This window comes from Helianthus annuus, chromosome 13 (genome assembly GCF_002127325.2).
Source record: "Helianthus annuus cultivar XRQ/B chromosome 13, HanXRQr2.0-SUNRISE, whole genome shotgun sequence".
Taxonomy (NCBI): Eukaryota; Viridiplantae; Streptophyta; class Magnoliopsida; order Asterales; family Asteraceae; genus Helianthus; species Helianthus annuus.
The window spans coordinates 55082023-55154111 of record NC_035445.2 but is presented as its reverse complement, the minus strand read 5'-3'; the positions used below and the strand labels follow the sequence as shown (position 1 = coordinate 55154111).

Here is a 72089-nt window from a genome sequence, read left to right as displayed (position 1 = left end):
GCAAACCGGTGTACTTGGCAACTGGCTCTATTTAGCTGCGCTTGGTGACTCATGTTGATAATCATATTGATGTACCAGATTCATTTAAAAACAGACAAAGACCATGAAGCGCGGCGCAACGCGCGCGCGTGTAAACCCCTTGTTATAATTAATACATAATGTCACATTTCCCAAATGGAAGTTTTTGTTTATAAGGGTGAATTTGTTATTTTTTATTTGGAATATTTTATATGAGATAGTTAACTACTAACTTAACTATGTTCAAATTTATTATAATTTGTTGAAAAGCAAAATTTCCTATTTTTTCTCATACTCAAGTTTCTTTAGAATTTACATTCTGCATATCTAGAAATTCAACAATATATGGACAACTATATGTTTGCAAGTCGAGCACTATTTATTTCCTTGCAGATATAATTTTTTTTATAATTGAATTGTTTTTGCTAGTGCTTTGTGGCGAGTGGAACAAGTTGCTTTTGGCTTATGTTTTTAATACCTGAGGTTGTTACTTTATGCGAAATTTCTCTCATTACTAGATGTAGGTGACTTTTATTTAGGACGATCCAATTACCAAATAACGGCCAGTCACACGCAAGATATTTTCATGGACGAGAAATGTTCCAAGAATTTGTAGATACATGATATGTTTTTGATATCTTTAAACGCTATCAAGATAATTCCGCATGCTATTTAAGAATCAATTTGGGTTATGTAACTTACAATTGGATTTTTTACTTCCTCAACCAACTTGAATCGTTATGAATTTTCTTTAATTCTGACTTCTTGATTTTATTCATTGGTTGTTTTGTAGATTGAAAAGTTGAACTTGCTTAGTTATCAAGGAGCTCGTTAAGGAAAAAAGATGAAGAAATAGAAAGGTTAGATGGAATTATTGCGGTGCTTATGGCTGAAATAAAAAAAAGAAGTTAAGGTGGATAAAGATACTATGCTCAATAGAATATCACAAATTTAAGCTACGTTAACAGTTACTTAACAGTTATTGTTCGAAAATAGGCTATAAACAGTTGTTTTTGAATGTTTCGATGTTTATCATGTTATGATAATTTTGGTTATCTGATGTTTTAGTTAGAATTTTTATTAAAATGTTGTATATGATTTTAAAACTGGGAAAATTGAAATAGAAATGTTTTATATAATTTTGGGATGTTGTAACTTTACTGGAGTATTATATAATTATGTAATTTTACTTAAATATCATTTGATGAAACACGCTCTGAAAAAACAGAAAATCTGGAAGCAGGTAAACATGTATGGTGGCAAAAATCAACACGGTCACTAAATGGTAGCAAATATTTAATAAGTATTCAACGCAAGCGGTTGCTAAATGGTGGCAAAAAAACCATGGCAACTCGGTAACAAAAAGGCACGGTCGCAACCCTGTAGCAAATATGAGGCGATCACAAATATTTTTGACCGTTTTTTGTGGTGGCAAAAATCTGGTAGCAAAATATAAAAGTGGTGGCAATTTGGTGGAATATGGACAATTGACATGGGTGTTTTTGTCACCGCATTTTCGGTTGTAAAATGGTAGCAATAGGGCAATTGGGACCGTTTTGCTTCCGAAAATATCGTGACAAAATCAATGTTTTTTAGTAGTGAATTTTTTATTGATAATAATCTAGCCTTCCTTCAATTCTGATAACATCTTTAATATTTCAAGTCGAATCCTTGAAGAAAACGCTATGGATTTTTTTTTTTTTTTTTTTGTATCAGCTCGAAAAGAAGTGAGAAAAAGAGGCGTGAAAAAGGTGGAAACAGATTCTTGAAAAGTATTGGTCTCAGATTTAAGAGACCGAGAAAGGTTATTAAAGGTAATAGTTAATTATATGCTTTATATTGTTTTCTTTTATGTTATTAAAATGTTGCAAAGATTGAGTATTTGAGTGGATGTGTGTTAGATGAATTATGAAACTAAAGCATATTACATTGATTCAAATGGATTGTTAATGTCAAATACATTTAATAGTTTAACAAAGTATATACTTTGCATTAAATAGTGTCACATACATATAAGGGTGTAAGGGGTGCTCACCTAAGAGGTGAGTCCCCTCTCTTACGCCCAACCAATCCTCGTGTGCCACGTCAACTCCCCTCTTAAACTCCCCTAACACCCTAAATTGATGGCGGCACTCCCCTCTTAGGTGACTTGGTTTTTATTAAATAAAAAAAAGAAAGAAAAGCATTGATTGGTCGCCGCCTCTCTCTCTCCTCCCTCTCTCTTCGGTGAGCCGCCACCGGTTTTCTTCCTCTCTCTACATCACCGCATGGATGGCGGTGCATTTGCCGATCGGGAAAAGGGGTCCCCGATATGAAATCGGTGGACACCCCGAACACCCTAATAGTTTATAGAACCGTTAGAAGTGGCAAACTAGGTGTGTTGGATGGGTTGATTAACGGGTCAAAATAGGTTATGAGGCAAAATGCTAATTAATCTTTTATCCATTTCTTTTGTGTTTTGTAAATAATTGATGTGTTATATATAGATGCTAAGGGGAACTCTTTTGGAACTAGTTATTGTGCAAGGTGTTCTAACTTGGCGATTTTCTTTCTATATTGTAATTTCATTTTCTAAGGTGAAGAGCATCACATTTTGTTTATACTATAGTATGGGTATTCAAAAGTCAAATGTTGACTTCTTTCAGGATATCGGCGTTTTGCAGAAGTTTTTTGTTAGTTCTTTTTATTGAGAATGTTCATTGGTGTTGCACAAAGGACGATTCAAATCGTGAAAGAAGCAAGGAAAACAAAAAGGAGTGTTGGTATCATTTCCTATTATAATTTATGCAAGTTTGTCAGGTAAATGTTGTATGCTACCTTAGACATATCCTTGACTTTTTTTTGCTTGAATGAGTGCTTTTCAAATATTAGGGTACTCGGGCACCTGCGGTGACCCCGGTATCGATTAGGGGAGGTGGCGCCAACATCTCGGTGAGGTAGAGAGAGGGACCAAAATCGGTGGGAGTTCACCGAAGAGAGGGAGGAGAGAGGGAGGAGAGAGGGAAGGGTTGGACCAATGAGAAAATTCCTTTTTTTTTTAATAAAAAACCAAGTCACCTAAGAGGGGAGTGCCGCCATCAATTTAGGGTGTTAGGAGAGTTTAAGAGAGGAGTTGACGTGGCACACGAGGATTGGTTATGCGTAAGAGAGGGGACTCCCCTCTTAGGGGAGTGTCCCTTACACCCTTAGAATTTATGAGAATGGTATAGCTACATTGAGTAAAGTGCAATTTAATTCTCATCGTCTATAACGATACTATTAATATTAACTTCTCGATTCTGAAAATATAACATAAATCATGTTATTTTTTAATTAAAAGCATGGTTCATTTGACCTTAAAAGTCAAAAAGTGTTCTATAATGAATACATATAAATTTTTGTCTGACCTCAAATGTCAATTTTCATCTTTGTTTAGAATCCATGGACCAACAGACAACAGTTACATCTGTTACAATGTGGGATTGTTATTTTTTGTTATCTTGATCTTAAATCCCGTTAGATAAAAAATCATAAAATACATAAGTTTTTTTTACTTTTCTAGTCAACCAAGTGATGACTATAATGACATATATATATATATAGGGGAAGGTTCAAATGAAAACCACTAGTTATTGTGAAAACTCGAAAACTAATTAAAAAAAGCCAAAAAAACATACAAAATTTTTTTTTTTTTTGCAATCAAAATTTCGCAGGTTTTTTAATATAAAAAAAAATTTCAAAAAAAAAAAAAATTTTGTGTAGTGCACATGTGTAATACTGCACATATGTATGTGTACTACACATGTGTATTATTACACATGTGCACTACACAAAATTTTTTTTTTTTTAAAAAGTTTTTTTTTATATATAAAAACTAGCGATTTTTATAAAAAAAATTAAAAAAAAAAAAATTTTTGTGTGTTTTTTAGGCTTTTTTTAGTTAGTTTTCGAGTTTTCACAATAAAAGTGGTTTTCATTTGAACCATCCCCTATATATATATATAGGACAAAGATCCGTTAGGAACCACCCTTTATTGCAAGAACCGCGGGAACCAATGTGAACACAACCAAAAATGCCTAAAAATAGCTAAAAAACACACAATTTTTTTTAATATTTTTTATAAAAAAATCGCTACTTTTAGTAGCTAAAATTTTTTTTTAAATTATTTTTTTTGCTACTAAAAGTAGCGATTTTAACATAAAAAATATTAAACAAAAGTTTTTAGATTTTTTTTTTATTTTTTTAGGTTTTTTGGGGGTTTAGTTTTTAGCATTTTAGCTTTGAGGGGGGGGGGTTAGGTTTTTGGGGGGTGGGGGAGGAGGGTTTAGGTTTTTTTTTTTTTTTTTTTTTTGGGGGGGGGGGGGGAGGGGTTAGGTTTTTTTTAGGTTTTAGTTTTTAGCATTTGGCTTGGGGGGGGGGTTAGGTTTTTTTTCTTTTTTTTTTTTGGGCGGGGGTGGGGGTTTGGTTTTTTTAAGGGTTTTTTTTAGCTATTTTAGTTTGTGTTCACATTGGTTCTCGCAATAAAGGTGGTTCTCGCATGAACCTTACCCTATATATATATATATAGGGTAGGGCTAGATAGAAAACCCTATCTATATAAAAAACCCTAGAAAACCCAACCTCCCGACATTTTTTTTTTTTTTGAAAAAAAATAACACATGTAATATACATGTTTTTAAGAGTTTTGGGCCAAAAAAATCAAAAAAGCGCCGAAGGGATAATTTAAAAAGAAAAAATTCAGCAACTTTCAACATTTTTGTCTAACACGTGTTTGGCGCTGAATTTTGTTTATTTTTTTAAAAAAAAATCCCTTCGGCGCTTTTTTGTTTTTTTTGGCCCAAAACACTCTAAAACATGTATATTACATGTGTAATTTTTTTCAAAAAAAAAATGTCGGGAGGTTGGGTAAAAATGGGGGGAGATTTGGGTTTCCAGAGTTTTCTAAGAATTTTAGGGTTTTTTGTCTAGCATTACCCTATATATATATATATATATATATAGTGGAGAGTTCAAATGAGAAGAAAATTTTTGTAAGAATAAAAAAGAAGAAATTTCAACCAATAAGAATGTTTCATTTTACTTCATTTAATTTTTGTATTTAATATTAGTGTAAGGGTATATTGGTAAACTTAGATGGATCATTAATTGGTAGTATTCCTTTTTAATAGGTAATTTCATTAAATTTGTAACTTATTTAAAAAAAGAACATATTTTTTCAAATAAAAAGAGAAAAAATATATAATTTAAACTGCAGCATAAATTACGAGGTGTGTAGGATGAATTACGAGCCGTGTAGGATAAATTTCAATATGTGTAGGATAAATTTCAAAACGTGTAGGATAAATTTTGATGTGTGTAAGCAAAAATCTAAGTGTGGAGGATGATAGTGTTTATGACTAATTAATTAGTCAAAGATAATAATAAATGTGTTGGAGAAAAACTATTTAATGTTTTACATTTGTACCCTTTGTTCTTTTTCTTCTTAATTTAATTTTCTTCTCAAATGAATCTTCCCCAATATATATATACTAGTCGTTTACCCGCGCGATGCGGCGGGAAACATATCACTTAAGTTGGTGAGCTTAGGGCTATGTACAGTGTGGTTCGGTTTTGAGACATAACTAAAACCAAATTCGTGATGCAACGGAAAACACAACACTTATTAGTAATTCTTAGGGTGTGCATGAGAAGGTTCAGTTCACTTGGGTCATAACTAAAATCCAAATTTTCGGTTATGGTACTTCAAAACCAGTCATGGGGATTTAAAGAGTTTTAAAAGGATGTAAACAAACCGAACTGTGCCAAACCAACAAAAGCACAACCATAAGCTCAGAACTAATCAAACCAATCCGCCTTGGATTGTTTTTCCTAACAAGCTATGATGAAAATATCAAACCTTATGATAAAAATATTTTTATTCGAACCATACAAACGGGCATGAATTTCTACAAAGCCAATGATCATCAAATAAGATTACAAAACATAATCAATTGTATATATGAACTCAACACGAAATGACAAAAAAGAGCCTTTTAAGGCAGTTAACACCCTTTCATGGCCATAAAACCTTCTTCTCTTTGCTTTGATGATGTAGTGAATAGCCTGGGCAAAATAAAAAGCTTTCTACTCCCTTTCTTTAGCATCTTAGTTAACACTTTCTTGTCGTGCGCCATATACTATTGATCTTCCTTTTCTGGTGATGATTTTACACATTTGGTGATGACATTTGAAACACAGTACTTATTTGATGTTAGTTTATCTATTCTCTCGTGATATATTGCATAGTTCTTTAGATGGAGATTTCTCACGCATCACGGTTCACATTGGATCGGTATTGGTGTTCTTGTTAACTACTTGTTTAGTTTTTACAAATTCTTACAAAGGGTTATCTATTTTTCAAAAATGGTACTAGTAGTTACTTTATATATCATTTAAAACACATTAATGTAGTTAATGATGTACTTATTTACCGTATTAGTATTCCATTCAGGTTATGATTATAAAAACTACAAACACTATTAAGTTAACCAACTGGGGTGGCCCAGTTGGCCACCGACACCCACCTCTTCCCAGAGGTACCGGGTTCGAGTCTTGGGAGTGGCATATGTCGCCTAGGGTAAGAACTCGGCATGGGGAAGTCACCGCGGAGCTAGCTTGGTCGGGTAGCAACTCCCGGAGTGAGATCACTCCGGCGGTTGGGAGAACCGTGCACTATCCCCCTCCCCCCCCCCCCCCCAACACTATTAAGTTACAAAAGTTAATAATAGACTTTTAACTTCTAAAATTATTTAAATTTTGTATTCGGTATTCAAAAAAAATATTAATCTAAATTAAACTTATATATTCGTTATAGAAAATGGTTGATATATAACTCACTTTAAACAAAAAGATAATCTAAATGAACTTTGATATATAAACCCATTTTAGCAAATAGAGGATTAGTGGAGGGTTCAAATGAGAAGAAAAAAATTGTAAGAATAAAAAGAATAAGTTTTAAACCAATAGAAATACTCCATTTTACTTCATTTAATATGTGTATTTAATGTTATTAATAAGGGCATATAAGTAAATTTTCTAATTGCAATTAATTAGCTAACTAATTAAATTTGTAACTCAATTTTAAATATACTCTTTCAAGATAAAATAATTTAGGGTGAAGGACAATTTTCGACATGTGTAGGATAAATTTTAGTATGTGTAGGATAAATTCTTATATGTGTATGATAAATTTATATATGTGTAGGCTAAATTTCGGTAAGTGTAAGATATATGTAGGATAAATTTTGAAATGTGTAGGATAAAATGTTTTTTGCTTTATTTATGAAAGATAATATAATTAATGGGAGGAGTTATAAACTATTTAATGTTTTACCATTATGCCCTTTCTTCTTTTTCTTCTCACATTAAATTTCTTCTCAAATGAACCTTCCCCTAGAGGATTACCCGCGCAATAAAACTATTTATGCTCGGCTAAACAAATTCCAACGAGCTAGATTTTTCAACTGGAGCTCAGATTGAATATAACATGAGCCAGCACGAAGCCAAAAGTTAAATAAGATAGCTATTAAAACATAAAGACCAACTAAGTGAGCCAATCATGCTAAAACAGGCCAAAACGACTAATATGACCTGCAAGAATGTGAGTTGATGGGGTTCTTCTTCTATAACAAACCTTTGCCATTCATTTTTCTTTAATCCCAGCACCAATGTGGGACTCAATTTTTCTTTATTCTCCTCTTTTTTAATTGCTAGTCCAGCCCTTTACGTTTTGATGCACGGAATAGATGTGGACTCACATATACTATATATTTTCCTTCTCTATTTATTTATCATTTGATGTACCGTGATTTTGGTTTGGTGGATCCAAAGCTGTTTCCGTGGTATGAAAATTGGTTTTATATTCTCGAACTTTTTTCCTTTTTCTGCATTGTGTAATGGTTTGCGATTGAGCCAATTGATATGTTGAAGTGTGATTGTGCTCACAAACTTGTCTACAATAGAGAACTCCAGTTGCAGTAGTTAAAAAGGAAGTTATCAAGATTTTTTATGCCTGCAGGGTTATTTTGAAACCTGCTTTAGTAGGAATGCGTGAGGTAGTGAGTACAGATACTTTAGCTTGAAGAGGCCGGGTTCCAATTACTAAAAGTTAATTTATAAAAATATGTCTTCTAACTAACAACATGAATATGTTGTTTAAGTTTGACTGAGGGTGAAAGAGGAGAATCCGCCACCAGTGTTGATGCATACACCAAGACATATGGGATGTCAGATTAGGAAGGAAGAGATGAGTTCAAGAAAATGCATTGAAAGGTATAAACAAGGAATGTCTCAAGCCAATTCAAGTCTTAATGGATTTGCTGGCCCTAATTCTTAATTTTGAACGAATGATAGATGTGTATAGGTGTGAGATCGGTTTACTTTCCTAGGCTAGACCATCAAAGAGTACATTACTCTTGTTTGTCAGAGCTAGCTCGAATGCATTTTGAAACAAATAATTGGTCACATATCATGTAATAGTGCCAACCCAAAACCAATTAATCAGGTAGCTTCGTTGACGTACGTTTGGACCATCAAGTAGCTGTCTGTTCTCCATGACATGGCTCCATGCTCTTTCTGCAGTGTTAGTTTTTATTCAGGTCCTTGGGTATCTTTATGCTCCCGAACAAAAAATGCATAAAAATATTATAATACATAATCATATCGCATGAAATCTTTTCATGTGTAACACACTAACACCCTCAAATACAATCATCATTACACCACATTAATATTATTAGGCAATAAAAAACATAGTAAATACATGGGGTGGGATGGTGTGTCAAGCTCTAGGTAGTAAGCATATTTGCTAACACTCAATACGAACAGTCTGCATAGGGTGTGTTTAGTAGCTAAAAACATCACACAGCCACACAGGATTGGGATTTTTTTTAAGACAAAAGATTGGGAATTAAATCCCATAGATTGACCAACCTATTCAATTTAAATTCTCAAAAAAAAAACGGAAAATGTAAAAACAAGAAATTTTAAAACTAAACATGAACATTAAATAATTAGAGTTTACCTCCACTTCTTTGGATCTCATTTAACAAATCAACTCCTGTCACTCTTAAATTTTCCAAGCACAAATCGCCAGCTAGCTACTAGTGTTACCTTTTCAGATATGACGTTGTATAGATCCTTTTCAATGACCTACAATTATGATTATCAACATCACTTGCTATCCAGATACTGCTATTAAAGTGTGTATCAAACATTCTAATCTTGCAAGTTGATGTACCTCTGAGTGCAACCGAATGCAAAGCCGAGCTTAGATCTGAAGCTTTTATAAGAAGAAAAAGTTTTTTTTATTATATTGGTTGTACCCTTAGTATCTTCTCCACAAAACTGCAGTATGTATACATGTATGAATCAATATTATGATTAAATCCATTGTTGGAGAAATGAGTGGCTGAGAAAAACACTTACTTTTTCCCAGAAATCCAGTATCCGGATTACTTTTTCCCAGAAATCCAATATGCTTTCATTTCCATGAAAGACTATCACCACGAAGCGTGAAATCCGATTTTTTTGCATCCTGTATATAGGTGTAATCGTTGGTTGGTTTTAAATTAATTAAAGCAAAAGGTCTGAAGAACACAAAGCATATGTGACTAACCAATGTTTTGAAGTCCCCGGAAACTAATGTTCCTTTGCAATTAACCTTATTGACGGAACCTCACCGAAACTCCTTGAGTGTTTTCGGAACCCTATGTCTGGTGGAAATCTGAAAAGACAACAGTGTCGACAAGAGATCTAACAGAAAAAGAGTCGCATGCCACCGATCTAAACAAAACCGAGGCATACGGTGGCGACAACAAAGAAGCTGTGCGGCGGGGTGAAGGAGGCGGTGGCAAACAGATCCAACATATCCTTTAGCTTATCAATTGCCCTCATCCTTCAACATGTTCTTCATTGTTGTTATCAGATGGGAAAACAAGATTTTGTTTTATTTGAGTTGGTGAAGAAAAGACATCACCTAGAGATAAACTCCGTTGAAACAGACGGTGTTTTGCATCAGCCAACTGCAGATTCATTAATCTTCTATCTTGGAGTTGGATCGCTTGGTGTAATTCCCGTTCCTCTAATTTTCTTATTAACATCATGTCATTATTAAACATTCTAGCACCTGCAAGGATAAACAAATGGAGATCAAACGCTCAAATAGCATAATAAATTATTAATAGAAACTAAGTGTTTGTATTTTTGCTCACCAAAAGGTATATGAACAAACAGTTCAGCTGATTCCAGTGCAGTTGGACTCAAACAACCGAAAAAATCCCCCCTTTCAATCTGTTGTTGATGCTTCCTATATAACATGACATGCAAAATATTCACAAACCATAATGAAAATAAAATTAAAAAACAAAACAAAACAAAACAGTCGAATGAGCCATACTTGTGAAGTTGCTTCAGAATACCCAGGGGAAGCTCCTGACGCCTATCATCAAGATCTTGAACAATGCCTGTTTGAGTGACTACGTCAACGCATTCAGATACCTACACCTACCTGATAAAAGAAAACAATATTACAAAAACCATGTTAAATGTCATTCATTCAGATACCGTCTTTATTTGCAATACAAGTAAAAGCTAAAAACACCCTTTTCCCTTAAAAACAAAATGCTAAATCAACCACTAAAATTCAAAGTCATTGTAAAAGCACTAATGAATCTTGACAAGTTATTATGATTTAATAAAAAAGGCTTTGTAGTTGGTGATAATTTTAGTATACAAACCAAAAAAGTCCTATTCTGCACATTAACTCTAGAACGTATTAAACCATGTGTTCACTAATTAACCACAACAGTCATCATCATTGCTTTACTTATAAAAAAGGGAAAAATGTAGAGGTAGCAATTTAAATCCATATGTAGGCAACCAATTTAGGTAATATCTTATCTCTAACAGGTAAAACTAAAAAAAAGTTAGCTAAAAATCAGCATAGTATGAAACATAAACAAGAGTCCTAGTTACCAAACAGGTACAGCTTTCCCAACAGATATCGCCGGAAGTCCAAGATCAAGTATACAATCTAACTTGACTGCCAAGAAAGTGATGCTAAGCTCTCTCCGGTTGCCTCTATAAAATCCTGCATAAAAACGCATAACCAATAAGAAATCAATGAAAACATATCACTCAAAAACACCAGAATGTTTCGATCTTTACCCGCCCTTTTATAACCAGGTCACCGAGTTTGACAGAGTCTTGGCTTAAAAAACATCAGATCGCTCCAGTTCCACCCAGTTCCATACTGAATGGCAACAGGTGTCCATGAAATAAATATAAAGAAAGTTACTAATTACCAATTATGTGAATTATACAAAGACCCAACACAACAGTCTTGATTTTAGAAATTCAATAATGGTGACAACAGCCACCATTGTCACCGAGGGTGCTGCCGAAGACGTCGCCAGAACTGGTCACCACCGCTGTCAGAGTAACCCTAGATGGCCTAAACTCATATGAGGTCAAATAAAAACAAGAAATGGATCATTGACGGAGTTAGGATATGCTATTGGACAAATGACCTAAGGTGTTAGATCTTACCTCAGGGTTGCCGGAATTCCACCGGAACCCTTATTTGACCAGGATCGCATCTGAAACTCCAACCGCCTTCCGATCTAACCTAAAAACCGTTAAACCGCCACTTCTTATTTAGTTACATGTGATGTTGGAGAGTTCTTGTGGTCGCTACTCATCGTTGTTGCCACTGCTCAACTGTCAGAAAACAACACCACCATCTTCGCCGGCTAACGCAACCTCACCATATGGTGCATACCCGTAACCATAAACACCCTACAACAAATGCCGACAACGGAAAAAAAAACACGACAATCTTGTAATAAATAAAACATCATGAAACAAGTTCTTACATGAGCCAAATCATCCCAATCGATTGCAGTCCCATCATAACCTACAAAATATGCATTACCCGGTTAAGTCAACAACTGGTTTATGCTATCAAATAAAACAACCAAGCAAACTAATCTCCCTCCCTCTTTCTCTCTGACTTACTCCCTCTCTCCCTCTCTTTCTCTCTCTCTCTCTCTCATTTAGAATTCAATATAAGATTCAACACAAATAACAATTAAAAGTTAACATCTTTTACTTACCCTAACATGTCGAGAAAGAATACTCAATCCAGAATCTGAAACTTTTAGGTTTCCACAAGCATCCAAAAGAAAATTTTCTAGCTGCAAATTTTCAAGCTGACATTGCTTACTCTAAAACAGAAAAACATCAACAAAGTAATTGAATCCTAAACCTAAAATCAGAAAATTAAGATTACGCATATTTCAAATACCCAAACTTCTATCTGAACTGGTTGGAAAGTAGATCTGGATAAGAAACCTTACATATTATGAACCCTAGGTCGTCGCCGACAACCTCAGTCGTTGGGAAGGTCAAGTGGTCAACAACCACGGTGAACCACCACGAAAACCACCTTAATCGCCGCTGCTTCGTCTTCAGAAACCATCACTATGGAAAAAGCGAGCTAAGACGGAAGAATAAACCTGGTAAAACCAAAAAAGAAGGTGAAGAAAAACCTAGAGATCTGGTGATAAGGATATTAGGATGAAAATTACACATACTTGAGCACAACGCTACTTCCGATCTTCACCTGTATACCTCTTTCTTTCTCCCTCTCTCTAACATTCTCTCCTCCTTGTTCTCTCTATCCTCTGCAAATGAAAAATGAAAAGAAGACAGGGATGTATGGGGAATTGGGTATGAGCGGGAGTTGAAAATCGAATGGACGGTGCAGATCCCAATCCGTGTGGTGTACTTCTTTGAAAATGGACGGCGTAGATCTCAATCCGTGTTTATTTGAGTAAAAGGGTATAAGTGGAAAGTGATGTTTTATGGTGCTTAAAAGACTTGTACATCATGCTTTAGGGGTGTTTTAAGGAAATTCTTATGACCTTAAGAAGTCCTTTGGATATGCTTATTAATATAGTATATATATATATATATATATAGTTATCAGGGACAAAAGTTAAACTTCAATTCATTTCACATCACATATAAAATTTATATAATATTAAAGAGAAAGGTCGGTGGCTTTGCCATCTACCCTTTCTCTCTTAATACATTTATTATCCTTTCTTTCTTCCAGATCTTTCTTCCTTTGTTCTCACTACTTAACCAAGATTTGATGTTACTGTGTTCATTTCCTTCAAATTATGAGCTCTTACTGTCATGGTGTGTCTTCCACAAATCTCCAGCTTTTCACACGCGACAGTTTCTTCTTTGTTTCCTTACTTTTGCACGCACGCCACAGATCTTTTCTGGGTTTTGGTTTCACCAAGTTTCGAAATCATGGGTTTAAGGTTGCTTCAATCTCCCATCGTTGGGTTTCAGATCTCGCTATGGTCCCTTCGGTTTCTTCAATTATTACAAATGGGTCTTTGTTTCATATGTTATTCGACAACCGATGCCGGTGATAATGGTTGAATCCGGGACAAGTAAATCTTTCATGATAAAAGGTACGGGATAGGTGAAACCCTACAACTCTGGTAACTTCTCCGCCCCGGTGATGTTCTGTTTGGATTCTATCCCTGGGAGTCAGTTTCTAGATATAACAGTACATATACGACTTATACATAATTTATACATCCTTTGGTTTTTAGATTACATGAATTTTAGGTTAAAACATGTTAGTAAATGTGTAGTTTTATGCTCTACAAATCTGATTTTGTTGTATCGGTTGAGAAATTTATTGGTTGTAGTAGACAATCTTGTTCTGATTAACATAATATCGACATCGATATGACTTAGTAATGATTGCTATTTTACATCCTTTTGTTCTTAGATTACATGAACTTTAGGTGAGAATCACCCGATTAAAAGTACGGTTCTAAGTGTAATTGCTTAGTAATTGAATAAATTAGGGCTAAGATCGTCTTTCCCTATTTTTTCATTTTTGAGTTGATTAAAGAACGATTTAGTCAAAGTAAGTTGAATACACAGTGTGATTGATGGTGAGAAAATTAGGATCACAATCATATATTAACTTTAATTAGCAAGTTTTGTTTGACCTTTCAATCTAGGTTTGCAGCTATGATTATTTTTTCTCCAAATACGAATTGTTTGTGCATGATTGGACGCTTCTGTCTCTCTACACCATCGCTTTACGGTGTGCCTAATGTTGTTTTGCTAGAAGACTGTGTTGTTTGCTGGTTGATGTGCGAGAATGTGTTTCCGAGTTTATCAACTTTATCACTCGCGATAGGGTATGATTCGGACCTGTGTTGCGTCTCTGAAACCCGCTGATTCATGTGGCAATTGCATCATCCACGTTGGTTTCAAACAATCAGATCTGAAATCAGCAAGAAATGATTGTGATCATCAAGAATCTTCGATCCAGTCTTCTACAATAATGAGGTAATTTCTATGCGTATTAATGCGCGTGTGGTGTTATAGGTTTTTATGTATATTTTTAGCCCTTTTTACACATTAGTCAAGTTTTAAATTTATAAAACACGATATTTTACTATCACCAAACAAACAAATGGGCAAGTGCACCCATCGTGAGCGTAGTATAGTGTTGGTAAGATACCGAGGTCGTCCAAGGACACAAGAGCTTTTAATACCGATATATCCTCAACGTCTAATCAAATCAAAAGTTTAGAAAAAATGTTTTAAACTAGAAAATAAAAACGAAAAATTCTGAAAATAAAAATAAAAGTAAAAGTAAAAACAGATAGACAAGATGAATCACTTGGATCCGACTCGTGTTTAGTGTAACCTTTGATTATTTCCGCACTTTTGCACTTTTTAAGAGATTATCTTAGTTATTGTAGTAGGCCCCTCTTTTGAAGGTGACGTTACCCTCAACCCAGTAGTTTGAGTCAGCAAGATACAATCCTAAAGGGTTGGATTATTGAAAGATAATTAATTAAGTTATTAATACATAATGTGGTAGGCCCCTCTTTTGAAGGTGATGTTACCCTCGGCTAAATAGTCTGAGTCAGCAGGGATACAGTCCTAAATAGTCGGGTTAATGTTTTAATAGTAGCTTGCACATGAGGGGATCAAGGAGTTTGGACCCTCGCCATCCAATACCAGTGGGTATTGAAGGAAGTTCTACTAAAGTTGACCCAGGTCCTTGAAGGATCTATACACTGAACAAGGCAAGACTCTTACCAAACCATTCCCTTAACCCCCGACCAGGTAGCCAACATATCTCCATATAGACCGTGGAGATATGAATGGTGTAAATATTTTATTTTATATAGACAGTAAAATATCGCCAAAACACCACGGACAAATGATAAGGAAGATTCATCTTCAACATAAGAAACTAGTTATTAAAGTCATTAATACATAACCAAATAAAAAGTGCGAAAAGATTAAAAATAAAAAGTATTACACTAGACACTTGTCTTCACCAAGTGATGTAAGAGACTTAGGCAAACATGGCCTTTGATTGTCAAGAACTCTTACGATCAATCTTGGATCCCGAGACTACTCACACACTCTATGATGGATGATGGATGATGGTGGTGGATGTGGGTTGTGATGGTGGTGGTGGGTGGGTGAAGTGTGAGAGAGGTAATTTGCCAAGGGATGGTTTGCAAATGAGCCAAGCACCCATATTTATAGCCTGCACAAAAGCCCGGACACGGCCCCGTGTCCACCTATCTTCTCTTTCTTCATTAAATGTAGTTTGTCTGCATTAGTTGACCACGCCCCCGTGTCCGCTTGGCACGAACCCGTGTGCAGAAGCGTATCTGTACTATCAAGATTTTCCTAGATTCTGCGAATCTTAGAGTTGACCACGGCCCCGTGTCCGCTGGACACGCCCCCGTGGTGAGTGATAGAAGCTTCTACAACTTTGTCTTTTCTGTAGACACTTGGGCACGCCCCCGTGCTCATTGAGCACAGGGCGTGTTCAACTTTCTGTTCTCTTGTTTTTGCTTGGGAAGATGCTGTCAGGGGGTTAGGCATGCCACATTTATTCATTTTCTTGTATTTATGTTAAATTTAGCTACCTTTTTGCTTCTTTTGTTCATTTGAGCTCATTTAATCCTGAAAATACAAAAGGAAGACAAAAACACATTTTTTCCAACATTAGTACTAAAAAGGGGTTAGTTTTATGCCACTTTTGATGTAATTTATATGTTTCATTTTGCACACATCAAATACCCTCACACTTGAATCTTTGCTTGTCCTCAAGCAAAACTCTTTAAAATGTAGCTTACACTCCCAAATGGAATGTAATGGATAGAAGAGAAGGTTTTCGGGCTTGTCATAGAGTGTCGGGATTTACAAGATTCTTTATTATGTTTTATTTTTATTTGTTTACAATCCTATTCGTCATGATTTATTTAAAACATTACATAAGATAAATTACTTATTAGGGCATAACATGCCTTTTTAAAATTCCATTTATATACAAGTTCACATACCTCATGGGGGATCACTCAACACTCGGCTGAAGATGTATTTTAGTGAAACACTCGAGAGCGGCATGGAACTTAATCCTACCATAAGCTTGCCAAGCAATCAATCCTTCTCCTTTTTAACTATATACATTTGTAAATATCAAGAGGACTTTGGGGAAGGGTTAGACTTGGGTTAAAGGTAGGTGGTTGGGTTAGTGGTTAGTAGAAAAAGGGCGAAAGGCGTAAAAAGCGTCGGTTTTCGTAAGACTTTTTTATGTTGGTAACTTTTTATTTTGATGAAGCAATTCTTCAAACAAAGTTCTTTTTGATAAACTTGTTTGTTTATTTCTTTTGGCTTCATCATCATAAATATTTTTTTTTTAGACAAGAAGTCATAAGAAAAACCGAGCTTTGTTACTAAAATAAAGGGTTTAAAATGAAAAAGGGTTTTAGATGGGTAAAAGGGTGTTTGATTTGGGTTAAGAAATGAAAAGGTTTAGGCTCAAAGGGGTTAACTAGGGGGATTTTTGGTAGGTGGTAAAAAAAAGAAAAAATAATGGTGTTGAAATAAAAAGGGTTAGTTCTAATGCCTCCATCATTTACTTACTCGGGTTTAAGTTGGTAAGGACCGGGAATGTATCGTCGTGGCAAGTTCTAGAGTCGTAAGAACCATACGGGTATTCACACAAGAAACGAAAAATGAGCATTTAGTTTAAAGATGTATATTTGTATGCCCAATAAAGGCTCAAAACTCACTTTTTGTGGGAATGGGTTTTTATGTGATCAAGTATATATGATCAAATTTTAACTAGACTTGTCATGTCGTTTCATAATTTTCTTATGTTGGTTCTTTTTATCACGACGCTGTCGGTTGTAAATTTGTAAAAATATAACCTTTTTAGAACTTGAAATTCCCAAATTAAACCTAGACAAGTAAAAAAAATAAATTTTTTTTGAAAAAAAATGGGGTGATTAGCGGTTCCAATAGAGTTTTGTGTAAGGCTTTTAATTAGGACTTGCAAAATTCAAGGTTTTAGCATCCCCCCCCCCCACACTTAAATTACACATTGTCCTCAATGTGTCCAAAAAATAAGTTTTTAGATTGATTGAATGTGTAAAAAGATGTGAAAAAGCAAAAATTTATGTTACTGGGCGTCTGGACACGGCCTCGTGGTGTCCAGGCACGGCCCCGTGTTTAGATCGCCAGTAACAGAAAATAAAACAAAGTAACAGAAGGCTGGACACGGGGGCGTGTTCAGTGAGCACGCCCCGTGTCCAGGTACCTGAACTGGGCATTTTTCTGCAGATGATTGAGCACGGGGCGTGTTGGATGAGCACGACCCCGTGTTGAACTTGCTGTAATGAAGAAAAATTGTCGGGTCGCCCTGTTTTTGTGCATGGGGTGCTGGTTCAAGTTTCCCTTGGTATCCTTCACCATCCTGGGTGTGTTTTATCCATTACATCATCATCTAAACACCAAATAATTAATAAAACCATCATTCATTAAAACTAACACATTACATAGGTCCTAAAAAGACGCAGCAAAATAAAATTTAAAAGTTCCTAAGATAGATAGGTCAAGTAATACATAAAATCATCCTAATGAGTTCTACTTTTACAATATGAATCAAAATTCCGGAAATAGCTTTCCGGTATCTAAAAGCTTCGTAGAACTCCGGACCGAGGGGTATTCCCTACATGTTGTTAAAGCCATTCTTCTATCTCTCATGGGAGAAAGAAGGCTGGCTCATTTTCCTCAACATCTTGTGGAGGGGGAGTAATACCAACCGGAACCCCTTGTAGTATGTCTCGAAGGGGTTCCGGGTGTATGGTGTACCATTCGGCCGGTATGATGACTTCCGATACCACATTCCATGCCCTTTGGGTGATAATTGGTACCAAAGGAGGAGAAGCGAGAATGTTCAACCTTTGGTGCAAAAGGTTGACCTCTCGAAGACATCCCTCTAGTCCCACCGTCAAATGATTAATACGGTCGACCAATGCTTCTTCCACCCCCGTCATCTCATCAATGGTCTCTCTTAAGGCGTAAACGTAGTTTACAAGAGAATCTTCAACCGTTGATGACCTCCTCCCTTGTCGGTTGTTCCTAGAGTGCGATGAAGATGTTCCGCTAGTTCTGCTCACCATTCTGAGAAAATAGACCGAAAAGAGTTCAATTTTTACGGAACAGTACCTCAGACACGGCCCCGTGCTCATTGAGCACGGCCCGGTGTTCAGATGTCTGCAGATTTTTGAGACAAGGAATCTTGGAGTTTTAAATTATTTCTAGGGTTTTTAGAGCATTTTTAAGCAGAAATAACTTAAAACATTGTTGTAGAACTTATTTTTAAGAAGATTCCTTGAGTAAAAATCTATCAAACATCACCTTAAAGCTTGGAATCATGGTGAATTCAAGCTCTAATGGAGGCATTAAGGAAAAATTGAAGGAGAGGGTAATGGATAAAAGTGGAAAAGACAAGATGGTTGTTGAGAACCTTCTTTAGAATATACCTAGGATGGTATGTGTGAGGATCCCAGCAAATCTTTGTCTTTGGAGTGGTCCAAATGAGCAGGAATCTTGCCGCCTTTATAGAAAACGACAGCACGCTTCACACGGCCCCGTGTCGGCTGGACACGGCCCCGTGTGGAGGCAAGGTCCTGACACATTTTGTCCGTATTCTGACAAAAAGTCAGAAGGGAATCTTTTGGTGGACACGGGGGCGTGCTGACCTGGACACGGCCCCGTGTCTAGAGGCTGTTTATGAAGTTCCATATATTTTTAAGGAATTTATCCGGATCGGGCGGTTCCTTACTGGATGGAAAACCCCAAAGTGCCTGAGATACCTTAATTGCTCTAGATTAAGACGAGAACGCAAGAGGTTGTCGGTGAGGGTGATTCCTATGCTAAATGTAGGTGGACAAGTCAAACCCTTTCCTGGGCTCTCGTTAAAGAAGATGTATGCCGAATCGCTCAGGTCTATGTATGCACCGAACGGAGTCGATGGGGAGTCCTTCACGGCACAATCGACACAGGGACGACTATCGCTCAAGTCTTCGTTAGAGTTAGAGGTAATATCGGGAACAACGAAGTTGTTTTTATTCGAATGCGATCCCAACAATTCTTCTTGGGTATTGTCTTGCGATGGAAAGTACAACTCAAGTTCTCTTAACCAATTAAGAATTAAATCGCCTAGTTGAAATAATTCATCAAGAAGCATTTATCCTATAAGATTCGGTTGAGACCATTCGAGGGAGAGATAAGGATTATTTTTACTTTCGCACCTCTTAAGGCTATAGGAAAACAATGGGTCTATATAATAGGGCTTATAATTTAGAAAATAACATTCTAAATCTTTATGGGGGCCGCCACATATTTGGCACCACGTACCATAAGAGTGCCGAAAGTAAAAAATATCAGTATCACTCATGTTTGTGTCAGAAATTACCAACCGTCGGGATCTTACGGTTCTGTTTTCAGTAACTGATACTTGGGCATGAGGCGTGTTGAGTGGGCACGGCCCCGTATTCAGCTACTGTCTGATTTAAAACATGATTGCCAGTACCAAAGATTGGACACGAGGGGTGTTCAGCGGGCACGACCCGTGCTGGGTTCTGCAGAAGCTGGAAATTTACGAAAAATCCTAAAAAAATAGAAAAATAAGAAAAACGATTAGGCCGTTGATTCCTAACTTTCTTAAAATCCACGTGTCCCCGACAGCGGCGCTAAAAACTTGATGCGCGTGTGGTGTTATAGGTTTTTATGTATGTTTTTAGCCCTTTTTACACGTTAGTCAAGTTATAAATTTATAAAACACGATATTTTACTAACACCAAACACACATAAGGGCAAGTGCACCCATCGTGAGCATAGTATAGTGTTGGTAAGATACCAAGGTCGTCCAAGGACACAAGAGCTTTTAATACCGGTTTATGCTCAACGTCTAATCAAATCAAAAGTTTAGAAAAAATTGTTTTAAACTAGAAAATAAAAACTAAAAATGCTGAAAATAAAAATAAAAGTAAAAGTAAAAACAGATAGACAAGATGAGTCACTTGGATCCGACTTGTATTTAGTGTAACCTTTGATTATTTCCGCAATTTTGCACTTTTTAAGAGATTATCTTAGTTATTGTAGTAGGCCCCTCTTTTGAAGGTGACGTTACCCTCAACCCAGTAGTTTGAGTCAGCAAGATACAATCCTAAAGGGTTGGATTATTGAAAGATAATTAATTAAGTTATTAATACATAATGTGGTAGGCCCCTCTTTTGAAGGTGATGTTACCCTCGGCTAAATAGTCTGAGTCAGCAGGGATACAGTCCTAAATAGTCGGGTTAATGTTTTAATAGTAGCTTGCACATGAGGGGATCAAGGAGTTTGGACCCTCGCCATCCAATACCAGTGGGTATTGAAGGAAGTTCTACTAAAGTTGACCCAGGTCCTTGCAGGATCTATACACTGAACAAGGCAAGACTCTACCAAACCATTCCCTTAACCCCCGACCAGGTAGCTAACATATCTCCATATAGACCGTGGAGATATGAATGGTGTAAATATTTTATTTTATATAGACAGTAATAACGCCAAGACACCACTGACAAATGATAAGGAAGATTCATCTTCAACATAAGAAACTAGTTATTAAAGTCATTAATACATAACCAAATAAAAAGTGCGAAAAGATTAAAAAATAAAACGTATTACACTAGAGACTTGTCTTCACCAAGTGATGCAAGAGACTTAGGCAAACATGGCCTTTGATTGTCAAGAACTCTTACGATCAATCTTGGATCCCGAGGCTACTCACACACTCTATGATGGATGATGGTGGTGGATGTGGGTTGTGATGGTGGTGGTGGTGGTGGGTGGGTGAAGTGTGAGAGAGGTGGTTTGCCAAGGGATGGTTTGCAAATGACCCAAGCACCCCTATTTATAGCCTGCACAGAAGCCCGGACATGACCCCGTGTCCATTGGGCACAGCCCCGTGTCCACCCATCTTCTCTTTCTTCATTAAATGTAGTTTGTCTGCATTAGTTGACCACGCCCCCGTGTCTGCTGGGCACGACCCCGTGTGCAGAAGTGTATCTGCACTATCAAGATTTTCCTAGATTCTGCGAATCTTAGAGTTGACCACGGCCCCGTGTCCGCTAGACACGCCCCCGTGGTGGGTGATAGAAGCTTCTACGACTTTGTCTTTTGTGCAGACACTTGGGCACGCCCCCATGCTCATTGAGCACGAGGCGTATTCATTCTTCTGTTCTCTTGTTTTTGCTTGGGAAGATGTTGTCGGGGGGTCGGGCATGCCACGTTTATTCCTTTTCTTGTATTTATGTTAGATTTAGCTGCCTTTTTGCTTCTTTTGTTCATTTGAGCTCATTTAATCCTGAAAATACAAAAGGAAGACAAAAACACACTTTTTCCAACATTAGTCCTAAAAAAGGGTTAGTTTTATACCACTTTTGATGTAATTTATATGTTGCATTTTGCACACATCGTGTATACATGCGTAAATTTAAATATTGGGTTTTTAGGTGTAAATTACTTCACTGGAAAAACGCTCCATGTTATTTTTTTAGTCTTCATGCTCACTTTGTTCTCAATTTTGTTATTTTGTTTATCCAACCACACCATAAAATTAATAGTAGTTATTTACTTATAAATTGTTTTCAGTAATGATTATCGAGAGCATTGCTTTGGAAATAATAATCGGATTAAGATAAGGTCTATTATACATTGATGAGATACTTTAGTGGAATAACTATTTTGTCATAATATAATTATTTGTTTATGTCTAACAAATTATGATTAAATTTTGTAGCTACGTATATATGATATATGTATGTTAAAATATGAGATTGAGAAGATGAATACAGAGAGGTACCTACTAATTTAAATCGAAAGCATATCAATGATTAGTTACAGTTACTCTAAGATGGCCGAGGTTCGGCTAACACAATTTTGGACTTAAGTTTTTCGGGGGCCAATCCAAACAGTGCCTAAATTACCCGTTTTGACCCGTTGCCGAACGGTCCCATTTTACCACCTCCATTGGTAAGCCAATGAATGTTTATTTAGCCCCTTCTAATTCCATTTTTTGTGAGAAATAAAGATATTTTCTATACTTTGATATAGGTTAACGAATACCCCACAGGTGTGGGTTTATCCCCGCATGTAGATACCCACTCAACATTTGAGGGCTCAATTTACAACCTTTCATTATTAGGATCTTGCATTGTGGAGTCTAGAGCATCTGTGGTGAGATACAAATAGTCCAAATTTCGTAAGGAGGGCTATTTATCTTCCCCCTAGATCAATGACCTTGCTTTCTGGAGCAGGAAGATATGCTTGGCAACATTATATACCCCACCATAAGGTACTTTATGTAAGCTTTTAGCTTTTATTTGCATATTTTTGTGATATATTGCCGTTATGTGACAATGCAATCAATAGATTGTCAATTTTTAGAGGTGATAGTTTTGACCCGTTTTCTTATTAATGAGTCGATTTACTTTGTATTCTATCTCAAACGAGTCAAATAAAAAAAATACTAATTACGATGGTGAAACAGGGGAAATGGACTTGAACTGGTCAAACGGTTCAAAAGTGGGCCAAAAACTCTATTTTAATAAATATAACGCCCTAATTCGTTTTATTTAATGGTTGGGATTGCTACTGGCATAACATTTTTTTTATTATCAACTTGTCATGCTTTGTAAAGTCGTCAAATATTAAAAAAAGATTGAAAGAAGAGTTTGCGAGTAAGCCACAAACGTGATGTTGCCGCCGCAACGCACGGCAGGATCAAAATTCTAGTTGCTGTGATAATAAATTCTCTTTCATAGATCATAGCAATCATCTCCACCGAGATATGTATCTTATATATATTAAATGTGGAACACACTTCGATTTAGCTCAATGGTTTCCGGCTTTCCGCTGCATAACAACTACAAGGACGGGGTCCGAATCCTTCCCCTTAACATCTATATTCTTTTTTTAAATCCTATAATATAAACTTTATAATAACTCTTTGGAAAACATTAATAACTCTTTAATGGCTGAGCTTTTTCCAAAGTTTAGATTCGACAAACAACCCGTCGAGCCATATCTGAATCACATGAGCTGGTGAATGAAAACAAGATCTTATCGAGATGGGTGCTCGCCTTTCGGAGTTCGCGGAAGTCATGAATATTGAATTTGAATTCCATCCGATTGTTGATAGCTAAGATGATGTTAGACTGTGGATGCTTTATGTTAAAAAGGGAAAAACTGTAGGTATAAATGCTTTCTTGCAGCTTCACAAAATAGGGAAGTTTGTTAAGTATTTTTTTTTTTTTGAACGGCCAACGAATCCTCCAAATGGGCTACTGGCGAAATTCACCACATCGGGATACACTCGCCTTCCGAACCACATGAGCTGGTGAATGAAAACAAGATCTTATCGAGATGGGTGCTCGCCTTTCGGAGTTCGCGGAAGTCATGAATATTGAATTTGAATTCCATCCGATTGTTGATAGCTAAGATGATGTTAGACTGTGGATGCTTTATGTTAAAAAGGGAAAAACTGTAGGTATAAATGCTTTCTTGCAGCTTCACAAAATAGGGAAGTTTGTTAAGTATTTTTTTTTTTTTTGAACGGCCAACGAATCCTCCAAATGGGCTACTGGCGAAATTCACCACATCGGGATACACTCGCCTTCCGAACCACATGAGCTGGTGAATGAAAACAAGATCTTATCGAGATGGGTGCTCGCCTTTCGGAGTTCGCGGAAGTCATGAATATTGAATTTGAATTCCATCCGATTGTTGATAGCTAAGATGATGTTAGACTGTGGATGCTTTATGTTAAAAAGGGAAAAACTGTAGGTATAAATGCTTTCTTGCAGCTTCACAAAATAGGGAAGTTTGTTAAGTATTTTTTTTTTTTTGAACGGCCAACGAATCCTCCAAATGGGCTACTGGCGAAATTCACCACATCGGGATACACTCGCCTTCCGAACCGGGGAAAACCCTCACCTAGGGCCGAAGCCTGTGCCCGAAGGCACGACAGTGCGGTGAGGTAAAACCCGCTCAGTTCAAGGATCGAACTAGCGATCGCCGCCTACTCGCCTAGTCTCCCATCATCACTAGGTGCCGCAGAAACTAAATGCTAGGGGCAGGAATTGAACTTGGGTCACTTGGAACACAAGGTCTCTCCCTTACCACTCCACCACTAGCTCATTGGCCATTAACGTGTATGTGATTTAGACCATGGGTAATGGGCATTAAAAGGGCGTGAAAGAGTTTAATGTGTTCAATGGTTTGAAAATATCTTACTTGCCAAATCATAGGTTAGCGCTTAAAGTTGGTGTTCCAGTAATGCTATTATGAAACATTGACCAGCGGAATGGTTTGAGCGACGGTACAAGGCTACAAGTTAGAAAATTGTACAACCGTGTAATAGAAGAGGAGATAATATCTAGAAGCGGAGATAATATCTGGAGCAAATATTGGCAGTCGCACATATATGACTAGAATTAATTTGATCCCTTCTGATAAAAAGATTCCTTTTGCTTTTCAAAGGAGACATTTCCATTGGTCGTATGTTTCGCAATGACAATCAACAAAAGTCAATAGTAATCACTTTCTAGAGTTGGTTTGTACTTGAAACAACCCGTCTTTTCTCAACGTCAATTGTGTGTTGCTCTATCAAGGGTAAAAACACGAGATGGAGCCAAACTACTAATACTTGACAACAATGGAAAACCGACAGATAAACAACTAATGTGGTTTATAAAGAGATTTTCAACGAATTGTGATCGTTACATATTCATGTATTTCAAATTGTCATTGTAATCTAATATATTCGTTTGCGTTTTAACATGTATAAAATCATAATATTTATGTCAACCCGTGATAACAAAGATGTTTTCTTTTTGCAACCCTTGAAATTCACGGGTTCTTAAACTAGTATAGTATAAACATATTGTCTAAGATATTTATACGTAACAAATCACTTGATAAGGAACAAAATCTAGCTAATTTGCTTACACATTTGAAAGGAGATACACGAAGTGTATTCTTTTGCATATGAAATTTTTATAAACACATTAGATCTCATAAATTTATGTTATTTTAAATATATTTTCGGTGGTTTCCAAAAACTAAGATTAGCAAAACTAAACCTTTGTATATGCTTTTCTCGGGACAATTTCTCATTTTAATTAGGTTGATTTTGTCAGTTTATATAACTATCAAGATAATGTCTTACGAACTCGACTCTTCTAGTTATATTAGTTTAGATGTAGAGTGAATACAATTGTCATGACGCAAAAACTACGACTATTATTAGGGCTATAAACGAATTGAACATTTAGCGGACATTTCATGAATCATTCGGCGGGAAGTTCGTTTATGTTCGTCGATTAGCTTAACGAACGAACACGAACAAAATATTTCGTTCGATAAACTTAGCGAACGAACACGGACAAAGGTCTTATTCGTTCGACTGCGTTCGTGAACGTTCGGTTACTTTCGTTCATGTTCATTCATTTACATTCATTCGTGTCCGTTCGATTATATTAAAAAATAATAAGGTTACAGGGTGTGGTATAAAGCACCTAGGGGCTTTATCACGCCACCTCACCGCCACGTCACACAGGGGCTTTAAAGCTCCTTCCTTTAACTTGCATGCAATGGTTTAAAGCCCTCATCATCATTACCTAATTGTTTTTTTTATTTATATATTTTATTTTTTTTAAAATTATATGCCAATTTTAATAACTAGAAGATTAAAAAAAAACATAATTTCATTAAAATAAAATAAAACATTACAAAGTCCTAAAACATGCAAAGTTAAAAATAAAGTACTAGAAAATAAAAACTACATATATTTCGCTCGAATTTGTGCCTTACGAGCCTCCAAAATGACTCGGTCCTCCTCTGCTAGATGTGAAAAGTCTTTCGCGAAAAATTCCATTTCTTTCTTGATTTGTTTCTCCTTTTATAGTTCTTGCTGCTTTTCCTTGATCGAGAGAAGCTTGTTCAGTCTATTGTCGAACTCATCCAACCTTGACAGGCCATCCGATGGCGTTGAAGAAGATGTGTCTCGTGCTCGTGCAGCTGCCTTACTTCTATCCCTACCCTTTGGTCGTGGCAGCTCTTACGGTTATTCAAAATTCGTGGAAGTCGTCGTTTAGATTAATAGTTTTACAAGCATCGGACTCAGGTGGTTTGGTAGTGGATGTTGATTTGGACCGTTTTGACCTATGGGCGGTTGGGTCAAACGGCGGTACAAGATGCCACTTGGGAGATTTGCGAAGAAGCTCCCACGAAGGTATCATCGTAAACGGATGCCCATGATGCAATCTATAGTCGTTGTTGGCCGAGGTCATAACGTACACGTCGCTCAAACCGCTTCTTCTTCTAACACTGTTGGCATAATGATTATGTAAATTGTTGAAATTGGAAATCTTGGTATGCATTGCAGTCCACTTACCCGAAAGATAGTCGGCCGTACAATATTCACCACGACCCATTGCGGCGAAAAACTTCTCACGTATACGCCTCCAAAATAGTATTATATCTTGTTCGTTTCCTATAAAAATCTATAATTATAAAAATATATTTACAAAAGTATATTTATAAAAGTATGTAAAAAAGTTTATGGAGAGAATTTACCAACAATCTCATCTTCCGATACATCGAGCCATGCTTGTGCCAACGCAAGTTCTTCCCTAGGCGTCCACTTTTTGACCGTCTTAGGAGCACGTGTTTCGGTCTCACCCTTATTACGATGCCTTCTCGATCGTCCACCTTTTGAGGAAGCGGGTTCAGCTTGGGTTTCGGGTACGGATTCGGTTTCGGGTGTGTTTTGGGTTTGGGGTATGTTTTGGTTTTGGGGTATGTTTTGGGGAAAAATGGAGGTTGGGAATAATATCCATAAAACCGGGAATCGGTGGATTGGTCGGATGAGTAGAAGCTTGGGTGTTAGGTGGCATCAGATAATATCCAAGCTCACCCGTCTGCGGGTTTCTTCGATAACGGTCTTCTTGCTCGTTGTTGGGATTGTTTGGTGCACTTTGCCAAAACGGATAGTTCGGATCCCACACATTTTGGTTGTTGGGAAACATTGTGTGATTATGAAAAAAGAGTGTAGAGATTTGGTATAAAGAGTAGAGGAAGAAGGGATGAAAATTATAGAAAAAGATGAGTATTTATTGGTAAATTAGAAATTTTAATTTTTTTTAGAATGTTACCATTCAAATAATGGTCATATTGACCAAACACACATCGATCGCCTCAAAAAGCGCTCGTTAGCTCTCCATAGCGCCCCCATTTAAATCCCAGGGTTTAGTGCATAGTGCCCCGGGGCGCTAAAATGTGTGATGTGGCGGGGTGACGTTAAGCCACACCCCCTGGCCTAAATAATAAACCTTTTATCTGAACAAATTGAAAACTTGAAAACAATTTTTTTTATGTTAGCTAAAAATTGGACATTCAAGACATTTTTTTGGATAATCATGTTTAATTAGTTAAACTTTGAATAGCTATGTCTAAGTTAGTTAAACTTGATTCATCGTTTGCTGGTTGTAGTAGACTTCTTGTGTTTTGATTTATCATTTGATGGTTGTAATTAACTATTTGTCCAAAGTTTAAGGTTAACAATGTTTTTATTTTTTATTTTCAAGTTAAATGTTCGTTTACGTTCGTTTGTATTCGAGACTAGTGTTCATGAATTGTTCGCGATGAAGGTCCCCTTGATGTTATGGATCGTCACAGAATCGTCTATCTAACCTAGAGTGCGGAATCCTCTAGATCAGATTGTAGCAGAAAACGTGTAGAACGCAGAAACAGCAATTCAATCAAACCGGGTTTTATTGATTATCTATCAAGATTGATTACAATCAATCAAACCCTAACCACAAACCCTAAATTCGTCCAAGCTAGAGCTCTCACGAAATTATGTCTCTCACAAACTGTTTTGGCTGATTAACTGATTAACCGATCAACTTAAACCCTAAAGCCTAACCTTGTTTATATAACACAAGGTTTACTATTTGGACTAGGGTTTCCTACATGGGCAAGGCCCAATTCGTCCCCCCTACATCCAATTGGGTTTAGTTTAGCCCAAACACTATTAACTCACTAATACAAAGCTAAACCCGCTAACCGTTTATCGTTTAAACTAATTACAAGATATCCAAAGACCAAATCTAAGCTGTTGTCACAAACATGCACCAACAAACTCCCCCTTGACAATAGCTTCATAAAAACTTTGTCTTGAGTCAAAACTTTGTCTTCAGTCTTCTTGCAATCTTCAAGTAATCTTGCACTGTCTTTGGTCTTTGGATAGCTTCAGCTTCAACAGCTTCTGTCAGCAACAGACTCCCCCTAAGCTGATGCATCCAATCACCAAATCTTCAAAACGTTAGCGTTTGAGTAAACTCCAGTTTAGCATATGCACAGCAATCTTCAAACTCTTCAATCTTTGTCTGCAATATAGAAAGGAGGTTCTACCATGCATCCAATCAAACTCTCATCTTCATACTTCACAGCAACTTCTCAGCAACAAACCGCTTCAATCTGTATACTATAAAACAAACATCTCGAGAAACCATAAGAATTTTTTCAACATAAGTGAAATAAATTATTATTTTTCAAGAGATTAGTTAAACTGTATCACAGATTAAGCATTTTCAATTTCATCACCAACTCGCAAAACTTTTGTTCAACACAGAAGAACCTGCCTGATTGAAAATTTTGAACTCACTTTATAACACCGTCTCCCCCTATCAGTAACAATTCCTCTAAGAATAACAGTTTTCCGTACGTTAAGAATTTTAAACAGAAAAAGACACTATTTATGGATTTTTGTATTTTCTGAAAGCAAGTAAATAACAAAAACAATAAACACTCTATTTTTGTGAGAATCACTGGTAAGAAGATCATATCAGCATAATTAAACTGTTTCAAACAATTAGATAATTCTTTATTCAATTTTTTAGTGAAAGCAGTTCACGACGATTACCAGTATGTTTGTCCACTTAAACAAAATGCATGAACATTTCAAGTACCATTACCATATGATACGTTAAGGTAATTTTATTTTCTGAAATACGAGCGTGTCCCACTTCAGGATATACCCCCACGATCAAGGTATGCACAAAGATTCATCGTAGTAGGTGAGTATACTGAATTCATCCTTTAAGATATCCTGACTGTGCCTAGGTCTGCATATAATTTGTTTTATTATGTTTTGATTTCGTAACCATGAACACCCAATTAAATACAAATCAAATCCTGGAAATATAAACAGCACACTCTATCATGCAAGTATCTTCCCTACCACATATTTCACAAGTCCAATCCTGAGTTCTGAAATCTTAACTGGGAATAGGTTGAGAAGAGAACAGAATAGATCTTTAGTAGAGATGGTATAATATACAGATCAAATGAGATTTTCTCAGTTTGATATAGGTTTCTTAGGTTTCTTTTGGGCACTAGAGGGCCTCTTTCGGGTGTATTAGATCTATAGCGCGACAACGTACAGCTAGGTCAGCATGTATCTGGATGCAGCAGAAGCTGTCGTTGCCTAGCACCTCCAGGTCAGCATATATCTGGATGCAGCAGAGGAGGTACACGACTTTTTTCAGATAAGATTTCAGAATCAGATCAAAATTGTGTGTATCGGGAAATATACAGACATTCAAATAGAAATGAGCTAATTCCAAGTGACTATCTTTCCTGGGGTCATGTACAATTTTAGTTCTAACAGACAGATAGCCAAGATATCCCTAGATAAAACAACAGTATAAAGACCCAAAACTTCAGATTTTGGCAATCTATCAACGCAAGAATTAAGGTCATTAAACCATACACCACTGATGTGTTCCCCACTCATATTCATTTCATTTATGTTTATATCACATTGGTAAGTTGATTATTTCATGCTTTTTGCCTACTGGTACATCGTATGATGAAGCTGCTATCACACTTAAGCAATTTAGGTTTAATTTCAGTGTGACAGTCTAACTTGCTGATGTACTATCATTTCTTCTTTTTCACACAGTGATAACTCATTTTTTATTTTTCTATTTTTTTATGTTTTTGATTTTTCAATTTTTTTTTTGTGTTTTTGATTTTTATGAAAAGCAGTAAACTATTTACAAAAATTCTTATGAAAAACCAGTTATTCAGGATTCCTCATCCCGTTGAGTTCGACTAAGTGTTCAAAGCGAGCCCTGTCAAATGCTTTAGTATAAAGATCTGCCAGGTTATCCTCTGTGTCGACTCAACACTTTGAACTTCAAACTAAATCATTTAATGTATATCAATCATCAATCTCACACCCCCCTTCATGTGCCTGAAGCAGCCAATATCAACATAAGTTGATACTCCTCCTTAGCAGCTCCTGCACACACTAACTTAGAAATTAGTTAGATTGGGGGACCAAGCCTTAATGGTCTTGGGTCGTCCAAATTCACCAACCACCGGAACATCCATCCAATATCCATTACTCCTAACTGGAGTCTTGGATCGTAGACCTGTTGGAATTTGATTTTGATTTCCACTAGGCCTTTGGTCCTGAGGGTTCCTATATACATTTGGACAATTTGACCTTTGGAAATTTTGATTTTGATTCCAAGAAGCATTATAGTTATAATTTCTAAAGCCATTGTTATAAAAATTTCGACCACCATTATTCTGGTATCGATTTTGATATTGACTTTGACCTCTGAAATTATTTGAATTAAAATTGTTCATTTTAGGTGAACTGCTTCTAGGTCTCTGATATCTGCTTGATGGAGATCTAGGCTGAAATCTTTGTTGATTTCTTTGAAAACGAGGAACTTGAGGAGTTCCTTTTTCAGCCTTATCTACACCAATAGCAACATTCTGTGGTTGCTTGGGAGCAGATTTCTTTGGAGAATTTGAACCTTTCTCCTCACTCACCTGTGCTTCATTCTTTTTGTTAGGACAGCAGCTAGCTACATGTCCCTTGGTGTGACATTTGAAGCACGATCTCTTTTTCGAAAACTTCTTATTGGAAGTTTTTGAACTAGATTCAGATTTCACATTATTGCTTGACCCAACCTGGTTCCCGTCCATAACTTCGTCAACTTTTTGCTTACCTTTCTTTAAAGGACAACAACTCGCCACGTGCCCTTTGTTGTGACATTTAAAACAGGATATTTTCTCTTTGTTTGATCCCTTTTTAAATGTGTTGGTCTTGTTGTCTTCAGTATCCTCATCCAATTTATGAGGTGTACTGTTAGACCCAACAGATTCTTTCAAAGAAACTGGACTACTTGGCAAGTCCACAGCTATCGGATCCACTACATGTGCAGTGGTTACAAAATCAGTTAGCTCATCTTCAGTTGGTAAAAATGAGTAGTCAGAAGATGAAGCTTTAGTAAACCCCACCCCTGTTTTATCATTACTCCTTTTTAAACCTTTTTGAATTTGAGTTCTGACTAACGAAGAATTCCCAAAATTATGTAACTTCCCCTGAAGTTCTACAATTTTGGCTTGTGCATCAGCCAATTCTGTGCACTTTTCTGAAAGCTCGTTAGTCTTTTCTTTCACAGTTTCACGAGCCAAATCAATGACCTGTAACAGTTCATTGACTTTGCTTGTTAAACTGCTAATTTCCTGTTCATTTGATTTTAGTTTTTCTAAACAGTTTGACTCTCTTTTAATCAAAAGAACATTTAACTCTTTTCGGTTTTCCAAATCAGCTAACAGAATGTTGTTTTGCTCCGATAGTCTGTCAACTTCACCCTGTAGTTCAGTGCAATTATGACACGTATGACTTACAGGTTCTGGTGTTACCTTCACCTCTGTTGTAAGTTCATTCACACCATTCATGCACTTTGAAACCTCTGCAGCCTTCTTCTCAACCTTCTGTTCAAGAGCTTTCTTCTTCTCTTTTTTCACAGCAACTGCTTCTTCATCAAATGCACGATCTCCTACACTCTGTCTTGATGAATTCTGATAGCGTTTTCGTAAAGCTTCCCACAGATCATAAGAAGTCCCATAGTGCTTGATGGTATGTTTAATTCCCTCAGGCAGGGACATCTTTATCACTGCTAAAGCTTTCTTCTCAGCATCAACCATCAGTTTCTCAGATTCATCCATCTTGTCATAAGAAATCACTTTTGTCCTTCCTTCAACACGACGTGTAGGAGCCATGTATCCATCTATAATACAATACCACATTCTGGTATCTTCGCTCTTCACAACCAACTCAAACTCCTCCTTCCAGACAGCATATTCGTTAACATTTGTAAGCTTTGGCCACTTCTCGACATTGTCCACTTTAATCATCTTTAAACACGTTTTACTTTAACCGTACTGATAAAACCGTACAAAAGTTGTCCGAAAACAGTGGTTACCAAATTATACCGTTAGAATCGTCTCGAAAAGACGAATCCAATGATATATAATGTCAAAAACCGAATTCGGGATTTTCCAGAGTCCTAAAAATCCAAGGAATCTAACGGCGCAAACGGTTCTGTCAAACGAGTTACGGATCAATTTCTATTTGCAAAACACCGAAAAATTTCCGACGCTTGCCAACTGAAATTCCACCTCTTAATTTTGCTGATAATTTCGCTGATAGGCTGCTAAATTCGCTGGTCCTGATGTTTGTTAATTTCGCAGACTTAGTTCACTAGCCAATTTCGCAGACTTATTTTCGCTGGTTAACTTCACAGATTAAATTCGCTGGTAATTTCGCGAATACGACAACTGGTAGAGTCACCGAAACCGTGTTAATTTCGCTGAGGAAAATTCACACGATTACCAAAGTCGCCTTTGGATTTTAAATTCGCCGATCACCGAGAAATTACGTCCCAAATTCGCTGGTTATTAATTTCGCTGGTCAGTCAGCAAAATTAATCAATTTCGCTGGTTATCTTTGGAAACCTAATCTGTTCGAAAATCTGAAGATTCTCCAACACAACCTGCAAAATCAAACAAGCAAATCAGCAAAGTTTTTACTAAAAATCTTGATGAACTTGATGAAGAACACGAAGAACAGTCTTCGAATCTTCAAGAAATTCAGCCAAAATTCTTCAAAACTATCAACCACAAACAGTCCTGCAAACCCTAAAACCTGCAAAACAGCAATCAAACAAACCAGAATATCAAAACAACTAACAGATTTCGAAAATCAGAATCAACCACCAAAAAATTTTCGAAAATTATAAAACCCTAATTTTCAGGTTTCACCAAATTCGAAAATCCTTCTTTTTCTGCAGCAAACAATTCTGAACCGAGCAATCAAGAGCCTAATGCTCTGATACCAATTGAAGGTCCCCTTGATGTTATGGATCGTCACAGAATCGTCTATCTAACCTAGAGTGCGGAATCCTCTAGATCAGATTGTAGCAGAAAACGTGTAGAACGCAGAAACAGCAATTCAATCAAACCGGGTTTTATTGATTATCTATCAAGATTGATTACAATCAATCAAACCCTAACCACAAACCCTAAATTCGTCCAAGCTAGAGCTCTCACGAAATTATGTCTCTCACAAACTGTTTTGGCTGATTAACTGATTAACCGATCAACTTAAACCCTAAAGCCTAACCTTGACAATATAACACAAGGTTTACTATTTGGACTAGGGTTTCCTACATGGGCAAGGCCCAATTCGTCCCCCCTACATCCAATTGGGTTTAGTTTAGCCCAAACACTATTAACTCACTAATACAAAGCTAAACCCGCTAACCGTTTATCGTTTAAACTAATTACAAGATATCCAAAGACCAAATCTAAGCTGTTGTCACAAACATGCACCAACACGCGAACAACTAGATTTCCTTAACGAACGAACATGAACATAAACTTATGTTTGGTATGCGTTTGTGAGTAGTTCGCCAACATGTTAATTTATTTACCGAACGAACACAAACATGGCCTTGTTCGTGTTCGTTCGGTTCAATTACAACCCTAACTAGTATACAAGGCTGTTACTAGATTTTCAAATGCCATGCGCGGTTATAAAAAAATAAGCCCACAAAAATATAAACTTATATTTATTTTAACAAAATTCGAGGGTACGATAATTATTGTTATAAGGTTATGTGGTGTAGTGTGCTCATGACCCAAATGACCACCACCATCCTCCACATCAGCGTCATGTCACCCATCCTCATTCAGCAACCTAATGCACCACCCTATATGGTGTGTACCATTACCCCCACTGCCATCCCCTATCCTCCCCCACCAATCAAAATACCCAAATTCATTGAAAGAGGGTTAAACCATGCGAACCACCATGATTTGAGAAGAGGGACGGTGTACCACGAGAACCATGTTCTGTGTGGCAATCCATGATCCACGCAACCACCCCATATCCCATAGCTTAACAATAAACAAAGAAAAATTTTTGTAGACAGGAAAATGAATTATATTACAATGTTAAATGAATTGTGAGCCTTATAGTTCAAAATTGTTAGTAAAAGTTTAATATAAGGGATCATTGGAAATCTTAAAAGATGCTAACAACTTTGAGAAACCACTTTTAGGGAAAGGATTAAATAGAAAGTTTATTTTGGCTAGGAAGGATAGGAAGCAATAGGATTATGACATGTGGCAAAAAGAAAAAAAACATAAGGAGGGGCATTTTAGTCAAACACAAATTAGTCTCATGAAAACCCTAGATCTAAAAAACGCAGTACGTCTTTCTCTTTTATGATTCATCTCAAACCCACGCCACCACCACCACAATTGCCGCCCACCACCACCACTCTACCGCCTACCGCAACCACTTCACCGCCGCAGAAGAAAAATTGGAATTTTTAGCTTCTCCGATCGTCGTTCCGGCTTGTCTTTCCGTCCAAAACCTGATCCGCTCAGATCTGAAAGCCTTAGATGTTGATGCAACTGCAAAACCCTTTACGGAAGTGACGAAACCTTTACTTGTTATGGAAGAAACGATAATGGAGGCACCTGTTACAGATTCGTATAAGAATTTTGTATTGCGTTTTGACAAATATATAACAGAAAATAAAGAAAGAAAGGGAATGGTTACCTTATACGAAGGGCCGATACAACGGAAGGCAAGTTTTAGATTCAGATAAGAATTTGTATTGCGTTTTTCTGTAGAATTTGGCATTGCGTTTTTGTAATGAATCTGCATTTGGGTTTTTGTGATTTGTAATATGAGTGGCATATTCTGTTTTCCAAGAAATGGAATCTCGTTTCCTACCAACTAAAAGTGTTAAATTTATTGATTTTAAATTATGGTGGAAAACTTCTACCATAACAGCTTTGATACATATTTAATCCTCAACTATTTTCTTTTTGAAATACATATTTAAATTGTTTGATGTGATGTTCCATGTGATGTTCCATGCATATGAGCAAGATCATTAACATTAAAACACTATTAAAACAGTGTGTTCTTCAATTGTTTATAAACACAATGCTACAACGCAATTTATTGTGTTTTAGTTCTTTTTGGTAAAACAAATTATTTTTTTAGGAAAACACTTTTTTATGTGTTTTTTTGTCTAATACGTTTTAGAAAAACACATTTTGTAGTGTTTTTAGTCCATTGCGTTTTAGAAAGAACACTTTTCTTTGTGTTTTTAGGTCATTGCGTTTTAGAAAAAAGACATTTTTATGTGTTTTTTGGTCCATTGCGTTTTAGAAAAACACATTTTGAAATGTTTTTAGTCTATTGCGTTTTAGGTAAAAACACATTTTTATGTGTTTTCAGCCCATTGCGTTTTAGAAACTACACTTTCTTTTGAGTTTTTAAGCTATTGCGTTTTAGAAATAACACATTTCTTTGTGTTTTCTGGCCATTGCGTTTTACAAATAAGACATTTCTTTGTGTTTTTGGTGCATTGCGTTTTAGAAAAATGTCATTTTTTAGGTTTTTTTTCATTGTACGCAACTGGGTTTTTTCCATTGCGTTTTACGCAACTGGGTTTTCAAATTTTTTTTTTGAAAATATAGCAGTAGTATACTCGTTTTAAAGATAAAAAAACGCTCGTTTTTTTGGTGCAATTTTTATAAAAAAGGTAATGTCGTATGATAGAGTTATTAACGTTTAAAAAATGGGAGGGAATTGGAGGAGAGAGAAACTATTGCATTGAACTGACTAGAATGCCCCTAAACAAACTCACGCGCCTCTTTTCTTCTCTTCAATTTCCATCATTTAATCTTAGCCCTTGATTAACTAAATGGATGGATGGTCAAGATCACTTCCTAGCCTTCTTAGCTAAATAAACTTTCTATTGTATCTCCACCCACCATTTTTAATCAAGAGTTTTTAAAAGTTTTTTCATTCTTTTATACGTTACTGTTATTCTTGAAAACCAATAAGAATATAAAAAAACATACGTAGATTGACAAGCTACAATATATAGCTCGTGAACTACATATATACTTGTTATGTGTACCTTCGCAAGCTACATGTATGTAGCTCGTCAATCTACATATCTTTTATAAATTTTTATATTTAGTTATACAATACTAACCTTATAATCAAAAGAAAGGAAAGGTAAAAATATAAAATTTGATTTTATATATATATATATATATATATATATATATGGTGTTGGGTTCTGGTACAAATGGTCAAACCGTTCAAGCGCTAGGAACGGATGTGGTGTTGACATGTGTCAGGGCGCTAACTTACATGCGGGGGTAGGATCGTCTTTTTACCATAATAGCAGTTATCTATTTTTATTTTTGAAACCAGGCAACTTCTATAAAAATATAGAAACAAATCGCCAGCAAGAAATTGTAACCAACACAAAACACCTTACATCACAATGTTACGGATATTAAAATCACACCAACGACCCCAATCTAAGTTCTTAAACATAGATCGACTACATAACCAAAGAAAAGAAACCTCCTTTATCCTCTCCACCACAGCCGTAGTCGAGTCGTAGAACATTGTTTCTAGTGCACCAGATCTCCCAGCAGGTAGCAAGAAAGATCACACCAATAATCTTCTTTCACTTAGTAGATCCATGGAGGTTCTGAATTGATATCGCCAATGATCCAATGGAGAGATCAGCTAGAGACATTGGCAACTTAATCCAAATAAGAACTTGTTGCCGGATGGTCTTGGTTATCAGGCACGAAGTAAGTATGTGTTCGGCCGTCTCGTTATCAAGTCCACACCTTTGGCAGTGGGTGTCACCAACTGCCATGCCTCTGAAGGTCAGCGCCATCTTGGACGGGATTCTCTCTTGAATCGCCCTCCACATAAGTTGACCTTCGTCGGAACCCATGGGTTCCAGAGGGCCCAAACTTCATTTTCTCCAATTTCCGACCTGCTACATAGAGCCTCTTTGATCATGGCCACAGAAATCTCTTTGTCCGGCTTTGATTTCCAAACCCACACATCTTTTTTGACCCCCAACTCGGTACCGTTTAACAAACCCATGAGCGAACAGTTATCTCTTCTCCAAGTTTCAACAAAAGGCTAGTGTTAAATGATGACGATGATGTTGAAAATGGTGGCTATGTTAAATGATGATGCCACATTTCGTCGTCTATTTTTTCATGAAGTTTATGCACATGCTTTTAATGGTGGTGACTTTCTCTTTCTAGTGAACACATGTATCAACAATTGCAATGTACCGTAAGGTACATAAAGCATCATGCTAGCTAAAGTTATCATCAATTCTTTTAAGAGATAATATTTAGTATAATATACAAGTGAGAACATCAGTCACATCCTTAGAGACTAAGTGGTCATTTTATAATTAGTAGGCTTTGCTGAATCCACTCATGTATTCATGAATGTCTATAACTTTAATTTCAAATCGTCTTGATGGATTACATATGTAATTATCTTGGAGCACGAATTCACTTCTTCATAGTGTTGCCTTAATTTATATAATAGACAACTAGGTTAAAACCCCGTGTATTACACGGGTTGCATAAATTTAATTTTATATAATAGATAATAAAAAGATATATCTTTAAAAAAAACTCGTATATGAAGATAATCAATATCATTCCACACGAAAAAGGGCAATTACAAAGCAATGGTAGGTAGTCAGGCAACTCATATATTGCACGTGCTAAAAAAATATAATGTCGTATGTTAACAAAAATAGTCATCAAGATTTATCATATTAAAAATGAACATTGATGTACTATTTAATTATTATAACATTTACTTTGCTTTTTTATTTTGCATGAATTTAATTTTATATAATAAATAATAAAAAGATATATCTTTAAAAGAAACTCCTATATTGCACGTGTTGTATAAAATATAATGTCATATGTTAACACATACAGTCGTCAAGATTTATCTTTTAAAAATGAAATTGGATGTATAATTTACTTATTATAACATTTTACTTCACTTTTTTATTTATTATTAGGTTAAAAACACATGTATTACATATATACATAGGGTTAAATCTCGTTTTTATGATACATTCAAATTATGATATACAATTATTTTATTTAGTTTTATGCACCTTCATGCTTATTTGTTTATTTCATTCGTAAAACACCCGTCTTAAATTTGTATTCAAGAGAGTTTACGGTACAAAAAAGGTGGAGATCAATCCCCACGTTTTTATATATTTCATCATTTTTATGAATTATATCGTAAAATCGAGAAATAAATTCTCTTTGAATGAAGTATAGAATTTATATATACTCTAACTTTCAACATTTTGGTGCAATGAAAGTTGTACATAATGCTTAATTGGTTTTTTGTGCTTATTATTATTGTATACTATTGTACAACATTCTTAAACACATCATAGTTGTAAATTGTGTCTTACACACCGGCGTCACAGACACAGATAATAGAAAGAGAGTTCACAGATTTTAGAGAGAGAGAGAGAGAAGAGAGACACGGTGGAAGGACCACCGTTTCTGGTGGTAAACCCGGCTGTGCACGGCAGCGCCTCTCACTTCCGACGCATAAACGACCGCCATGGCGGCGGTGAGTTGTAGAGTTGTACTTCAGGTGAAGTCCGGCCAGTCTCCGGCGAAGATCCGGTAAGTATTTTATTGTACTGCATGTTAAATTTCCAGTTAGATCTGCTCTTGATTTGTTGTTTGAGACTTTTTTTGGTAATACATAATTCCGGCAAGAATCCGGTCAAGTTACGACCAAGGTCCGATGAACGAAAGTCTACCTTCATGTCTTGGATCATAATCTGGGTATAATTTTGGTAGATCGGGTATGGAGCTCATGGCTTGTATTGTCGACTAGGGTTCCAGTTTAGGTGTTTTGAAACCAGATCGTTTCACCATCGCTCTCACTCATTTCCCCTTCCAGTTTCACAACCCAAAAAAAACCCTAAACGTCGTGGGCGAACCGACCACCATCGTCTTCCTCTTACGGCTCATCTTCTTCTTTCCACGGCTACTCTCTATAGTTGGGGAACTTCCGGCCGAAAAAGTCAAATACAAACTCAAATACATCGTCGAAAACGCTAATGTAGTCTACAGACTCGAAGTAATCACACGCGATAATAACATGCCAACATCTTAGTTGTAAGTGCTCAACCCTAATTTTATGCTCAAATTGATTACTTTTGACGAGACGACGATTATGTTTGTCATTTGAAGTTTGGGTTTGTGTTAATTTCTTCGCCTCTTATGTCGGGTGCTGAATCGATTAAGCGTGCGCTTTATTGTCCGGTAACACGAATAACGGCGTGCACAAATGTAGATGGAGAAGAATAACATAGATGATAGGTCATTGTAATCAAGCTGTATAAAGCCAAAAAATGTCATATTATTCCACTGGAAATCTTAAATACATCTTTCAACATGTTCAAATTCGTATATCATGTTTCTTTGGATATGTTTTACATGGAAAGTGCAGTTTGAGCTACGTTACATGATTTGGTATTGTGGAAGTCGAGCTTCGCAAATCAAAGAGATGTGGGCTAAAGGATACATGTCTTGATGATATACTGGTATACTTGCACCAATCTTGAAGGTATGTTATTCCATTTTCTATAAATAACTACTTGGGTAAAGTGGCTATGGCCATGGGCAAGTTGGGCTCACTTTATCAGGTAAAATATCTTTTCAGTGCTTTGATTATTGGGGCCATTTTATATATATACTTCTAGATTTCATGACATCATATTTACCCTTTCGAAACACTACAAGTGTAGACAACACAACAAGTGTCCAGCTGTACTTGAGCAAAGATTCTCTAGAAGCTTCCATCACAACTTCCAAGGCAAGTGAAGTTAATGTGATGGTACCTCCCAAAGATCCCAATGCTGATATGGTATAGTTTTCTCCAACTTTGGATGACTTTTGATCCGTTTTTAGTTTACGTTTAGCTATCTTTTAATCCGTTTTTAGTTTTACTAAATTGTTTAGTTTAGTTTAGTTTACCCATTTGATTCGTGCACAGGTCATATTTGTCGATTATTCTTAAGAATTGTGTATTGGTATTGTTGCAGGCGGAACATCCTATGCCACATCAGTACATTCACCCACTTACCAGGATGGCCACTTTGTTACAACCCCTGTATCCCACTCTGGAGCGTAATTGGGTACGCACACCAAGTTTCAACCATCTCTTAAAATGTGATTACAATAATGTACTTTTTTTCTATTAAAACTTTTTTTATTCAATAATAAGAATATTGAGGGTTTATTATTTTAGTTTATGATCACAGGTTTTCTGTAGATTTGGATATGGAGAGTAAAAGCAATTGTTTGACAGTTAATATAAAGGTTGTACTACATGGTTTCCTTATTATGCATCATTTTTGCTTTGAAAACATGAAGTCTTAACACATATTCGTCTAACTATTCAGATTTTGAACTTACTTTACTGATGTCTTCATCTTGAGGGCTTTTGAATTTTCAGAAAGATATAAGGCTATCCGCTTTAATCCTCTCTCAAAGAAGTCTTCGATTACTTATAAAGTTTCAGCTTGAGACTTCAACTTCTTATTTTCAAAGCTACATCTCAATGTTAGATATAGTAGGCACATGTTTGGCTCTTAACAGTATGCAAATTGCATAATATTTCATGCAACAATGGGCTCTTAACCTGCTTAACAAAAGCATTTTCATTTGGTTCGGTTTTCTCTCCCTAAGGCTGTAATATTTATTTATTAAGTGGGAAGATAGAACATGCATTCCATTGTCGTCCAGCGGTTAGGATATCTGGCTTTCACCCAGGAGACCCGGGTTCGATTCCCGGCAATGGAACCTTTTTTGTTTTTGCTGCCTTTTCAAAATGCACTAATATTTTTAGTATGTTTAATCACTAAATTGGAAACAACCACAAGCATCTATTATCGTCCAGCGGTTAGGATATCTGGCTTACACCAGGAGACCCGGGTTCGATTCCTGGTAATGGAACCTTTTTTATATTTTTTCCCATAAAGTACACCTATCAGTTTGCACATAAACAATCCCTTATCTTTTGGAAGCTTTCATTTTACCCCCTAGATCGACTTAGTTATTCTTTTATATATTTTATGTTTCGGTTTAATTTCTTCGCATTAACACGCCGCAACTTTAGTGTTGGTGGTCGTTGGCAGTAGTGTGGCATTGGTGTTCGCCCCCGCCGCAACGCGAGGGGTGCTTAATCCTAGTTGTTGTATTTAAAAATGGTGTTCTTTATACATGTTGATGCAATGTGCGACAAATGATGGGTTTAAAGTTTACAATTATAGTGACGTTCTTTATATCTAAAAAGAGTTAATTACTGTTTTCGTCCCTGTGGTTTGTCAAAAATCACTATTTCAGTCCATTAGTTTAAAAATTGCGATTTCAGTCCCTGCTGTTTCACTTTCGTAACCATTTCAGTCCCTGTGGTTTCACTTTCATAACCATTTCAATCCATTATTCTGTTAAGTACAGGGACTGAAATGGTTACGAGGTGGACTGAAATGGTTACGAAAGTGAAACTACAGGGACTGAAATCGCAATTTCTAAACTAATGGACTGAAATAGTGATTTTTGACAAACCACAGGGACGAAAACAGTAATTAACTCATCTAAAAATGATGGGTTTAAAGTTTACACTTTAGAAGCATATGCCTACTATTATAGCGATGCGTCGAAAAACACTTACAATTTGATAGAAGCATATGCCCGACCTAGAATAATAATTTAATTCTAGTGAAAAAAAGTAATACAATTAGTAAGTATATATCAAACGGGAACATTTGATTCCTAATTTACCATAAATTCAATCACCGAACTCCAAAGTATATATATCTTCTCATAATAAAAACAAACGTTTATACTTATCTAAATTTTTGTTTATAATTATTTATAGAAAAACAAACATTTATTCTTAATTAGTTTTTTTTGTTTAAAATTATTATTATTATTATTATTATTATTATTATTATGATCATAAAAAAAATAAAAGCATATGCCCGACCTAGAATAATAATTTAATTCTAGTGAAAAAAAAATAATACAATTAGTAAGTATATATCAAACGGGAACATTTGATTCCTAATTTACCATAATTTCAATCACCGAACTCCAAAGTATATATATCTTCTAATAATAAAAACAAACGTTTATACTTATCTAAATTTTTGTTTATAATTATTTATAGAAAAACAAACATTTATTCTTAATTAATTTTTTTGTTTAAAATTATTATTATTATTATTATTATGATCATAAAAAAAATAAACGTTCATATTCTTATCTAACTTTCTGTTTAAATTATTATTATTATTATTATTATTATTATTATTATTATTATTGTTGTTGTTAATTAACTAATATGCTCATAATAAAAAAAACATTTATCCTTATCTAAATATTTATTCTTATCTAGTATTTTTTTAAATTATTATTATTTAATATGAGAGATAAATAAGAAAATAAGAAAATAAGGTGAGAAAGCACCAGAAAGTGACGCGTGTCCAAAAAAGATTTTTGTTTATTAGTATAGGAAGATTGTATAGTTTAGGAAATATATCTTTTATAATTGTCATGTATATCTCTCCACAATGATAGGAGATTTGGTTGTACACTATTTATATGATGTTATGATGAATGAGAAGGCATGATTTACATTCCTTCATGGTATCAAACCTGATCTAGGAATTACCCTAGTCGATCCTCCCTTCTCTTCCACCTCTCCCTGCGCCGTATTTTTTTCACCTCCTTCCCTCTCTTCATCATGTCTTCTTCTTCCCCACACCCTGCAGTCACTGTCACCTCTATTAAAAGCCTTATACCCGTCACTTTGGACATCGAAACTGGGCACTATACTACCTGGTCAGAGATGTTCAAAATACAATGTAAAGCACACCTTGTCTTTGATCACCTTCAACCCAAAACAACAACAGAAACCGCTTCATCTTCAGACACAACCAAAGACAAAGAAAAAGAAACATCCGCCACCACCGAGACATGGGAACGTCTCGACTCCATTGTTCTACAATGGATTTACAGCACCATCTCCACAGACCTGTTACACACGGTTCTCAAACCTAATACCACTGCTTACGACGCATGGACCACCATCGCCAACATTTTCCAAGACAACAAGGCCACTCGCACGATTGATCTCAACAACAAATTTGCTAACACTCACCTGGATCAATTCCCCAATATGTCCGCATACTGCCAGGCCCTTAAGGTGATCTTTGATCAATTAACCCATCTCGGTTCCCCTGTTACCGATGAGCAACTTGTGCTACAACTCCTATCGGGTCTCACGGAGCAATACGAGAACACAGCTTCGGTTATTCAACAGATGAAACCTCTCCCCGATTTTTATGACACGCGATCGAGATTATGTATGGCCGAACCAAGGAAACTGAGCCAAGTCCGACACGCTGCTCAGTCGGCTGCCACTGCACTCACCGCTACCACTGAACAGCCGCACAAAGACTCTCGGGAACGAGCCGACCAGCGAACTGATGCATCGGAATGGGGTCGCGGACGTGGCCGCAGTCGGGGTAGGGGACGCGGACGGCACAACAACGGACGTGGCAGGGGCTTTTTTGGTCCGTATGGTGGAGGCGGTCCTCTGTCGTCTCACGCAGGTTACACAACTGGAGGTTACCCATGGCCTATGTTCCCCACATGGGCCGGCCCACCCAATAGCACACCCCACAATCAGTGGGCCTCATGGACTCCTATGCCTCCTTGTCCCTACCCAACAGTGAACAAGACCACTACTCAGTCCGCGGGTATTCTCGGGCCCAGGCCAAACCAATCCTCTGCTACCGGTCACGTGCCCACTGATATTAATCAGGCCATGTACGCAATGTCGCTCAACGACCCCTCTTGGACCATGGATACAGGTGCAACAGGTCATATGACTTCTAACTCTCAACTATCGTCTGTTTTTAATACTTGCATTAACCGAAATATTATTGTGGGAAATGGTCAAACCATTCCCATGCATGGACAAGGCGACCTTACCTTACCTCCTCCCCTCCCACCTTTTAAATTAACCCAAGTCCTTTACGCCCCGTCCCTCATTAAAAATTTACTTTCCGTACGTCGTTTTACTACCGATAATAAATTATCCATTGAATTTGACCCTTATGGTTTTTTGGTGAAGGATCTCAAGACTCGGACCCCTATCCTATGATGCAATAGCTCCGAAGGCCTCTACACTTTTGATCCATCCCAAGTCACCAAGATCATATCCCCCACCGCACTAACGGCAATTTCTCAAGACACATGGCATCGTCGTCTCGGTCATCCGGGACCCTCTTTATTACATTCTCTTAAAAATTCTAGTTTTATTCATTATGGACCTTTAAAGAATTATGTTTGTCAATCTTGCGTGTTTGGTAAACATATCAAATTACCGTTTGTTGCTTCAAATAATATTACGAACTTGCAATTTGATATCATTCATAGTGATCTTTGGACCTCCCCTATTCTCAGTACGGGGGTCACCGCTACTATATACTCTTTCTTGATGATTTCTCTAATTTTCTATGGACTTACCCGCTTACAAATAAATCTCAAGTTTTTTCAATATTCACTACCTTCTATAATATGGTAAACACCCAATTTGAACGCAAACTTAAACAATTTCAATGTGACAATGGCACGGAATATAATAATCATGCGTTCCACCAATTTTGCAAATCAAATGGAATGCATTTTCGATTCTCATGCCCATATTCTTCGCCTCAAAACAGAAAAGCAGAAAGAAAAATCCGTTCCATTAACAATATTATTCGCACTATATTAGCCCAATCTTCTTTACCCAACACCTATTGGCACCATGCCTTGGAGGTTGCCACATACCTTCACAACATTTTGCCTAGCAAAACTCTTAACAACATATCCCCCACCCAAATTCTATATCGTTGCATACCCTCTTACTCCCACTTCCGGGTCTTTGGTTGCCTATGTTACCCCCTCATTCCCCACACAAATATTCAGAAACTTCAAACTATCGATCCATGCCGTGTGTCTTCCTTGGCTACCCACCTAATCATCAAGGATATAAATGTCTCGACTTAAAAACTCATAAAATAATTATAAACCGACACGTTATCTTTGATGAAAATATTTTTCCTTTTGCCAATACTTCCACCCCAACTCCACAATCCTATGATTTTCTAACTACCACTATCCATCCCCTACATCAATTTAGCCCACAGCCCAACATTCCTCTTACCCATCCCACTTCCCATCTCGTCCAACCCACTGCCTCCTCTACAGCCCATTCCCCAGCTTCTACTGGCCCATTCCCCACTCCCTCTTCCCTCTCCAGCCCAACTTCACCCTCATCCTCCCCATCGAGCCCACCTTCACCTATTGACTCACCCACCAACAGTACCCAATCTACATCATCCATCGGCCCATCCCTCCTTTTTCCAAGCCCACTACCTACCTCTCATCCCGGCCCACCTCACTCGTTAAATTCTCCCAGCTCCTCTTCTAGCCCAAACCTTACTCCACCTTTGGACGCCTCATCCTCGTCCACTGCCACCTCTCCTTCACAACCGCCTCCTCCTCCTCCCTCCCCCCACCCACTCGAACCATCCGTACTCGATCAATGGATGGCATACATAAACCCAAACACATATTTAACCTCTTTTCCTCCTCCATCGTTCCTATTCCCAAAAATCCCAAGGATGCCTTGTCTAGCACGGAATGGCATAACGCCATGACTACCGAGTTTAATGCACTTATTAAAAATAAGACGTGGTTGTTAGTTCCTCGGCAACCTCATATGCATGTCTTACGCAGCATGTGGCTTTTTTGCCACAAATTTCGGTCGAATGGTACTTTGGAACGTTATAAGGCCCGGCTTGTTTGCAACGGAAGCAATCAACAAATTGGAGTGGACTGTGGTGAAACCTTCAGTCCAGTTGTGAAACCAACCACCATATGCACTGTGTTATTCATTGCCTTATCACAATCGTGGCCGATTCATCAACTGGACGTTACCAATGCATTTCTTCACGGTAATCTAAATGAAACTGTCTATATGTATCAACCCATGGGGTTCTGCCATCGCCAATATCCCGACCATGTGTGTCTACTACAGAAATCTCTTTATGGTTTAAAGCAGGCTCCCCGTGCGTGGTATCAAAGGTTTACCGACTTTGTTCTTTCATTGGGGTTTCGGCAAAGCAAGTGCGATAATTCTCTTTTTACTTATCGACATCATGGCAACACGGCATACCTTCTCATCTATGTCGATGACATAATCCTCACGACATCGTCCGATTCTCTTCGTGTGCTTTTATGTCTCGCCTTGCAGCTGAGTTCGCAATGAAGGATCTCGGCCCGCTCAGTCATTTTTTGGGTGTTCATGTCCAGCGGCAAGGTACTCAAATGTTCCTTTCTCAACAAGCATACACGAAGGAAATCATTGACAGAGCTGGTAGTCCTCTTGCAAACCCGTAGCCACGCCAGTTGACACTAAACCCAAGCTTGGCTTGAATTCGGGGGCTGATTTTGATGACCCGACTCTGTATCGCAGTCTTGCGGGAGCTCTACAATATTTAACGTTCACGCGGCCAGATATTTGTTATGCTGTTCAACAGGTATGTATGTACATGCACGCACCAAAAGTGGATCACTGGAATGCTCTTAAACGAATCATTCGGTATTTGCAAGGTACATCATCTCATGGTCTTACTATTGGTGCCTCTACGGATTTCTCGTTACGTGCTTACACCGATGCTGACTGGGCAGGCTGTCCAGGTACGCGACGGTCCACTTCAGGTTATTGTGTATACTTGGGTCCGAACATTATATCCTGGTCGTCCAAACGTCAATCGGTTATCTCTCGTTCTAGTGTCGAGGCAGAATATAGGGGCGTTGCTAATGCGGTTGCAGAAATATGTTGGCTTCGTAATCTGTTGCTGGAATTACACAAGCCGCTAACTACTGCTAGTCTTGTCTACTGCGATAATATTAGTGCGATTTATCTCTCCGGCAATCCAGTTCAGCATCAACGTACAAAACATATTGAACTAGATATTCATTTTGTTCGTGACCTGGTTCAGCGAGGTTCTGTTCGGATTCTTCACACACCCACGCGTTCTCAAGTAGCCGACATATTCACAAAAGGGTTGCCTAAGGTGTTGTTTGATGATTTCCGATCCAGTCTCAGCATTCGGCCTCCTCTCGCTTCGACTGCGGGGGTGTAATAGACAATTGTATAGTTTAGGAAATATATCTTTGATAATTGTCATGTATATCTCTCCACAATGATAGGAGATTTGGTTGTACACTATTTATATGATGTTATGATGAATGAGAAGGCACGATTTACATTCCTTCATTATATATAAGTTGATGACAAACATCTTTACGTAATCTAACTTAAACTTCGACTCGAAACTTACTCAATTAAACAAACTTGATGCTCGCCTTGGCTTGAAAGTTCCAGTAACATCCCAGCGTTGACATAAGAACTTGACCACATACACTCCAGCCACATCCACTCTAACCGCGGATCACTCTTTAGCCTGTTGTTTCTTGTCTCAGCCGCAACTAAGTTTCTTCCGGTCGTGACCAATGCTTTCTTTGGTCATTTCTTTGACCGGTATTGATTTTAAACATTCCCTCTCAATATCGACTTTATTCATAATAATATTCTTGCATATTTCTAGCATTTCACAATTGACAATGGCTTAAAATATCAAGTAGTTAGATCTAAAGCATACATAGTATCACAAACAATATCCAAACAATTCAACCCATTGTCTTCGACTTAACATCCCAGTAGTGACTCGCATTGTACTCATTTGCGGCTCGCGCCTTTCTACTATTAAATCCTTTTTTTACATCCTTTGGGTCGGTTTGGTTCGGTTTTTACCATTAAGCATAACTATAAATCTATAACCGCTAGCTTCGGTTAGGGAATTTCTTAACCATAACCATAACCGAACTTCAGTTACGATTAACCGGTTAAGAAGTCGGTAATAGTTCGGTTTTGGTTAATTTCGGTTAATTAACCAAGCAAGGTTTAATATAAAAAGGGGCATTAGGGGGCGTGAACTGTTTGGACTTAGTTTAGGCTTTTTTTAAAGATAACCAAGACTACATTTTTTTTGTTAAACTACCAATGTAGGATTCCTTTTAATAAGGTAATTCTCAATAAAACAAATTACGATGAACACCTCAGTTCTTCATAAAAATAAAAAGCATATACATCAAGATTATTTTGCTATTAACATACATAGTAAAAAAAACTCTATATGGTTAACGTAAAACATAAATCCATTATTTAGACTTAACATTCAAAGTTCGGTTCAATAACAGTTATATTGGTTAACCAAAGCTTTATAACCGTAACCATAACCGATTGGTCGGTTAATCAAAGCTTCGTAACCATAATCATCGGTTATCTTGGTTATTAGTTAATAGGGATTTGGTTATGTTGGTTATAGTGGTTAATTTGCTCACCCTATAATGTCATTTGATTTGTATAATCTCTCCATAGTTAGGATAATTAACTTAGCTTCCTTCTAATTATCTTCTGTGTGCCACAATATAACACATCTTGATCACCCACGTATGGAAGATGATTTGCAGCAGTTAAGCGGTATGTTGGCGTCAGTTTCTATCAGTCATCATGCGGATAGCTGGAAGTGGTCCGGCGGTTTCTCGGAAGAATTCTCAGTCAAGGCTGTTAGAAGAAGTCTCGTGATCGGGACTGGTTTGGATAATGATCACTGGTACAGGTGGTGCAAATGGTTACCGCAAAAATGTAACGTGTTTGCGTGGCGATCGAGTTTGAATAGCATCCCTACCTATATGGAGCTCAGGAAAAGGAATGTTTCTGTGGCGGATGTCTCGTGCCCGTTATGCAGTTTTGGTGATGAATCTGTGGAACATATATTCACGGCTTGTTAGGTAGCTTCGTCGGTTTGGCAGTATATAAGCTCGTGGTGCAAGATTCCAGGTATAATCGCTTTTTCCTTCAAAGATCTCATTGACATTCATAATTTGGCTAGTGTCTCGGAACAGTGGAAGGAAGCAATACAAGGGTTAATGATAATTGGTTGTTGCGTTATATGGAAAGTTTGGAACGATTTGAAGTTTTCAGGTAGGCAGGTTAAAGTCGAAAGAATAACAAGCAAGATTAAGTCTAGGTTTCTTTTGGTTTTCCAATAGGTCGAAATATAGGAACATCACATGGGATTCTTGATGTAAATTTGTATAATGTAGTTTGGTTGTAGTTGTGTCAGCCTGGTTTTTGGCCAGCTTTGTTTCTAATGAAGTTCTCCTAAAGTATAAGCTACAAATATGGACCTAAATTCCATATGAGCGAGACTATTAATTGATCAACGGGCTTCCGGTCGTTGAATCTTTATTTCGTGGTGGTTATAACAATTTAGATATAACGAGTCCCCATAAATTTATTTATTTATGTTTAAAAGTCAAAACAAACAAATGCATAAATTATTATTACTATTATTGATATCCGTGTGCAAATATGGGTGGTCTTTATAAATTTTATATACCAAATTTTATTAAACAACAAAATGTCTGATAATCACTAACCATGTGGAGTGGGTATAGACTTTGCACAAGGACACTACTAGAAAATACACTTATCTTGACACGTGAACAATGACACACACATATTTTATGACATTCAAAAGCGTATGTCAAGAAAAAAATGTCATGGTTTATATATTTTAATAAATCTATTACATTCTTTTTTGTGTGTCATGTTTTTATCGTCATTAAAAAAAACAAGATTTATCTTGACACACAAATAATGACACACGCTCATTTTATGACATTCGGAGGTGTCTGTCAAGAAAAAAAAATATCATGGTTTTACAAAATTCAATATATTTATGACACACATTTTGTGTGTCATCCTTTTAGCGTCATAAAAAAAAGATTTATCTTGACACGCGATTAATGACACACGCTTATTTTATGAAATTTAAATGTGTGTCAAGAAAAAAATGTCATGATTGTACAAAATTTAATAAATTTATGAAACTGTTTTTGTGTGTCATCTTTTTAGAGTCATAAAAAACATTAGAGTAAACTGCCATTTTGGTCCCTGTGGTTTCGGCATTTTTACCATTTTAGTCCAAATCTCAGACTTTTTACATCTGGGTCCCTGTGGTTTGCATTTTGTTGCCATTTTAGTCCAAAATCCAAAAACCCTCTATTTTGACTGTTGAAAACTGATTATTTTGTCCTTTAGTGCAGGGGCATTTTGGTCATTCTGATTTACTCTCTAATAAATTAAAACAAAATTAACTATATATATTATATATATATATATAACACTCTCTCTCTCTCACATCATATAATCCTAACCCTTCTCTCCAAGACCCTGCAACTCACCAGCGACCTCATCTTTCCGAACGAGTCTCCGGCAACCTCATCCCCACTCCGTTCACTTAATGGCAGCTCGCGTCTCCGGTACTCGGAACACCGCTTTGATCTACTATGATACGACCCTCAATCCAGGTTAGCGGGAACCACCGCAGGTGACAGCGGTGGTGGACGGACGGCGAAGACCTGTATCTCTCCTCCATCCTTCTTTCTTTTCAGATCTGTAAATAGGGGGTGGTTGATGATGACTGATTATAATGATGATGACTGATGATGATGATGGACGGTGATTATGATGATGATGTAAGGGGGTGGTTGACAACGGCAGTGGAGGTGGTTATGGTGTGGCTCGGATTTGAGATGGGGACGGTGGTGGCAGATGGGGGCGGTGGTGGTGGTGCTATAGAGAGAAGGGGGTAAACGAGGAAGGAGTTGATCTGGGTTATGATGGCGGTGGTGAGCTTTGTTCAGAAATCGAATCGGATTTTGTTGAGAAATCGGATGTGAGCTTTGGAGAGATTAATGAGAAGGAGAATGGTAATTCATCTTGTGTTTTTTGTCTATTTGTTTTTGTTCAGAAATCGAATCGGATTCAATTTACATTAGGTAATTCATCGTTTGTTGATTCGTTTGTGGTGGTGCTATAGAGAGAAGGGGGTAAACGAGGAAGGAGGAGAGAGGGAGGAGGTGGCGGTGGTGGTGGTGCTATAGAGAAAGAAGAGAGAGAGGGAGGTGGTGGCGGTGGCGGTGGTGCTATAGAGAGAGAGAAGAGAGGGAGAGTTGATCTGGGTTTTGAGAGAGAAGAGAGAGAGTGCAGTTTAATAAATGAAATTTAAAGCAAATGAAATTTAAATGAATTTACAACAAATGAAATTTAAAAAATGACCAAAATGCCCCTGCACTAAAGGACAAAATAATCAGTTTTCAAAAGTCAAAATAGAGGCATTTTGGATTTTGAACTAAAATGGCAACAAAATGCAAACCACAGGGACCCAGATATAAAAAGTTTGAGATTTGGACTAAAATTGCAAAAGTGCCCAAACCACCTGTGGACCAAAATGGCAGTTTACTCAAAACATTATATAAATATAAGGGTTAATTTCCTATTGCAGTTATTGTTTATCTTATATGGACATCATGGTTAATTTCCAATAGCAGTTATTGTTTATGTAATATGGACGTCATGGTTAATTTCCAATAGCAAATTATGAGAAAAACTTGAAAAGTGTTAAAGAGAAAAAATTGTACTGACTTATGAAAAATGATATATATCTAATTTATTAATTAAAAATATGTTAACAATGTCTCGTTTAGGCTCATGAGCTGGGTTGAGCTAGGGCTAGCTAGTTTACTTAACGAGCTTGTTTTTAGGTTCAAGCTCTTTACAGTTAGGCTCGTCATAGTGGTTTTGAGATGGCCACGCCGTTAGGTGTTGGTTTTGGAAGGTACCCTATCACTGCTACAAAAATAAAAATGTTGGGCGGCTAATAAAATAAATTTGGGTGGTCTATACCATTAAGCCGCCCAAAAATGTTTCACAATTTTTCTAGATCATAACCCGCCTAAAACAATTGCCCACCGCCTAAAATATACATGTTTTGAGAGACCCATTTTAATCTCTGTGGTTTGGGACATTTTGCCAGTTTAGTCCAAATGTTTGAAACGTTGCCATTTTAATCCAAATACCTTCAAGCATTGCCATTTTAGTCAACTGGGTTAACTCCGTCCATTTTTTATGGTAGCTAGAAGGGTAATTCGATCATTTTATATGGTCGAATTGCACTTCTAGTTAACAAAATTACATATAAAATGACCGAAATACCCTTCTAGTTACAAAATAGAGGGATGGAGTTAACCCAATTGACTAAAATGACAATGTTTAAAACTATTTTGAGTAAAATGACAACGTTTTAAACATTTGGACTAAATTGGCAAAATTACCCAAAACACATTGAGTAAAATGACATTTAACTCATAATTAAATTTAAACAATCATCTATTTACGGAATTTTACACCTTAAAAGTTCATTTTTGTAATATTGCTTCTTTAATTAAAATTAACAATTAATTAATTTGCATTTGCAATATTGTTTCTCTAATTAAAATTAACAATTAATTAATTTTGCAAAATGTGTTATGCTGGTATCACCGGAAGGGTAGAAAGAGAATTTTATTGAGAAATCTATACTATATAATAAAAGAAACCAATGGAGGGACACTTGTCATTATTCTAGACCATGTCATATTATATTATGTCAGAATTCGTATATTAAAAAGATGGTTATACATATGATTTGATAAGTATCCATCCATATATTAAGATAAACATTAGATATTAGATTTGAGTTAACAATTAAGTGATAATAAATTGTAAAAGACCTTTAAAAAAACCTTTAAAATTAATTTAAATTTAAATATTTTTTTCATATAAATTTATCTAATTGGCTAATTGCTATATTTCAACATTTTTTTAGAACTGATAAATTAAGACCAGTATTAATTAAATAAAACTTGGATTATTAAATGTATGCTCACATGACTGTTAAAACTCGTGAGAAAGTCGATAATACAGTTTGTCTTTTAATCGATGGTTCAAATGCTTTCATATTTATAAACTTGATAAACATCACAAGTTTTGATCATATATGACACAAAATTTTGTAAATATTGTTTTATCATTGTTAAATCTTTGTTATTAACTATTTGATTTTTTATTTACTTAACCTGTGTAATACACGGGGTTATAACCTAGTCTATACATATAATAAAAGAAACTTGATTGTGGACACATGTCAATCTCTCGACTACTCTTTAATTAGGTTTCCCTCCTAAATTATAATATTTTTATTATTATTTTATTCCTAAAAATATGCAATATTCCTAGATATTTAAATAACTAAAATTATATGTTATCAATCGATGGAAAAATCATTTTTATTGTTATTTTATTCCTAAAAATATGCTAGATATTTAAATAACCGAAATCATATGTTGTCAAACGATAATTAAGTACAAAAATTATTAAGGTGACCCCAATTTGTTTCTTTACGTATCATTAAATATATTATTTCCGTTAAAAAAATGATATTATTATTCATTAATACTATCGCATAAGGCACTATGACTAGAGGGCATACTTGAATTTTGTTAGTTTATTTTAAGAAATTATATTTAATTAATACTATCGCATAGGACATTATGACTAGAGGGAATACTTGAATTTAGGTTTTTTTTACTTATAGTTTGTTAGTTTATTTTAAGAATTAATATATATATATATATATATATATATATATATATATATATATATATAGTTAGGTTCTTAATTTTTTTTGTCATTTAGTATTATGTTATTGTCTTGTGTATTATATGGATTCAATAATGAAAACTGTTTATTTACATTTTTTTTAAATAACAATAAATAATCATGTTTAAATAGTCTTGGTTTGAATTTAAATAAATTTCCGTAATTAAAGGCTTAAAATTAGATTATATATATGAAATAATGGCCATCATTATAAATCTAATCTAATATAAAAACACTTTCGTAAAATATATTGCTTATTGTTTCTTAGCTATTTATTACTTTTCTTTATTAATATTTACTTTATGAATATTTCATTTATTTATTATTTCTTTTTCCAATGTTTTAATTTTTTTTCTTATTTAATAATTTAATATTTTATTAACTTAACCCCGTGTAATACACGGGGTTCTAACCTAGTCATGATATATATTATATGACACAATTAAATCTGGTACTTAGCATACATCGAAAAACGAATACACATATGTAGATAAGAATTTAGTTTAGTAAAAATTTTGAAATGCATTTATTTCCCTCCACCTAAAAATGAGATTCCCAATGTAGGTTTTGACGACTTTAGATTTTGATTTCACCCAAATCTCACTCGCCCTCATTCGCACCCAAGATATCCCTTCTTCACAGCGTGATTGGTGGTGGCCATGACTCTCCCTCCTTAGCACACCAGATTGAGAACCATACTTGACGCCACGGTGAACCCCTAAAAAACCCTAATCACACCCCTATCATTCAGTGCTGAAATACCCCTGTTTTCCGAATCATTTTAAGTTTTTGGCTTCTGTTTTGCAAAAAAAAAAAAATTGATTTTGGGTGTTTGATGTCCTCAACTTGTATGTAGAGAGAAAAGTTGTCAATTCGTTTGATGAGACAACGCTAGGTTTGCCCTTCTCGTTTACTAATTAACAGTTTATACTAAAGTTGGCATATAAATGTGGTGTTAACAGTTGATTTTTAAGGTGTCTATGTTTGAAGACCATGTGTTCGATGAAATGCTTAATAAAAATTGATCAAATAAGAGCTCGCTTTCGATTTTGCTTCCTTTTTAATTCCCTTGCAACAGTTAGTTTAACTTATGTTTTTCCAACAGTTGTAACATGTGTTTGCTACATATCATATTATTAATTTATGTTTTACATAGTCATGATTTTCAGAGTTCAGACGATCGTCATGGCAATTTCCAGACCATCATCATCCCGGACAAGGATCCTATGGTCAATTTTATGTTTTTCTCGACCGATCATAGCTTTGTTTTATTTATTCGATTTTATACAGTTTGCGTTTTTGACTTCTTTATATGCTATGCTCATTGTGATGGTTTCCAGCAACTCAAAACTCTACAAAATCCCGCGGGGTGTTCCAAATTGAATATGCTTCAACTGGATACCATCACGATTAAAGGTAACAAATTACCATTATGTGTATTTCGTTCTAAAGAGCCGCCTAAGGTACCGTCTTCACTACAGTGCCATGAAAAAAGTTATTTAGATTTACACTATATTTTCATAATGAATCAAAACTTTTTTTTTTTTTTTGGAAACTAGGATGTTTTGAAACCGAAACAATCAACTGAGAGTTTTAAGATCTTTGAAGACGAGGAGGCTCAACCTGTGCCCATGGAATGGTAATAAGAGAACCTGAAAAGGATCGATCTTATGGTAACAATCTTTCTTTTATGTTTTTATATGCATAATTCATAATTAGTTTGGGTTAATTATAAAGTTGTTACAGAAGGTTGATTTGGAGGACATCTTTGAAGAACCAATTGATTAGTCTAGGAGCCACATGATTAGAATAAATTATGTTCATCGAATTGTAGATTAAATTATTTTCAATGGACTCACTTGATTTCACCAAACTATACGTTGACATTGCAATCTGATATCAATTAGAAAAAAGAGCCACACTAATTGATTGGCTCATTGAGGTTAACTACAGCAGGTTCTTGTATGAGCAAATTAAGAAAGAGCAAACACATGATCGTGGAATATGTTTTATGAACCCGTCTGCAATTTTGCGGGCTGATCAATGCAAACCCAAACCCAAACACATCGAAGTTGCAGGTAGAGCGGTTGCAGATCGATTATATAAAAGAAACGCCAATGACATCATCCTGTTGCCCTACAATCCCAGGTTTGATTTTCCTTTTAAATAAGTATTCGTAAAGACCTATTATCTTAATTTACTGTGAATCTGTGATTGACTTTTGGATTTTGGATTTTGAAGAAACCATTGGGTGTTGGCGGTACTAAACCTGAAAACAACTACTTGCTAGTATCTTGATTCCTTACGGCCTAGAAGTGTCGGTGAGCGGTTGAGGCAAATTATTGATACGTTAGTAATACAAATCATAATGGATGTTAAAAGAGTTGGAATATACTTTGATATAATTTTGATTTTTTATAGGGCAATGATTGTGTATGCTTCACGAGGTGGTGCCAACATAAGGGTTAAACTCATCGGGATTAACGCTAAGGTAAGCACTTAATCCCTTATTTAAATTGTGGTTCTAATGATATTGTATATATTGAAACCCTTTAGTTTAAACTTAAATGGCAATGGTTTCGCACATCATGATATTTTTAATTGTGTAGTGTCCATGTCAGCCAGGAGGTACTGAATGCGGCTACTATGTGATAAAGTTCATGAAGGATATAGCTTACGAAAGAGTTGAGATACTTGACAATGATAATGTAAGTTTAGGCATATCTTAGTCTGTATATTAGAGAAATATGTACTTATGTATCCAAACAAATGCTTAAATTCATATATTAGGATTAAATTATGATTTTTAAGATTTATTTTATTTAACTGCTGTCTCAGATTGGGAAAGGAGTAGAGGAATACTTGGCTACGGATATGGACGGCATTCGCGAAGATTGATCGATTTATGCGTTTACCTCTATTTTTAAGTGACAAATCGTATTTTAGGTGTCGATGTATTGACAAACAATTTTTTTTTTGTTAACTTTAAAATATTTGTAGTATACTTGACAAATGATTATGTAATGAATTCTTTTGGTATATGTATATATGTGTGTATTTGTTTTATGAAAAAGATTTATTGTTTTTGTTGCCATTAAAAAAAGGAATATTTATTGTTTTTGTTATTATACATGTGTCCAGGACAAATTAGTAATTCTATAAAACAAAATTTAAACAATTAAAAGCATGACACGCGTAAATAAATGTCATATGTATGTGTCATAAATGTTTATCGTGAATGCGTGTCATTAAAAAATGTCATAAAATGAGTGTCATGAATATGTGTCATTAAAAAGTGTCATAAAATGAGTGTCATGAATGTGTGTCATGAATGCGTGTCATTAAATGTGTGTCATTAAATGTGTGTCATAAAAACATGACACACAAATGATGTCTTGTTAATTTTATGACTCCTCAATCAACGACACGGTTTTGCGTGTCATAATTACCATTTTATGACGCATAATGTGTGTCAAGAAATGTTTATTTTCTAGTAGTGATATGAGCGGTTAGGAACGTAGACGATGGAGAATGGCAGACCCACATTTGTGTGGGGAGTCTAACAATGTTGAGGGTTCAAGTCCAATGATTTAAGGGACATATAACTTATAAGATGACTATATTGAAATCGCATACGATACTAAAAATACTGTATTGCCAATACAACTTTATTTTCAATCACTTTTATAATGCCACGTCGAGAAAACATCAAAATGCATACGATATCAATATCGATATAGTTCGAACAATATTGTTCCGGTTCGTCACGTTAAAGAACAAAAAGAATCAACTATATTACCCATTTGATTAAAAGATTTATAAAATCATAGATAAAAATAAACACTTAGCAATAGTGTATTCAAAATTTTATATAATGTTATTCAAATAACAAAAAAGGTAAATGGTATAACTATGTATAAAGAAACTCAACGATTTTTATATCTACGTGTCGAAAAAACCATGAAACCAAAATTTTATAACAATTATATTAAAAATAAGTATAAAATTCAATAGACACCATACAATTCACTTTAGAATATATTTAAAAAATTAAAAAGAAAATGAAAATATGTAAAATGGACAAATAAAGAAAGTACTGTTCAAGTACTTTGAAAATGTTAGGATAGAAGAACAAGTATAAAATTCAATAGACTGAGTGCAATTCACTTTAGAATATAATTAAAAAATAAAAATAATAAAAATATGTAAAATGGTCAAATAAAGAAAGTACTCTTCAAGTACTTTGAAAATGTTAGGATAGAAGAATATCACCTAACCTTACGCCTCTAACACTTTAAACCCACAACACTTTTACGGATGGCAACATCATCCCAGTAGACCTTTAAGGCAAAGAATACACTATGAATACATTCTTAATAATTTGGATTTTCATCGTTGTTTCTATCTACTACTCTCGGCACACGTAGTTTGTCATACTGCTTTATAGCAATGAGATCATGTGATGCATGATTTAACTCTATAACTGCACAACATTCACATTGGAAGGAGGTTGTATAACAACTTCAACTGTAAATACCCTATGGTATAAAACAGAATCAAAGAAACACACCAAAAGTTCACTAAAGAGAAACAGGTTGATTATTGAATGTGTTAACCTTGCATCATAATCCCTTTTATATGTGGTTATGGGCGGACCTACATAGTGGTCAGGGTGGGCGGCCGCACCCCTTGAAAAAAAAAATTTAGTGTATATTTTAGGCAAAAAACCCAACCGCACCCCTTGAAAATATGGTTGAACACCTCATCCGCACCCCTAGCAAATAATTTCTGGGTACACCACTGTATGTGGTTTTTACAGGTAATACCAATTGTTTAAAAATCGAAACTCTTATCAAAGGGAAATAGACAGTTAACATAACATGCGAGTTATTACATCCACAATTCTTGCGTTATAAAAGGAAAGATGTTATAATTCAATATGAACCAAATTGTTATTCTATATCTTTGTTCTAACTTTTTTTATCTTGTTTCTTGCTTTTGGGTGGTTTTAGTTTGTTGGGCTCCTTCTTACCTAGGCTGGTCTTCTTGGGGTTACATTGAATTGGGCTTGCTTTGGATTGGGTCTTAGAAGTGGGTTGCGTTTGGAGCTCTCGATCTCATCTTGCGAGTGATTAGAGATTTAGAGGTATAACCTGTATAAGAGACATGATTAGACATTGACGTGAGCGAGTGTGTGTATTTTTTTTAATATATTTTTAAGTACTTTTTACTCGTTTATCAAGTTTTAAATTTATATAACACGATATAACACTATCACATTATAAAACACGCTAGAGCAAGTGCACCTAACGTTGGCGTATTATAGTGATGGTAAGATACCGAGGTCGTCCAAGGACACATGAGCTTTTAATACCGGATAATCGTCAACGTCTAATCTAACAAAATTTTGAGAAAAAAATTTTTAATAAGTAAAATAAAAAAAGAAAATAAAGTAATAAAAGAAACAAATAGACAAGATATAATCACTTGGTTCCGACTCATCTTTTATGTATCCTTTGATAATTTTCGCACTTTAGGTATTTTTTAAAAGATTATCTTGGTTATAATGACATGTCTCTCTTTTGGAGCCAACGCAACCCTCGACCATATTGGTCTAAGTTAGTAGGATAGAGTCCCGTAAGGCCGGAATATTGAAAGATAATTAAGTAAGTTATTAATGCAAAATGTGGCATGTCTCTCTTTTGGAGGCAACGCTACCCTTGGCCGTATTGGTCCGAATCAGCAGGGATACAGTCCCACAAGGCCAGTTTAAAATTTTAATAGTAGTTTGTTTATAAGGGATTCAAGCCGTTCTTACTTCCCCGATTAAATGTTATCTGCCTCAAAGGAGTCCTAATATGCTTAAATCAACTCCTCGCAGGATCTATGCACTGAATGAGGCAAGAACTTTACCCAACCCACCCTTCTAACCCCCTTTCAGGCAGTTAACGCGCTTTATATAGACCGTAAAGACATGAATGAGTGAATCAACAAAACATGAAGAGATGCTAGAATAAAGTTCACTTTCAATATAAAAAACTAGTTATTAAAGTCATTAATACAAACCCAATTAAAAAGCTAAACAAAGTTTGGAAATCAAAAGTAGTACACAAAAGATTTTGTCTTCACCAAGTGATGTGAGCGATTAGCCAAGCATGGTCATAGTTTGACAAAGGCTTTTACGATCGATCTTGGATCCCGAGACTACTACACACATTAAACTCTAACGGTTGTGGTGGATGATGATGGTAGAGTAGTGGCAGGTGTGAGAGAAGTGGTTTGCCAAGAGATGGATTGCAATTGAACCAAGCACCCCTATTTATAGTTGGAAACAGACAGCTTACACGGCCCCATGCTCGGTGGCCACGACCCCTTGCCCCAGTCTTCTATATCTTCATTTAATGAGATGTGTCAGTCCGGATGCTTGCACGACCCCGTGACTATTGTACTTGTTGTACTATCCCAGATTTGCATATCTGGGAGTTGACCACGGCCCGTGTCCATGGGACACGGCCCCGTGTCTCTTGTCTGTTCTGTTTGTCTTTTTCTTTCTGGAATCTTGAGTGGGGCACAACCCCGTGCTTGTCTTCTGATTCGTTGTTTTTGATCTTGGGGTGAAGCTCGGAGGGTCGGTATGATGTATCAACTTCCCTTCTTTTGTATTTATGCTGGTTTTTGCCGTTAATTTGTTCCTTTTGTACATTTAAGCTATTTTAATCATGAAAATCAAAAATATACAAAGAAACACACTTTTTCCAACATTAGTACTAAAAAAGGTTAATTTTATACCTTATTTGATATAATTTATATGTTGCATTTGGTGCATATCAAATACCCCCACACTTGAATATTTGCTTGTCCTCAAGCAAAACTCTGTAATATTTCTTACACACCCAAATGGAATTGGTAGAGAAGAAGCTTTTGGGTCTTGTTGTAGAGTGTTGGGAATCCAAATTTTATTTATTCTTGTTTTTACTGTATTTACAATCATATTCATTGTGACAACCGGTAATTTATGCCTTTAGTTATGTGATTAACAGGTGATTAAAGCGATAATAAATAGTGTTTACGACGCAAATTAACTTAATTAGGCCTTTAGGTTGCCTAGGAACGTCTATCCGACATTACAGTACGCGTATGATGACCTGTGGAAAAATCTGCGAAATATTAAACGGTAACAAACTAAAAACGTACAAAATACTGACAACGCCGAAAATACGAATTTTAAACGAGTATTTTATAATTATAAATTTAGTTTTACGAATTTATCGTGCTTCCATACGCCATAAAGCGCAAACGTGAATGAGAAACGCGACTGCAGGAATGCACCGGCAACGAAACAGAAGCATCGGACACGCGTGTTACCTTCAAAACTTAAATTTTTCGATATATTTAGCTTCGTAAGTAAATTTTAATATCCGTAGTCGAAACCGGATCGAAAAACGGATTAAAACTGTGATGACGCATTTTACGCGATTTTTACCGTGATTGACGAACGAACGTGCAACGCGATTACCGATGCTATTTTACGTCTTTTGACTTTAAAACAATAATTTATGACAATTTTTAGAAAACGGTTTTGAAAACAGGTTTGTAGGTACTGACGGGTGTAACACCTCGAAATTTTGCGTCCAATAATGTATTGACACGTGTCATAAGTTTACACGTGGTATTAAATACTAATTAAAGGACTAAAGTTGACAAACATTGGAAGTATGTAAATTCGAGGGTTAAAAATGTCAACGAGGGATAAATATACTGTACAGTAACCCTAAATGATGCTCGTACCTTCAAACGAATGAATCATGGATCGTACGGAATGAATTGTGGAAGAAAGTGAGGAATTACAAACTACAGGGGCCAAATGTGTCAACATGTTTAAGTTATACCTCTGAGTGACCTTTGGGCATACCCGAGGCTTTGTAATGGTAAATTATACTCACTAGAATGCGCGATTTAAATTTCGCGAAGTTCCGTTTTAAAACGAGAAAGTTATGATCGAATTCGTTAAAAGGGTTAAAAGCGTCAAACTTTGAAAGTTAAGACTTTTCGGGTAGTAATAAATTAACCAAGGGTTAATAAGTTAGGTAAAAGTTCCGAGGCCCTTATTCGTAAATAAACGAGGCCCAAAACGCAAAGTTACCCCTTCGAAACCGAAAGGCCAGGGCAATAATTACAAAAGATTTGAAAATCTTGAAAAATTGGTCTCAGGCGGGCCGCGTTAGCGAACCAAGCGATCTTACGCGGGCCGCATGGTCAGTAGAAGATATGGGCTTGTCAGAAGGATTCAGGCGACCCGCGTAAGAGTTAAGTGATCTCTTACGCGGGCCGCGTCAGCCCCCAGTTACAGAAAAGTCGGACAGGAGCACTGTTTGCTGTTTTAACCGACTTTCTGAGCAATTATGAGAGCATGGGCGCCCCCTAAACGACCCCTAGCACTCAGGGAAACTTGGTGATCATCCAAGAACACTTGTAGCACTTGTTGTCAATGATCTAATGGCTTATGATTGCTATAAAAGGCCACATTGTTGCAACAAGTTCTTCACACCTCCAATATGCCTTCTTGATCACTTCTGGAGCTCAAGTGCCTTCTTTGCTCATCCCTGGTCGTGCATAGGACTCTTGTAAGTATGCTCCACCCTTTCTTGGTTAAGTTTTGCTTAGATATAGCCTAAAAGTCAATCCGTCGTAATTAACGATTGACTTAACGATAAATCAAAAATGGTCCAGTGGTTTGTCGAATCAAAGGTAGTTATATGTTGGTAATTATGTGGGCATTAAACCTCTAAAAGGGCACCCTCTGATTCCTATTCTAACTAGTCCGAATGTCGAGTCAAACTTGCTTAGAAAAAGTCAACAGAATGCTAAATTGCGATTTTATGCATAACCAGTAATGTAGATGGCGTGTAACCTGTTTTAACACTCATATAACATGATAATAAGTGTATTAACTAGTCTAAGCTTGTTTGATCCGACCTTTTGCTATTTTGACCCGGTTCGGAACCGAAAGTCGCAAAACTTTGACTTTTGCTTTGACTTCAGTTCTGACCCGTTATGGTATGATTTAGATATACCTTAGGACTCTCTTAGGACCAGGTTACATGATGGTGCAACCCTCTGTGACCGGTTCGTTGTTTGTCCGAGTCTTTTACACATTTCCGTTAAACGCCTAAAAGTTGACCATAACGCCCTTTTCACTTTAAGACAAGAATTTAGGACATGTGAAAGGACAATAACCTTAGTTACTGATTCCTAAGCATGTCCCTAAAATTTCACGTCAATCCGAGGTCTAGAATAGGAGTTATGCTAAATAGCGCAATTACGGAAACTTTAGTAATTAAACGGCGCAATTAGCATAAAGCCTATCTAAACCCGAATTTCGACACCAAACCTTTTACACACTGATGTAAAATAATATTTTGAGATTTTTAATTATTTTTAACCTGCACATAACCTGCGGTTATGGCATCGATTTGGTAAATACCGAATATACCCTTTTCGGACATAACTTGAGTTCTACATGGTATTTTGACCCGATTCCAGTTGCTACTGATTTTAAATAATAAATAGAGTATTTTGGACTTTATAAACTGTTCGGAAAACCCAGATTTCCTGTAGAACTCAAAAACCTCTTTTATAACCTTTAAAATGACCAAAATACCCTAACGGGGCGTATATTGGATTTAAAATTGTGACGGGCATTATGGAAGGTATCCTACTGATACCACAACCTCTTTAGAGCATGTTAACTTAGGAAACCTGTGTAGGACTCTTATGGTTCCCCGTTACGCCTTTTTGCGCGCACGGTTCGGTTTATGTAACTAGTTTACATAAACTAGCCGAAACGGGTCAAACCTTATCGTTTTCACTTCAAAATCCAGAGTGTGGTTATATTACTCATATTAAACAAGTCTTCAAACTTGTTAGGTCTAAACCACATTCCATTCCCGGTTTTCGCCTTTCACGCGATTAAACCGTAATTATCCTTTGAGACTAACCGGTCTAAGCTAAGGCTAATTTAAAGACCCGTTAGGATTCTAATAGGTTATTATAAACCTTCGTTCCAGAATAGGAGACCAGGAAAAGATACTTGCATTTGTTTGATTGAGGTTATTACTTGCTCAGGTAAATACTTTTAACTTATTTTCCGTTATACGGGCTTGGGTTACGGTATCTAAAATACCGCTTGGTCGGGCAATTGACCCCAACTCATTAGTAGTTGGGTATTATCAATATGACCCGTTTAAAAATTCGTTTTGTTGGCTTTACGCCTTTGGGAGCTTAATGACCATGTCCCGGATATCCTTGGCATCATTTTACGAAATGGCCACGACCTCGACACGCGGGTGTAGGCGTACACCCGACAATGTGTCTATATTTATAAAGGTATAACCGTTGGTTTTCCCGCCACGGCTTTATGCCTTGTGGCGTGTCTATTAACCTTAAACCCGGCATGACCCGGGCGACCGAACGCATAGTGAACATGTAATTCTTTTACAAGATTTAATCAATAAATTATCCCAGTTATAAAGAGTTTGTGCTTTGTGCATTCAAATCAATTTTATTAAACATTTTTACAAAAGTGTCGGTTGAATGTATTTACCAGTGTCAACTGACGTATTTTCCTCAAAAAGATTAAATGCATGTTCTGTACGAAATAGGCTGGCTACTCCTTAAGCATCGTTAGAGTCTCGCAAGCTTGGGATGCCATATCTGTTGAACAATATTTATATTTTTATTTTGATCCCCTGTGGATTTGTTTCGACTATTCGTGATACTTGGATATTACAATCAATGGTTGAAATATAATTTATCTTTATGCTTCCGCTGTGCATTTAAATATTGTGGTTTGACTATATTGTTGCCAACTACGTCACGGTAATCCCCCACCGGGCCCACCGGTGAAACACGTCGAAATCGGGGTGTGACAGGTTGGTATCAGAGCCAACATTGAGTGAATTAAACACTATCCATATGTGTTTAATCTCAATGACACAATTGCACATACTCGAGTCTAGACAAGAACATAGGACAAATTCGAATTGTTATTCCAGTTTGTCTTTTATTGTTTACTGTGATTTAAAAAAAATTGTTAAGTAGGAATCATGCCACCAGCAATCAGACGAGGAGGAAGAGGCAAAGGGCCGATCACTACTCACAATGATCACGAGGCCGGACCTTCAAACATGCGAGCTCCTTCCAGCACAAGGAGTGAAGAACCTTAGAGGCGTAGGAGGAACCTCTTTGAGCCAGCAAGACGGTCCACCTCACACAGTTCGACACCTTCATACCGTCACTCTTTTGGACCAAATTCGGAGAACGAGCCCAGTAACCCTCAACCTTCGTTTATACCTCTCCAGCGATCTGTTTCGCACCATTCCTATGGCGATCCCACTCCTTTCTTCCAAGGCCAGTTCAACCCGGCTGATTATGTCCAAGAACCAATAGGATATAACCCTTTAGGACCCGAAGACCATTTCTCCGAGGATAATGCGGTAGATATGGATGAGGACACGGATCCCATCGAACCTGCCAGAGGTACTCCCAACCACCCTATCGAGATCTCAGACGGGTCATCCTTTCACGGAACACCCTATCAAGGTCCCGACAGTTATCAGGCGAGGTTTAACCAGTGTGATTGGTACTTCACACCCTCTCACCATTCATCACCTCACCAGCAACAGCAATAACATGATCCTTCCGAGGATTCACGTTTCGTGGCAGTTACGCCACCGCCTCCACCGCCACCAGTTCAACAAGCACCTTCAGATCCGCCAAGGCGTAGGAGATCAGGCGCGCGGATGTCCACCCGAGGAGGGGAATTCCACTTTAGCACCCCTCGCCACTCGAGTGCGAGTCATTTTCCGCCATTGCCTGAAGAACCCCAAATGGGTGAACCTTCGAGCCACCCTATAGAGGTGAATTCTGCACCAGTTGCACCACCTCCACCACCATTTGGGTATGATAACCCTATACCTGCGTACGCCGGTTCCAAAGCGTACAACCCGTTTGAGCAGCCAGCTCACACGCACTACAACTATAATTATGCGGATGCCGACCCATACGTGGTAGCGGCCAATTACAACGCCCTCCATCCCGACAGACCTTATGGGGATCCTTGGGGATTAGGATACGCAGCTCATGGGTATCCAGCACCTACTAGAACTCCGGCTCAGCAAGTAACGCAGCAGCCACGTTTTTCCCCACCAGAACAGGAAGAAATCCTCCACCGTTTGAACCGTGTGGAACGAGACTTTGAGCAAGAACGTAAGAACAATCGTGGATTCCTTAAAGGCCTTGCAAACCTGCTAAAAGGGAAGAAGAAACGAGATCATTAGTCCTTATATGTTCTATTGTAATTCCTATTTTAAATCAAGTCCCTGTGCGGACATTTATTTGTTTTGTCCCTGCGTGGACATTTATTGTGTGTAGTCCCTGCGTGGACAATTGCCTTTCAGTCCCTGCGTGGACTTATCTTTTCGTCCCTGTGCTTACATCTATCTTGTATTTGGTCCCTGCGTGGACTTGTTTTTCTGTAAACCTCTGCGTTGGTATTTGTCTATTAAAAGTCCCGTTTAGGGCAGTGTGTAATCATTATTATGATTAATGGAATGTTAAGTTTATAAATTTCATTTTTGTCATTTTAATACATTATTATATGAAATAAATTAAGATCATTCCTTTTAATTTAGTCTGCCTAAATAAAGAATCTTAATGGTGAGACCTAGCCCGGAGTCATTATAAGGCCCGGCCAAGATGGTGAGACCTGAGTAAAAGATTCAGATTCCGGTTAACCTCTGTAAACGTGTTAACATTCTTGGCAGATGTGATTCGTTAAAATCACACGCGTCATTCTTATGTAAGAATCCTTCAAAGGATTCCAAGACCTAAATTAATGGTTTTTTTTAAATCATGGGTTAAATCACCCATTAGTGATGTAGTGCCTACGGGCCATACTTATTGTCATATAAGACAAAAGACAGTTGTAGTCTATGACTCCCTGTCAGAAAAGGGAAAAGAACTATGGTTCAAACCTTCATGCCTTGATTCTCTGAAATCCTGGCTACTAATATATAAAATGTCCTTGTGACTAGGCTGTTGTGCCACTAAAAATATTGTTTGTAATTAGGATAAGTTATATTCAAATCCTAAATAAAAGTGAGTAACAAATTAACCAAATATGGTCTATGTTTACCATGGTTAATGAATTGCCATAAAAGACAATTCCATAATAAACTCCTAAATAAAATTCTGTCATATTCCTTGTAGCAGATCAAGATCGCGATGGCTGACCCAAATGAAGTTAATAGTCATTCAAAGGAGGATGACAATGATAATGCCCAAATTCATATAACGGGCGCTGAATTGAAAGCTCTAGTAGACGGCGCTGTTAAGGCGGCCTTAGATCGACCATACGAAGAATACACCGAGTCTCGAAGCAGAACCCTATCTACACCACACTCAAAGCCAAGAACCCATTCTAAATCTCACAGCAAACCACCCTGACCCCGTCTAAGCCTAAAAAGGATGACGATCGACACTCATCAAATGAGAATAGTGTCCATCCTAAGAAGAAAGTGGTCGACGATGCACCTCGCGCCAGGGTTTGCACGTATAAGTACTTTGTTTCCTGCAAACCCCGAGATTTTACTGGGGAAAAGGGCGCGGTGGATTGTATGACCTGGTTAGACGAAATGGACACAGTTGTGGACATAAGTGGTTGTGCTGAGAGAGATGTGGTGAAGTTTGTATCGTAGTCATTCAAGGGTGAAGCCCTAGCTTGGTGGAGATCTTTGGTTCAAGCCTCTGGGAAGGCTGTTTTGTATAGCATGACATGGGAGGAATTTATTGCTCTCATCAAAGAAAACTACTGCCCTCAGCATGAGGTTGAGAAGATAGAATCTGATTTCTTATCGTTGGTCATGAAGAACCTGGATTGCCAGGCTTATCTCACGACTTTCAACACTCTGTCGAGATTGGTTCCGTACCTTGTAACACCGGAATCCAAACGGATCGCGTGTTTCATTGGGGGTTTGGCCCCAGAGATAAAAGCTAGCGTGAAGGCTTCTAGGCCTGCTACCTTCAGATCCGTGGTAGATATATCTATGTCTCTCACACTGGATGCAGTGAGGCAGAGATCATTGAGAAATGCTGATAGTGAGAAAAGAAAACGTGAAGATGATGATTCACAAAGATCTAACAAGAAGCACCGGGGAAATCGTGACCACAAGAAGGGGTCAGAGAACAAGAAGAATGACCGACAGTCGGGCGATAAGCCCTTGTGCAAGGTTTGTCAGAAGCACCATTTTGGAAGGTGCAGATATGAAAAGAAATCCCAGCCGAAGGCATGTGGGATATGCAAGTCCTCTGAGCATAGGACTCTTGAGTGCAAGAAACTCAAGGATGCAACTTGTTATAGTTGCAATGAGAAAGGGCACATCAAGACTAACTGCCCGAAGATAGTGAAGAAGGCTGAAGAAGGGAAAAAGACCAATGCGGTCATAACCGGTACGTTCCTTATCAATGATGTATTCGCAAGAGTGTTATTTGATTCTAGAGCAGATAAATCCTTTGTGGATGATAAGTTTTGTGAGTTGTTAAAATTGCCTGTTAAAACCTTGAATGTGAAATACGAAGTAGAACTAGCTGATGGGACTATGGGAACAGTCTCAACTGTTTTAGATGGATGTGTTATATCCATTAGGAATCACTCATTTCCTTTATCCCTGTTACCCTTTAAACTCGCTGGTTTCGACGTAGTGTTGGGTATGGATTGGTTATCGCAAAACCAAGCCCAAATCGTGTGCAACCAGAAACAAGTGGTAATCAAGACTCCATCTGGAGAACCACTTACTATTCAGGGAGATACTCGACATGGATTGCCTGCACAAGTATCTATGCTAAAGGAATCCAGATGTTTGAAGAAAGGATGTGTCATTTATATGGCACAGGTGACTATTGGGGAGGAGAAACCCAAGATTGAAGACATTCCAGTCATCTCTGACTATCCTGAAGTTTTCCCGGAAGAACTTCCTGGTTTGCCACCAGATAGACAAGTGGAATTCAGTATCGACATCATTCCAGGAGCCGCGCCTATTGCGAGAGCACCGTATAGATTGGCACCCACGGAAATGAAAGAATTGAGGACGCAGCTAGATGATCTGCTAGCCAAAGGTTTTGTTAGACCAAGTTCATCTCCTTGGGGAGCACCAATCCTGTTCGTCAAGAAGAAAGATGGTTCGATGCGTCTATGCATCGATTACCGTGAGCTGAATAAAGTTACAATCAAGAATAGGTATCCTTTGCCCAGGATCGACGATCTGTTCGATCAGTTGCAAGGAGCGAGCTACTTTTCCAAGATTGATCTAAGGTTAGGGTACCATCAATTGAAGGTCAAGGACGAAGATGTGCATAAAACTGCGTTTAGGACCCGTTATGGTCATTCCGAGTTCCTAGTGATGCCTTTTGGGCTCACTAATGCACCTGCCGCATTCATGGATCTCATGAATCGCGTTTGTAAGCCTTATTTGGATAAATTTGTCATTGTCTTCATCGATGACATCCTCATTTACTCTAAAAGTCAAGCTGACCACGAGAAGCATCTTCGATGTATTCTTAAACTGCTTCATCAAGAAAAGCTTTATGCCAAATTCTCTAAATGTGAATTTTGGCTACGAGAAGTCCAATTCCTTGGACATGTAGTCAGTGAGCGTGGTATCCAAGTGGATCCCGCCAAGGTTAAAGCCGTCATGAATTGGCAGGAGCCGAAGACGCCTACGGAGATTCGCAGTTTCCTAGGTCTAGCAGGATACTACCGATGCTTCATCGAAAATTTCTCAAGAATTGCTGCACCCCTAACTTCTCTAACTAGAAAGAATATAAAGTTTAATTGGGGCCCTAAACAGCAAGAAGCTTTTGATATCCTCAAACAGAAGCTAAGCAATGCTCCAGTGTTGACATTGCCAGAAGGAATGGAAGAATTTGTCGTATATTGTGATGCATCGCGCACCGGTATGGGTTGTGTGCTTATGCAGAGGGGCAAGGTGATTGCCTATGCGTCACGACAATTAAAAGTGCATGAAAAGAACTACACCACCCATGACTTGGAATTGGGTGCCGTTGTATTCGCACTAAAGCTTTGGAGGCATTACTTATATGGCATTAAATTTGTGATCTATTCTGATCACAAAAGCCTCCAGCACTTGTTCAATCAGAAAGATTTGAATATGAGGCAGCGACGTTGGATGGAAACTCTAAACGACTATGACTGTGAAATAAGATACCATCCAGGCAAGGCCAACGGAGTCGCAGATGCCTTGCGCAGAAAAGAAATAGTGAAACCAATAAGGATCAATGCCAAGAGCATTGAAATCAAGAACAGTCTGAATGAACGATTGTTAGCAGCACAGAAGGAAGTTGTGTTAGAAGCTAACTATCCAAACGAAAAGCTAGGAGTAACTGAAGAGCAGTTATCCTATGGCAAAGACGGAATTCTGAGATTGAATGGAAGGATATGGGTTCCTGTTTATGGAGGTCTTCATAACGTTATCCTTCAGGAAGCCCACAGTTCCCGATATTCCGTTCATCCTGGTGCTGATAAAATGTACCAGGACTTGAAGGCAAACTTTTGGTGGATAGGCTTGAAAAACTCTATAGCCACCTACGTAGCAAAGTGTTTGACTTGTGCACAAGTAAAAGCTGAACATCAAAAACCGTCAGGGTTGCTGCAACAGCCTGAACTTCCCGAGTGGAAATGGGAAATGGTGACGATGGATTTCATCACCAAGTTGCCAAAGACAAAGAAGGGAAACGATACAATATGGGTAATAGTTGATAGACTGACCAAGTCAGCACATTTCCTACCCATAAAGGAGACTCATAGCTCTGATATACTAGCCCAGTTGTTTGTAGATAAGAATGTAGCCCTTCATGGTGTGCCTGTGTCTATCATCTCTGATAGAGATACCAGATACACGTCACACTTTTGGAAAAGTTTCCAACAATCTTTGGGCACACGTTTGAATTTCAGTACGGCTTACCACCCTCAGACAGATGGACAGGGTGAGCGTACAATCCAAACGTTAGAAGACATGCTTCGTGCATGTGCGATCGACTTAGGTGGCAGTTGGGATAACCACCTACCATTAGTCGAATTCTCCTATAACAACAGCTACCATACCAGCTAAGGCTGCACCTTTTGAAGCCTTATATGGTAGAAAATGTAGAACGCCCGTTTGTTGGGCAGAAGTTGGAGATGTCCAGATGACAGGACCTGACATAATATTCGAAACAACAGACAAGATTGTCCAAATTCGCGATCGATTGAAAGCTGCCCGAGACAGACAGAAGAGTTACGCAGATTTGAAGCGTAAGCCTTTCAATTTCGAAGTAGGCGACAAGGTTTTGCTTAAGGTATCACCCTGGAAGGGGGTGATGCGATTCGGTAAGAAAGGCAAGTTAAGCCCGAGATATATTGGACCATTCGAAGTAATCGAACGAGTCAGATTGGTTGCCTACAAATTAAACTTACCAGAAGAGCTCAGTGGTATCCACAATGTGTTCCACATCTGCAATTTAAAGAAGTGTTTCGCTGATGAATCACTGGTTATACCAGATACAGATGTACAC

General features: G+C 37.0%; 1 protein-coding gene, 1 long non-coding RNA gene and 1 other non-coding gene across 18 annotated transcripts; all 3 read left to right on the top strand.

The window, feature by feature from the left end:
* Window positions 1–39155: 39155 nt before the first annotated feature.
* Window positions 39156–41483, top strand: LOC110897827 (cyclase-associated protein 1-like). 6 transcript variants are annotated; one of them, XR_004876126.1, is made up of 5 exons: window positions 39157–39400; window positions 40236–40431; window positions 40534–40652; window positions 40831–40971; window positions 41050–41483. XR_004876126.1 is itself a non-coding variant. In XM_022144557.2 (5 exons), the coding sequence occupies exons 2-5, from the start codon at window positions 40319–40321 to the stop codon at window positions 41077–41079; spliced, it is 324 nt and encodes a 107-aa protein (XP_022000249.1). In that variant the 5' UTR covers window positions 39159–39400; window positions 40236–40318; the 3' UTR covers window positions 41080–41481. The 6 variants fall into 6 exon arrangements, 1 of the variants encoding a protein (XP_022000249.1); XM_022144557.2 differs by having other exon boundaries at window positions 39159–39400; window positions 40236–40352; window positions 41050–41481; XR_004876122.1 differs by having other exon boundaries at window positions 39156–39400; window positions 40236–40652; window positions 40831–40957; window positions 41050–41481.
* Window positions 41484–41518: 35 nt separating this feature from the next.
* On the top strand, window positions 41519–41590 carry TRNAE-UUC. The gene has a single exon. It is a non-coding gene; the product is annotated as a tRNA-Glu (tRNA).
* Window positions 41591–54999: 13409 nt separating this feature from the next.
* LOC110897826 lies at window positions 55000–57506 on the top strand. Of its 11 annotated transcripts, XR_002568983.2 has the most exons (9): window positions 55000–55171; window positions 55618–55690; window positions 55802–55924; window positions 56021–56134; window positions 56415–56609; window positions 56703–56782; window positions 56883–56952; window positions 57071–57169; window positions 57300–57506. It is a non-coding gene; the product is annotated as an uncharacterized LOC110897826 (long non-coding RNA). The 11 variants fall into 11 exon arrangements; XR_002568981.2 differs by having other exon boundaries at window positions 55618–55924; XR_002568984.2 differs by having other exon boundaries at window positions 55000–55690; window positions 55802–55877.
* Window positions 57507–72089: the final 14583 nt, after the last annotated feature.

Bases quoted from the DNA above. Each gene is read 5' to 3' on its own strand.
- LOC110897827 (XM_022144557.2), top strand. From the start codon at position 40,319: ATGATATACTGGTATACTTGCACCAATCTTGAAG. The intron at 40,353-40,533 runs GTATGTTATTCC...CTACAAGTGTAG, and splicing joins TACTTGCACCAATCTTGAAG to ACAACACAACAAGTGTCCAG. The intron at 40,972-41,049 runs GTACTTTTTTTC...TTATGATCACAG, and splicing joins TAAAATGTGATTACAATAAT to GTTTTCTGTAGATTTGGATA.